We start from the raw sequence: 72,089 nt of genomic DNA, 5'->3' as shown, positions 1-72,089 counted from the left end.
AAATGAGTTACTCTTATAGATCTTTAACGATGTATTAAGCACTGTCTCAAACTTTATATGCCTTATCTTATTTAATTATCATTATAACACTTTGGTGTAGATATTCTACTTCTCATTTTTATACAGGAAGAGACTTGGGTTTGGACAACTTTAAAAAGTTGCCAATGTTTACACAGCTGGTTGTGTGTTAGATGCAGCTGTCAAAATTCTGACTTTAGTACAAAGTTGTCACGCTCTCCTGGCTCTACTAAGGATGCAGAATTCAGCATTTCTAATTCATAGAAATGGCTGAAGCAGAACTTATCCATTCATGGGTGAGTAAGGAAGCAGGTCTTTAGCTTTTTGTAAACTGTAGTGTGGGGAACAAGTCATATAGCAATCAATTGATGAAATTCACTCAGGAAATTTTCTTCAAGCTCTTGATTGGTTAGTGAGAATAAGGGCTTGAAAAACACAAACCACTCTTACCATGGGACAAGAATTAATAAAGGCAACCTGCAGAAGAAATAGACATATAAGGCAGATGCATTTCCCCAATTGAGTCTAGTGTTCATGTTCTAGCTACAGCTATTGACCCTGCATTGTTAGTGAAATATACATATAAGCCTAAGTTAACTCTGAAAAAAATGTGTGTAGTTTCTATTTCAATGAACTTTTTTTGATAATCCTATATGGTCTAAACTAAAATAATATTTTTAGATTGAATGATGAATAGATGATAGAAACCAGGCTCAGGAGAATTGCATATGATAGTTTTTTGGAGGTGATGAATATGTTCATTACCCTTTTAAAAAACTTTATTGAAGTATAGTTGATTTACTGTGTTGTGTAATTTCTGCTGGACAGCAAAGTGACTCTACTGCATATATATATATTCTTTTTCATAGTCTTTTCCACTATGGTTTTTCACAGAATATTGAATATAGTTCCCTGTGCTATACAGTGGGACCTTGTTGCTTATGCATCGCATATATAACAGTTTGCATCTGCTAATTCCAAACTCCCAGTACTTCCTTCCCCCTCCCCCTTGGTAACCACAAGTCTGTTCTTTACGCATACAACAATTTTTGTTAAGAGCTTGGTATCCAGAATGGGCCAAACTACAGCCCTTATCTGATGCTATTATCAACATTTATTTGTTTAAATGTTTTAGGTTCTCATGAAAACCAGGGTTTATTTTACTTTTCTAGGCCAGACCTACTTAAGTAATTAGGCAACATTTCAGGATCATGGAAAGTTTTTAGCCTCCCACCCCAATGATCCCTTTATTTATTATCAAAAATTATGTTAAAACATTATTTCAGGTCTTTTCTCAGATTTCACCTTCTTAGTAAGGACTGACTTGACCATTTTTTTTAAACTGTAATCTCACTCCCAGCCCTCCTAAACCCCTTTACCTCCTGAGTCTCCTCTACTTTTAAACTTTGCTTTTCTATTTTTAACTGTATCATTTATTTCCTTCTAATATGTGTGTATATGTGTTTACTTCTACATGTGTAGATTATAATTTAAATATTGTATTGTCTGTCTCTTGCCACTAGAATCCAAGTTCCATAAATAAGGGATACTTGTTTGCTTTGCTCACTCTTATATTCCCAGTGCCTAGAATAATGCTCAGAGCATAGTAGGCACTCAATAAATAATTATGAATGAATAAGCAAATGGTCACTCATTATTGCTCTAACTTCAGCTCTCTGCTTGAAAGTTTACTTTTTCAAAAGACTATAAATGTAAGGACTTTTTTTGTTGTTGTTTTAATACAAAAAGGCAAATAAACTTATCAGTTTTTGCTTACCACAGGGCAACTGCTTTTAAAGGGATAAATATTCTAACTCCTTTTATTAAACTTATTTTACAAAAATTATGACTACAGATAATATACAGGAAGACTTGACTTTGAGATAGTCCAGTGGGCATTTCCTTCTCCATTCCATATTATATATATGAATACATTGAGGAGACAGAGTTTTTAGAAGATGCAATTCCTCACAAAAAATTTGCAACTTCAATTGTTCTAATTAAGTAATATAATCCTCATAGCTATCCTATGATGTCTGTTCAATTATACCAGAAGTTTAAGTATCCTGTACAATATCACTCCTTTAATAAACAAGTGAGCTAGCATTCTGACTGAAGCTCCCTGGCTTCAGAGTCTATTATTTTCTACTATACTATGCAGGTTCATGTTTTAATTTACTCTTTTTTCTGAAGATGGAGAGCAAATTAATTGTATGGTGAGAGCTGAGGGAGAGGGCTGTCCTGTCTTTTTTATGCCCATACAGCGAAATTTGACCAAGGTTCTTCCAAGAGAACACTGAGCTATAACTCAAAGCTGGAGAAAACACATATCGGTCTGTGTAGAAATTCTGATGTCAGCTGTCAGGTCAATTCAAAGTACTCAGTGTTCCTAGCTTAAGGAAAATAAAAGTTTTATATCAGAACAGTTTAAGTTAATTGGTTTATGCTTATCTAAAGAGAAATACAGGTATATACCTATTACCAGGCAATAAAAACAAGAGATTGGGGTTAATACCAGATGCTCCCCTAAGAAGACAAACACAAAACTAAATGTTTCTGTGTCAATGCTGAGGGTCATCTAGGAGCTGTATAAAGTGTCCAGACCAGCAGGTAAACACTTGTGTGTTACAAAGTCCCAGATCTTTAGATTCCTGCCTTTTAATGGTGAAAACTTTTAGATGTGTATTAGAGATGCTTTGTTACAGATTAACAAGGTCATAGGCAATCTACCAGGATGCTAAATATGTCTATGAAAATTCACAGAGATTTTTTTTTTCGTTACATACTACTTTAATGGTGTATTCCTAATGCTACAAAATTTATATTCCAGCAAACATAATTTCCTCTAACATCATTAAGTAAGCATAGCCTCAAGATTAAGAGTTACGCTTAAGGAAATAATTTTATTTATTTAATTTTAAAAATTGAATTATAGTTGATTTACAATATTATATTAGTTTCAGGTGTACAACAGAGTGATTCAGTATTTTTATAGATTATACTCCATTCGAAGTTATTACAAAATAATGGCTATATTTCCTTGTCACAGAGATTTTTAAGACAACATAAAATTGTAGGCATTTGCTTGCACTCTGCTATTGATTAGTGAACTGGCTGTGCTGAAACATCAACATAGCAATTAGTATCTCCTCTAATTAGTTCAACTTTCTTCTGCCTCCTCTCTTCCTTTGAGCATTTCTTGGCAATACAAGAGGCTAAAAGTTTGTAAATGTAGCACCCCATATAATTTTGTTATCAACACGTGTGTTTGATTCAATTACAGCTTGAAAACGAATGGCGACTTTCTTAACTCTTTCCCTATAAATCTAATTATATTTGTATATTTCAGGCCTAAAATGATAATCCATTGTTCACATCATTAATTATGTGTAAATATATTTTTTATTATGTGAGAAATAGTTTAAGGGTGACTGTTCGTAAAATGATATCTCCTTAGCTGTTTCTTTGTTTGCCTGAACCAATTATATAACATACTTATGAGGATAAAAAACTTTTAACAGCATTGTCCATTAAGTTTTTTAAGAGTCAACAGATTGGCAAAATGTGAAATGCTTTTCCACTAACTACAAAACTTCTGGTACTGAAATGACTTCTGAAGTTGATGATGCAGCTATGTTTTGCCATTTGTAATACAGCAAACCCAAATATACTGTCCTGAAAATAAGTAGAGTTAAGAAATGTCTGTTCTGTGCTCTATTGGCACTGTTTCAAAGATTCTTCCAGCAAGTCAAGTCTAAATAGTCAAACATCTATTGTGTTAGCATTGTTTGAAGGGGAACCCAAAGTATTGTTTTCCTGACCCAAATTATATTGGCATCTCATTTTATGGCTTATGTGGATAACTAAAAAAAAAAAAAAGAACCTGAGTGGGGATACTGACAGAGAATCAGTGCCTCTTACTTCAAATAGTGAAACTCTCCATGTGCAGATTTGGGATGGCTGGGTGTGTGATGGAGGGCAAAGGAAGAGTGCTGGCCACAGAGCATAATTACAGTCAGTGTCTTTTTGTTTTCCATTCATTCACCATATGGGAGATTCAGCCATGAAGGAACTGGATGCTTTACTTGCATTCAGCAGAACTCTACTGAGCTATGCCTACCCACACTGCAAAGTTGTTGTTTAAAACAACCCACCCTCCATGTGCAGACTTCACAAGAACATTTTTACTCACATCTAAGTGAACCTAAAGTGGAATAAATAGAGTCATATTAATGTTGATTAGTGAACCCCTATCTGGACAAATCTCTTCTAACTTGAGGAAGAAAAAACAAAATGCTATGGTCTATCATTAGAGGCTATAGAATGATAGAAGCTTATTCAGAAGATTTAGAGGAAGAGCAAACCTTGTAAAATAGGTTACATCTTAGGAAACAAAGTTTAAAAAATATTTTGTGTTTTTATGGGTTAGAAGCATATTGCTTCTGTGAAAAAGCAAAAACCAGAAGGTATATGGAAAATACAGTTGAACCTTGGACATTGCAGGGGTTGGAATGAACTTCTGCACAGTAGAAAATCCACCTATAACTTTACAGTCCACCCTCTGTATCCACAGGTTTAACCTACCTCAGATTGTGTAGTACTATAGTACATGTTTATCGAAAAAAATCCACGTGTAAATGGATCAACACAGTTCAAGCCCATGTTGTTCAAGGTTCAACTGTATAAGCTAAAAAAAAAAATATTGAAAAGGATGAATTTCAAAGTCAGTGTCTAAGATGAAAATAGAAGTAAAATAATTAAACTAAAAGATTGAAAGAAAACAAGGTTAATAAAATAGTCAAAATCAATATTAGGGCATTTATTGAGTAATAATGATCTTGTGGAAAAGAGATCACTAGTGAGTTGACAAACTTGAGGACATTTTCCAGATTTAGAATGAAAGCATATAGAAATAAAAATAATGAGAGTGTCTCTTTTTATAAGGGTACTATTCCCATCATGATAGCCCTACCCTCATGACATGATCTCATCTAAACCTATTTTTCTCCCTAAGTCCCCATCTCCAAATACCATTGCAATGGGGTTAGGGCTTCAACATATGAATTCTACGGAGACACAAGTATTCAGTCCATAATATTATCCTACATTGATAATCAGTGTTTCTAGTTAGAAACACAAAATTGGACCTGAGGAAACAGGAAAAAGCATGCAGTAATAATCTCAACTAAATCTGGACAATAATGTATTTTGAGCACTAGATAAGGGAGAGAAAATGTATAGAAGGTAGTGTAGTACATTTTTAAGCAACTGAAACTGTATAGACTTCTTATCTCTGGGTAATTACAATGATTGGGTCCATGCCACAGATATAAATAATAAAACATAAAATTGTTTTAATATGCATAGCTGATGTACAGACACCATGACTCAATTTGCCAAACCTTAGTCTCATAAACAAGATCTATAACTATAGCTTTCATACACTTCTTGTTATTTGAACTATAATTCTGTTTCTCAGGAAACTGGGCACTGGAGTTATCAAGTATTCTAATGTTATCAAAATAAGTCTCTAAATTACTGTTTTACTTTTGAAATTATTTTAGCTAATTCATTTTTTTAATTAATTAATTTATTTGTTTTTATTTTTGGCTGTGTTGGGTCTTCGTTGCTGTGCATGGGCTTTCTCTAGTTGAGGCAAGTGGGGGCTACTCTTCGTTGTGGTGCATGGGCTTCTCATTGTCATGGTTTCACTTGTTGCAGAGCATGGGCTCCAGAGTGCAGGCTCAGTAGTTGTGGCACAAGGGCTTATTTGCTCCCCAGCATATGGGATCTTCCTGGGCCAGGGATCAAACCCGTGTTTCCTGTATTGGCAGGCAGATTCTTAAACACTGGGCCACCAGGGAAACCCAACTAATTCATTTTTAAAGGAATCTCTACAATTTTTTTCCAATAGATTTTTCAACTTAGAACTAGATTTTTAAAAATATATTATTTTGGCTATTCAAAATTATACATTTCAATTTAACGTTACTATCACATTAAGTGTATATTTACACTATAAAATGTGGATTGAAAAATACCGAAAGGGCTCAGATGCATCTGATTCAGCACAATGAGAATTCTCTCTGACTGTTTACATTGGCAGTTCCCCATCTCCTTCAAAGTAATATTGGAATCTCATTTTTTTCCGGATGATAAACCATTGCAATATCGGAATGCTTATATAGCATGTGTTATTTCATTCTCGAGGTGCAAAGGGAAAAATGACAATATTTTTATTGCATCAGTATGGAGCATGGAAATAGTTGTCATGAAAGCTGATTGAAGAAATGCTCCTATCTCAAATCCATTTAAAGTGACTTTGAAAAGACTGAGCTATAAACATGAAATGACCAGAATACAATAAAGCCAATGTGACTGCTTTAGCCATCTTAGTAATTGATTCCAATGGCAGCTGCTGATGCAATCATCAGCATTTATCATTAGGAGAGTCCACATGATTGGATTGGCAATTCCCATCAGATTGTAGTGTGTGAGGGTGTATGTGTTTGCCTGTATGTATTCACACATTACATAGCTTATTTGCTATCATCAAATACAGAGGTCAGTGGGATAATCTGAGTTTTGCCAAGCAATAAGCTCATGTTGAATTATTATACCAGTGGCAGAATTTGAGAAAGGGTCAGATTTTTCAAATGTAAAAGGAAGACACTCTAAATTTGAGATACATTTTTTTCTGCAGTTTTGACGATTATTTTAATATCCATTAATAAAAATGCTGACTTACCAAATTAAAATAAAATCAGATAATACTATCTGATACTATGGCAACAACTAAAAACATGTTTATATGTCCTAAATAATTCAATTTGTAAATAAAGGGGAAAATCCAATATTTTATTGCTTTATAATATTTCAAGCATGTCAAACACAGTAAAGCCTATGTGAAAAAATACTAAGATTATTAATAGAACTGGAGTAGCTTATATTTTGAAAGATGTGGAAGTTAAAATGTCACAAACTACATAATTGTGATGATATATGTTTATTTGCAGTATCATTTTCCCATGTAAGGTGGCAGAGCATATAGATGTTATGTTAGGTAGGAAAATACTGAACACATTCTTACTGGATTTTATGCATTTGAGGACTTACTTTATATATTTTTATTTTCCAATTTGTGTTCCACAGAACGTAGTGCTATGAGAAGTTCTGTACAAAAAAAGTAATCTATGGTCGAATAATATTGAAAAACACTGTGTTCTTTGTCCTCACCTTGGAAAGTTATAAGAAATAACATATTAAAGGCTTTGAGAAGCTCAGTAATGAAAACTTGTTAGTTCAATGACTGATTCTCAAACTTATTTAATTATTGAAACTTTTAAAATATAGCATTACATAAACATAAATGTAGAACACACTTTGAAAAATACTGATATAAAGGATAATATTGTTTTTTAGGACATGAAAAGTATTACATACTAATACTTATAAGCATAGAAAATAATGACTGGCAGGGGTATTGAAAGTAAGAAATTATACATTAGGTTCTTGAATCTTTTCCTCAGCATTCCATCAGATAATCTTCCAGCATATTCTTTGAAGCTTCCTGTGAAGCACAACTCAGTTTACTCTCTGATATCTGCCTTTTGCCATCCGTGAACAGCTCTGATTCTTAGTTCCCTGGTTTCCAATATTGAGTTGGTATATATTGCTCCACACCTGCTCATTGGTCCTAATTGTACTTTTTATTCAGAGGTGTTAGGGATCATGGAGAGATATCACCCAAGATAATGCGTTGATTGTGATTCTCATCACATTGTGATGTGATTCTCACCCCCTTTGTGAGTGAGGGGGTTGGCTTGGAAAATACTATTTAAGATGAAGTAGTGAATGATATAAGAATCTTGTTTGGCCCATTCCTGCAGAAAAGGCACTGACAGGAATTAGGACCATGTTTTCCAGTGGAAAAAGAAAGATGGCCTCTTCCAAATTAAAGTTGGCTGGGGGTGAGGAGATAAGGTTTCTTTAGCCAGGCAGGAGGCTATTTAGCCTCAAAATTTAACATACCTGTTAATGACTTGGTGATTTTGGTAAAATGTAGATGCTAACTCACCAGTCTGGGGTTAGGTCCAAGATTCTGAGTTTCTAGAACTCTTCTAGGTGACACCAGTGCTGTGGATTCTCTGACCTCACTTTGAGCATCAAAGCTCTAGGATACTCACAGTGCTTACTGATTCAGGAATGTGAGAATCTACTGAGTCAAGTTAGTGCAGAATAGTCAAGTTAGTCAAGTTAATGCAGAATTTTCTAAACTTTCTTTATCAAAAGAATTACCTGGATGTTCTTCTCATAAATATGGATTCCCACATCTAATTTCTATATACAAAATAATATGCTTTAGGGAAAAGGGCCAAAATTTTATTTTTAGTAATTACCCAGGTGTGCCCTATGGTTAACAAGTTTACACAACGTGGAGATAATGCAGTGTTTTTCCGAGTTGATCTTCAGACCACAACCAAGCACCTTACATAAGGATCTGCTCTCCTGAATTCTTATTGAAAATGAGCATGGATGTCCTCACTAAATGTTAGAATTCAAATCTCCCCAAGACCCTGATGCACACCAGGCATGTGAATCACTGATTATGAGTGCTACTTTTTGATGCGAGTTAAGAGATATTCCCCAGACTTTATAGAAGGTGTTTAATATTCTAGCCTGCCAGTATTCACCCAAGTAAGAGTGCTAGAAGTTGTGCCTCCCTGAGGTCATTGTGGTTACAACAGTGGTAATTAGCAAAAGGGCAGAGAGGAAGGGCTCCTTGCGGAGAGTTGGGCCTTTACCAACCTCCATTAATCTGAGAGATTTGTGTGTAAGAGTGTTGTAATGAGGTTGACAAGGTTTTTTATGCTGGCAATTCTAGCCAGATTGCTGAGTTTAGAGTAGAATTTTATTCTCCACAGTGAACTGCTGGGTTTGGTGGATAGTTACATGGTAGAAAATGAAATTTCTTAGTATATTTGAAAAAAAAATGGTCTTTTGAGTTGGATAGGTTTAGTGTTGGCTCTATTTATTTATCTTAATAGTAATACTAATAGTTATTCAGTGCTTACTATGAACGAGGCTCTGATCTAGGTGCCAAACATTTCTTTAAATTTCTAAGCAAGTGACTTAAGCCATCTACATTCTTTCAGTTTCCTATTTTGTTTCCAAACCATTATTTGATCTCCCTCATGCAAAAAAAAATTTTTTTTCTACAAAAACCAACCCAAGTGACTTTATCTTCAATATTGGCAGCCTCTGTGCCACTGTAGGTGCAGTTCTGTAGTCTCCTCGGTTTCAGTTGATTTTTGCCTTCATTTAACCTTACTCCACACCCTAGACTCATAGCTGTTTCATTTTAGCTATTTCTAAACACCTTCCTAAATAACACATTGTTGGCCTAAAGTTCTGTACATTTACCTCAAATATGTCCTTGCTATATCTGTCCTTTCTCCTTATTCTTATGGTTTCATGATTCTTTTACTTTCTTCCAACCTATCTGGACACTTGCAGCTCCCTTCCTTAACAAACCTAGATCCTTGTTCACTTGCACTATGTCTCAGCAGACTCTTCTATTCTATCCTATTGGGTCTCACCATTCCTAGAAAATTCTACAATCTCTTCCTCCTCACTGCTTGAACATCTGAGTACTAATACAGAAACTATATGACCAGGTAGAGCGGTGAGATTGTTGAGGGGGGTCTAATCTCCATACGGCTGTGAGTACACCCATCAATCCTTTCATTCTGTTATGGTCTGCTCCCTGGAACATTATTCACAGGAATGATTCCAACATTTTAGTGCTATCCTTAAAGCTCTAACTAAGGGTTCTTAAGTCTGTCTGTATTTTTGATTCACCCAAAGATATTTATTTTCTCATGATCAAACTCATACTAGAGCAATTAAATAAGAATCTGAAGGTTGGGTCCAAGCAATTGAATTTAAAATTTCTTTCCAAGTTGATTCTAACATGCAGCCATGTCTGAAACCACTGCTCTAATGACCACTGCCCAATGTTTTCAGCAGAAATATTTCATCTCCTAATCTTTTCAAAGATATTGAGACTATCACACTTGAATTCATCCTGTTTGTTTCTTTCAACTCCTGTAAATTTGAATGCATCAACACTCATTCTAATCCGTTTCCATTCTCAAGGATGAAATCTTTGGTCCTGTCCATGGTAAATCCTTCCCATTTGTCCTTGAAACCATTTATTTTTATTATCTGTGTCAGTTTCTGTGTCTCTATCTTTGCATCTGTCTCATCTCTTTTTGCACCCATCTCTCTGTTTCTGACTTACTTTATGCATGGGGAGGTTGTGTCTATGCCTCTCCCAGTCTCCGTGTCTCCCTGTGTCTTTCTCTATGTTTTTGTGCCCATCTGGGTGGTGTGTTGAGTGTGTGTTTTCTCAGTTTCTTTATGCCTCTCTATCTCTTTTTCTCTTTCTCCATTTTTCTATGTCTCTTCCTGAGTTTTTTTCTCTCTGTCTCTGTCTCTGTGTGTATATGCATATCTCTCTCTGTGTCTTCTTCTCTATCTCTGCATTTCCCTCTCTCGGTCTCTTCTGCTTTTCCTTTCTCTCTCTCCAACTCCAGTACTATCACTGTTCCCTGTTTCTGTCTCTATCTCCTTGTATATATTTGTCTTTCTCCAATCTTTATCTCTCTATTAGCTCTTATTCTTAAGCCTACAGATATACTCGTATCTCTCCCATTAAAAAAGAGAATCATTATATGATTCTGAATCTCATGCTACATCCCTCTCATCTAAAACTCTAGAAAGTAAACTAATATGGCTATGTCCATTTCTTACTCCATCTACTTTTCAATAAACTTCAAACTGGCTTTTATCCCTACTCTGCTACTAAAACTGTTCTCATTCTGTTCACCAAGGGCCTCTAATTACTGAATCTAATAGACACAAGTGGTACTTTAACTCTCTAGGAAATTTGACCCTCTTAAACAACCTTTTCTGTTTAATGTTCTTTCTTCTTTTGGCTTCCATGACATAACTCTCTAATGATTCTTCTACACTTACTAATATTATATCTAATTTTTTCAGCCTTTTATTTCTAGTCTTATTCTTACATATTGGTGTTTCCCAAATGTGATAGATTGACCAAAATATTTTTCAGCTCCTTACCAAATATGGTGAAGTATGTTTCTTCACCCCAATCTGAGCTAGCCTTTTGTCTTGCTTACACCAAGAGAATGTGGTACAAGTGACATTGTTGAGATCTGGAGCCTAGTCCTCAAGAGACTTTGCAGGGTCAGCCCTCACTCTCTTGGAATATTGAAAAGCAGCTTGTGATCAAAGACTGCTGTATAGAAATACAGCCCAGTCTATCCAATTGTCTCACCTGAGACTCACCTCCAGGTGATCTGTAAGTTAAATGCAGCCACATGAATGAACCCAGGCAAGACTGCCAGAAGAAAAATTGTCAAAATGACTATGCTACCCAAAGGAGTCTAAAGATTCAATGGAATCCCTAACAAATTACCAATGGAAGTTTTTACAGAATTAGAACAAAAGATTTTAAAATTTTTATGGAGACACAAAAGACCCCAAATAGCCCAAGCAATTTGAGAAAGAAAAATGGAACTGTAGGAATCAGACTCCCTGACTTTAGACTACACTACAAAGCTGCAGTCATCAAAACAGTATGGTACTGGCACAAAACCAGAAATATTGATCAATGGAACAGGATAGAAAGTCCATAAATAAACCACACACCTATGGTCAATTAATCTATGACAAAGGATGCAAGAATACATAATGGAGAAAATACAGTTTCTTCAATAAATGGTTCTGGGAAAACTGGACAGCTACATATAAAAATATGAAATTAGAACATTCTTTAACATCATACACAAAAATAAACTCAAAATGGATTAAATACCTAAATGGAAGGCCAGATACTATAAAACTCTTAGAGGAAAACATAGGCAGAATGTTTGCTGACTTAATTCTCAGCAATATCTCTTTTGATCTGTCTCACAGAGTGATGGAAATAAAAATAAAAATAAACAACTGGGACCTAACTAAACTCAAAAGCTTTTGCACAGCAAAGGAAACCACAAGCAAGACAAAGAGACAACCAACAGAATGGGAGAAAGTATTTGCAAATGATGTGATCAACAAGGAATTAGTCTCCAAAATTTACAAACAGCTCATGCAGCTCAATATTTAAAAAATAAACAGACAATCAGAAAATGGACAGAAAAGCTAAATAGACATTTCTCCAAAGAAGACATACACATGGCCAAGAGGCACATGAAAAGATGCTCAACGTTGCTCATTATTAGAGAATTACAAATCAAAACTACAATCAGATATCACCTCAAACCAGTCAGAATGGACATCATCAAAAAGTCTATGAACAAATGCTGGAGAGGGTGTGGAGAAAAGGGAACCCTCCTACACTGTTGGTGGGAATGTAAATTGGTACAGCCACTATGGAGAACAGTATGGAGGTTCATTAAGAAACAAAAAATATAGCTACCATATGATCCAGTAATCACACTCCTGGGCATATATCAAGAGAAAAACACAGTTTAAAAGGATACATGCACCCCAATGTTTATTGCAGCACTGCTTACAATAGCCACGACATGGAAGCAACCTAAATGTCCATTGACAGATGAATAGATATTGAAGATGTGGTACATATATACAACGGATTATTACTCAGCCATTAAAAGAACAAAATAATGTAATTTGAAGAATATGAATGACCCTGGAGATTATCATAGTAAGTGAAGTAAGTCAGACAGAGAAAGACAAATATCATGAGATATCCCTTATATGTGAAATCTAAAAAAAAAAAAAAAAAAAAGATACAAATGAACTTATTTACAAAACAAAAATAGACACATAAACTTAGAGAATGAATTTATGGTTAACAGGGAGGAAGTGTGGGTGGAGGGATAGACTGGGAGTTTGGGATTAACATATGCACACTGTTATATTTAAAATGGATAACCAACAAGGACCTACTGTATAGCACAGGGAACTCTGCTTAATATTCTGTAATAACCTAAATAGGAAAAGAATTTGAAAAACAATAAATACATGTATGTGTATAACTGGATCACTTTGCTGTACACCTGAAACTATCACAAGACTGTTAAGCAACTCTACTCCAGCATTAAAAAAAGAAAAATTTAATTAACTCCATATGTATTTTATCATTTTTGTTTTAATCCATTAAGTTTTGGGGTGGTTTAACATGCAGCAATAAAAAGAGTGATATACCAGAATTCCTAATGTCACTAATTTCTCTTCACATTCTTTAACTGTCCTAGAATAACTTCTTAATGTTCTATTTTTAATGTTTTAACTGCCTTCTTTTTTTTTTTTTTTTTTTTTTTTTTTTTTGGTACGTGGGCCTCTCACTGTTGTGGCCTCTCCCATTGTGGAACACAGGCTCAGGACGCACAGGCTCAGAGGCCATGGCTCACGGGCCCAGCCGCCCCGCAGCATGTGGGATCTTCCCGGACCAGGGCACGAACCCGTGTCCCCTGCATCGGCAGGCGGACTCTCAACCACTGCGCCACCAGGGAAGCCCTTAACTGCCTTCTTTATATTTATGACTGACAGATTAATTATTTTTTAGCTCTAGTCTCTCTTGAGGATCCCAAAGCCACAAATTTAAATTTTAAGCAATATCAATGATTGAATGTCCCATAATTACTTCTAACTCAAAACATCTAAAAACTTAAAAACACTATGTGTTTTCTAATTCATTTATTGGCACCACTACCCACCAATTTCCTAACCTTAAAATCTGACAGTCACTCTTTTTTTTTTTTTTTTTTTAGGCTGTGCTATTCTGCTTATGGGATCTTAGCTCCCTGACCAGGTTTTGAACCAGGGCCTATAGGAGTGAAAGCATTGAGCCTTAACCACTGGACTGCCAGAGAATTCCCTATGGGTCACTCTTGAATCCTGCTGTTCCTCAAAATCCTTATCTAATAAATCTTTTGGTATAAATCTAACATATTAAATATCTCCTCTTGCTGCTAGTTCTCATTACTCAAACATTTGCTAGTTCTTGCCCGGACTGGTTGACTGGTTTATCTGGCTTTATACTGAGCCTTCCTCGAATTTTTACTACTAAGTTAAAAATTTTAACTAAGTTAAAAATTTGACTGATGCATCCATAAAAAAATTAATCTTCTAGTATGACACAGAACTTTTCAGTTTGGCCCTCACCAACTTATCCAGCTTTACCATCTCCATTTCCTGTCTCCATGTTCATCTACATGACATTTTCTATGTGAGAAAAACTGGACTATATAAATATACATATATAGGATGAAGTTTCAAAGACTGTGCTTCAAATAATGCCTTTTCTGTGGGGGAAGATGGGAGGATTTTTTTTTTTTCATTAGCTTGGTCCTATTCAGCCTTCAAGATGAAACTCAGGAATTACCTTCCCTAAGCAGATTGGGTTAAAACAGCATCTTCTGATTTTTGCTGTAATATCATGTGCATATTTCTATCATAGCAGTGGTCCCACCGTATTGGAATTACCTGACTTCCCATCTGTCTCCCTGCATCTCCTATTAGCTCCTTGAGCCTATTAACACATTTCTCTCACAATTCCCAATATGATGCTCAAAGCCTGATACAGAGGTAACTCAATAAGTATGTGTTTAACTTTTATTTTGAACTCAGTTTTCTCAGCTATGTGATTAGTCATATCATTATTGTGAAGTAAAATGTAATTTAAAAAACTATTAGCTTTCTTTCTACTCCCAGCTGGAGAAATAAAATGGAGACTGGAGCAAAAAGGCTAGAACTAGGCACAGTCTGCCTAGATAATGTGAGTTAAACATTATAAAAAAGAATATTAAGGATAAAATAGGAATTATACCTTCCAGGATATCTGATGATTTTCTCCCTGAGAAACTAGATAAATGGAAGCAGATTCTTCAGTTTCTTCATTAACTTTTGCAAAGGGTTCCTGATATGCTTACAGGCCTTGTCCATCAAGAGTCAATATACTATATAAGTAGGATAAAGCTGGATTAGGAAGGGATCAACATAGGTTGTACTAAGTCATGCAGTTTTTGGTTATTAGAATTTTTTCTGTGTTTGTTTCATTTCTATGCAGTACATTTATTACATTGTTAAATTTAACTCAGAACTCCTCTTTCTCAAGATGTTTTCAGATCCTGATTTGTGAAAGGCAAGGAACATGACCATTGTAGGGAGAGAAATATCTGGACCTGGAGAAAATAGAAAAGTTAGACTTTTTACAATTGCTTTCTTTTGTTTTTAGTTATTCTGGATTATGTACTTGGAATGTCAAATAAGATTTTAAAATGAAGGAAATATTTGGGTTTATCAAGGAAGGTGTTATGGTCGAATCTTTGTGCCCCCCACCCCATCCATATGTTGAAATCCTACCTCTCAATGTGATTGTATTAGGAAGAGGGCCTTGGATAGTAATCAGACCATAAGGGTAGAGACCCCATGAATGGGATTAGTGTCATTTTAAAAGGGACCCCAGAGAGCTTTCTTGCTCTTTTCCTACCATGTAAGTAAGCTCTCTGTAATTTGGAAGAGGGTTCTGACCTGATCCTGACCATGCTGTCACCCTTAACTCAGACATCCAGGCTCCAGACTGTGAAAAATAAATTTCTGTTATTTATAAGACACTCAGTCTGTGGTATTCTGTTAGAGCAGCTAAAACTAAGATGGAAATTGGTACTGAGAAGACAGGGTGCTGCTATAACACATATATAAAAATATGGCAACATTTAGCCTTCCCCCCAAATAGGTAGAGACTGGAAGAGTTTTGAGGTTCATACTATAAAAAGCCTAGATTTCCATGAATGAACTTTTAAAGGTGATTCTGGTGAAAGCTAAGAAAGAAGAGAGCTGTAGAGAAAACATTAAAGTTAGAGAATACGTAAATAACCATGAACAGAATGTTGGTATAATATGGATGGTAAAGGTCATTGTTATGAGATATCAGGTGGAAATGAGAAACACATTATTGGACAATGGAGGAAAGGCAATTCTTGTTAAAAAGTGGCAAAGACCTTGGATGAATTGTGTTCGTGACCTAGTGTTTTGGGTAAGGTAGAACTCACAAGTGATGAAATTGGATATCTAGATAAAGAGCTTTCTAAGCAAACTGTTGAAGAGGACTTGGTTCCTCCTGACTGCTTATAGAAAAATGTGAGAGGAGAAAATAAACTGAAGATGGAACTCTTAAGGAAAAAATAACCAAAACATAAATTTTGGACAATTCTCAACTTGTCCATATTATAAAAAATGAGAATGTTTGGAAGAGAATAGTAAAGGCATGGCATACCAACCATTTGATAAGATTAGTTGTGGGTGCGAACCATGGATTTAATCAACCATCTCGACAAAAGCTAGAAATAGAGATGGGCTTATGCTAGCAGAAACACTGCCACTGGGACTAAAGGAAACAGAGAAAGTGGGGAAAATGAAGGAAGACTTAGATTTCTTAGAACCAATAAGACCAAAGCATAAAACTATTCAGCTGTGGTCACAGACTATTCTTCAAGATAAGAGAAGAAGAATCCCAGAGGCAATTCAGAGATCATCAGGGAGGCCACTTGCACCACAGGCTCAGCATTCAGGGGCCAGAGGCCAGGATTTCTTCCACTTCAATATCAAAGGGTGGGAGACCAGATGACTAGTGGAGATATGGGGTTGGGGCCAACCAGCTGAGACTTGAAAGCTCAGCTCTTGGAGCCTTGTCTCTGCCCAGACAGAGAAGATTGATTTGGCTGGGGTCACTGCAGAGATTCACAGTGGAGGCAACACTTTGCTGAGCTGTTGGGGTGACACTGTCACCCCAATAGGTATGGAAGGGAGAACATCCAGCCAAAAAGGATTGTTCTTGAAATTTAAGATCTTATGGAGCATGCCTATTAGGTTTTGAACTTACTTGAGACCTGTCATCCATTTCTTCTTTCCTATTTCTCCCTTTTGGAATACTAACATTAATTCTATTCCTGGGCCACCATTGCACTTTGGAAGCACACAACTTCTTTGGTTTCACAGGTTCACAGCTGGAGAGGAATTTTGCCTGAGGATAAATTGTACCTTGAGACTCACTCATATTTGATTGAGATAGCATTTAGATTAGACTTCAGACTTTAGAATTGATGCTGGAACTAGTTATGAATTTTGGAGTTGTTGAGTATACATGAGAGTATTTTGCATGTGAGAAGGACATAAAATTTGGGGGACTAGGGGCAGAATGTTATGGATTGAATGTCTGTGCACCATACCCCTTCATACGTTGAATCTTAACCTCCAATGTGATGGTATTGTGAGAGGTTTTTTTGAGGAGGTAATTAGACCAGTATGGTGGAGTCTTCATGAATGGCATTAATGCTCTTATAAAAAGGACCCCAGATAGCTCCCATGCTCTTCTTCCACTATGTGAAGATACAGCTAGGAGTCATTTTTGCAACCCAGAACACCACCATGCTAATATTCTGATCTTGGACTTCCCAGCCTCCAGAACTGTGAGGAATAAATTTCTGCTGTTCATAAGCCATTCAGTCTGTGGTGTTCTGTTATAGCAATACAAATTGACTAAACAGTAAGGTTGCTTAAAACAAGTTTAGAAACACTATTTTTAACATATGTTATACTAAGCCCTAGAGGACCTTACATGGAGTTTTCGGAATCACATTCCAAGAGGCATGGAGAGAAACTATAATATGTGTGAATAAAACTATCTAGAATAAGAAATGCAATTACTTTATTTATAGTTACACAAATATGCTTCCTTAAAAAATTGACTTTAATTTTTTTAGTGTTTTTATGTTCAAAGCAAAATTGAAGGGAATGTACACAGATTTCCCATATATCCCCGGTCCCCACAAAAGCATAGCCTCCTTTATCAGCAGCATCTTCCAACAGCGTGATCCATTTGCTACAACTGATTAACTTACACTGGCACATCTTCATTGCTCAAAGTCCAAAGTTTACCTTTGAGTTCAATCTTAATGTTGTACATTCTATGGGTTTTTAATTTTAATGAAGTCAAATTTATTAATTATTTCTTTCATGAATTGTGTTGTTGGTGTTGTATATAAGAAGACCTCACCATACTCAAGTTTATCTAGGTTTTCTCCTGTATTATCTACTCAGAGTTTTATAATATTGAACTTTATATTTAGGTCTATAATCCATTTAAAGTTAATTTTTGTGAAGGATATAAGGTCTGGATCTAGATTCTTTTTTTTCTTTTCCTTTTTTTTTTCTTTCTTCAGATGCATATCTGGTTGTTTAGCATCATTTGTTGAAAAGACTATCTTTACTGCAATGTATTGCCTTTGCGCCCTTGTCAAAGATCAGTTGACCATATTTATGTGGGTCCATCTCTGCATTGTGTTCTGTTGATCTATTTGCTTATTCTTTCACCAATTCTACACTGCCTTAATTATTGGAGCTTTATAATAAGTCTTGAAGTCAGGTAATGTCAGTCTTCCACTTTTGTTCATCTCTTTCAATACAGTGTTGGCTATTTTGGGTATTTTGACCCTCCACATAAATTTTAGAAACAATTTGTTGATATCTACAAAATAACTTGCTCCTGATCTTCGAGGGAAAAGTTTAGAGTTTCTCACCATTAATTACGATGTTACCTGATTTAGTAGATTTTGGTAGATAGTCTTTATCAAGTATAGAAAAATTTTCTCAATTCCTAGTTTACTGAGAGTTTTTATCATGAATGGATGTTGGATTTTGTTGAATGCTTTTTCTGCATCTATTGAAATGATTATGTGATTTTTCCTTTTTAATCTGCTGATGTGATGGATTACATTACCTGCTTTTTGAGTGTTGAACCAGCCTTGTATGATTGAGATAAATCAACTAGGTCATGGTGTATACTTCTTTTTATACTTTTTTGAGGACTCAGTTTGCTAATATTTTGTTTGAATTTTTATGTCTATGCTCATGAGAGATATTGGACTGAAGTTTTCTTGTATATCTTTGTATGGTTTTGATATTAGAGTATATTACTGACCACATAGAATGAGATAGGAAGAATGCCCTCAGCTTCTATCTTCTGAAATAGATTGTAGAGAATTGATATAATTTTTTCCTTAAATGTTTGATAAAATCCACCAGTAAACACATCTGTGCTTGGTGTTTTCTGTTTTGGAATGTTATTAGTAATTGATTAACTTTCTTTAGGAGGTATAACATTATTCAGATAGTCTATTCCTTTTTGTATGAGTTTTCACACATTGTGTCTTTTAAGTAGTTGGTCCATTTCATCTAGGTTAACAAATTTGTGGGCATAGAGTTGTTTATCATATTCCCTTATTATTATTTTAATTTCCATGAGATCTGTCAGGGTTTCCTCTCTTTCATATGTGATATGAGTAATTTGTGTTTTCTCTTCTTTACTTAGTTACCCTGGTTATAGGATTATTGATTTTAGTGATCTTTTCAAAGAACTAGCTTTTGGTTTCTTTGATTTTCTCTATTGATTTCCTATTTTCAATTTAATTGATTTCTGCTCTAATTCTATGACTTTTTTTCTTCTGCTTACTTTGAATTTAATTTGCTCTTCTTTTTCTAGTTTTCTAAGGTAGAAATTTGGATGATGATTTTAGATCTTTCTTCATTTCTAATATACACATTCAATGTTACAATTTTCTCTCTAAATACTCCTTTTGCTGCATTTCACAAACTTTGATAAGTTATATTTTCATTTTTCTTTAGTTTGAAATATTTTAAAATCTCATTTGAGATTTCTTTTTGACCCTTGTTTTATTTAGAAGTGTGTTTCTTAATCTCCATGTATTTTGGGATATTCCAGTTATTGTTCTATTATGGATTTCTAGTTTAATTCATTGTGGTCTGTGAGAAGATATTGTGTGATTTCTATTCTACTAAGTTTGAAATTTATGTGAGGTCTATGGCTCAGAATATGGTCTATTTTGGTGAATGTTCTATGTGAGCTGGAGAAGAATGTGCATTTTGCTGTTGTTGGACGAAATCATCTATAGATGTTGATTATGTCCTGCTTATTGATTTTGTTGTTGGGTTCAACTATGCCCTTACTGATTTTCTGTCTCCTTAATCTGTCCATTTCTGATAGAGAGATGTTAAATTTTCTAATAAGATGGTGCATTTGTTTATCTTTGCAGTTCTGTTCATTTTTGGCTCTTATAGTTTGTTGCTCTGTTGTTAGGCACATAGGAGGTTTTGGAGAATTATCCCCTTTATAAACATTATGTAATATCCTTCTTTATCCCTGATAACTTTCCCATGCTTTGAAGTCTGCCCTGTCTGAAATTACTATAACTACTCCTGCTTTCTTTTGGTTAGTGTTTTCACTATGATGGATACTGGCAATAAAAAAGAAACAATTGGTGCTTGCCCTCAAATAACTTATATAATACTCAATTACATACAAAGCAGTGGTTTCTGGGGAAAACATTCTAAACTTAAAATAAACCAGTCAAGGGCTTCCCTGGTGGCGCAGTGGGTGAGAGTCCGCCTGCCGATGCAGGGGACACGGGTTCGTACCCCAGTCCGGGAAGATCCCACATGCCGCGGAGCTGCTGGGCCCGTGAGCCATGGCCACTGGGGCTGCACGTCCGGAGCCTGTGCTCCAGCCAACTTTTAAATTACATTAAAAATTGTGGCAAATCAGAGAATATGATTATTCCAATTAAATTTATGTAATTTAAAAATATATGTGATATAACCAAACTCAAATACTATTGCATTGCATATATACACATACACACACACACACAAACACAAACACACACACCCCAAAAAAAGAAGGAAAGGAGATTGTGATTGGTGGAGAATGAGCCGTCAAACTCATGTTGGGAAAGAGAAAGGCTGAGTAGAAACTCTTTCTTAGACTTATTTTGTTGATTACTGAGCAGTGACCATCGTTTTTGTCATGTAAGAATTTGATTATAAACTATTAAAATAACAAAAGGAAATTAGCAGTGTGGAATAATGCATTCAGATATTCACATGATGTTAATAGATCTGTATTTTTTTTTTGGTAAAGATGGTCAAATTCCAATTTTTTGTTAGATATCTCATCATCCATGAGTCCTCAAAGTTCATAACTAATGAGTTCTGATAGTGCTAAATAATAATCTGTAATTGTAGCATTTATTTGAAATTCTGGTTCATAGTTTTATAATCTTTAAGATTATTCTGTAGTCATGTTAAGAATAAAAGAACAATCTTTTAATTAATACATTTGATATTTTTCTAATGTTTTACATTTATACTTCTGTATTTTATTATTCTTGCTCAAAAGCCTGGAGGTTTAAATTTGACATAAGACATTGTGAAGTAAAAAAAAAAAAAAAAAACAACTAGAGAAACTGAGAAACAAAACTTATGATTCTAAAGAAAACCTTAATAATAATATCTACACACATGTAATTTTATACAGAATGTATAAGAGGAAACACAGCTATAGTCTGTGAAACATCATACAACACAGGATATACTTAACATTTTATTTGATATTACTTAATAATTTATATACATTGTATAAAGTACACTAGAATCTCCTCTTCTAAGTTCACTTTAAAGTTAGATTTTCATAACATTCTAACCTGTGAACAATTTGTTATCAATTTTCTTTACTTCAGAAAATTACATTAGAATTTTTGGCAAGTCAACAAAAAATCTCAAGTTCAAGAATATTGGTGCTATTTAGCTAACTTAAGTACATCTAATTATCTTGCATTAAGTTTGGGTTCTAATTTCTTTCCTATTTCAAGCAATAAACATTTTCCTATGTGTAATTACATTTAGGATTTATTTTTGTAAAAAAATGTAAGTGTACCTTTTGTGCATCTTTCTCCCTAATGCTTCCCTAGTTACAAATGCTATCAAATCATTGCCCTTTAAGCAACGATGGAAAAGTTGGCAACCCTCCAACTTAATTTTGAACATTTTCATTATTTCCTAATAAATCAAGAGGGCCATAGTCTCAAAGTATAAAGCAAAATGTGTTCTACATCTGAAATATGCTCCAGTGAGACATCTAAACATGGAGTCAGGGCAACCAAGAGTAGTTAGTGTACAAAAAAACTGCCACAAGCAGCAGAAACCAAAGTGGAAATGAACAGCTTCTTCTTGGAAAGCAGAGCTCATTCTCAATTTGCTTTTTTTTTCCCCTTAAGATATCTAGGATACAATAAATTTTAGAATGTTCTCTGTATTGCCATCTGATTGCTCCCTCCTTTTTAATTTGTAAATTGATATAATCTGGGATCTCAAGAGACAGAACGATTTTCTGAACCATCAGTGCAATTACCTATCAAAGTTTGAAATTGTTTGTAAAATGGCATTGCTTAGAAAAGGCAATTCTTTTCAAAATTAAACAAGATCAGGATAACAATCATAGCAATCATACAGTGGTACAATGTAAGGTTCATTACTTGTATCTTCTAGGGCAAAGTGACATCAGGTGGAGTAGGTACAAAATTCACCATTTTTGTCTAAAAATAGACACACTTTCTAGAGGAATAAATTATTTTTTCCTAATAGTAATTGTTAGGTAATAAAAAAAAACAACATATGAGAATTATAATTGCTTTTAATACATTTAAAATTCACAAGTTATTTAAAGGCTAGGAATAGTTGCTATCAGTATTAATTATATGGCATAATGTCACTATCACATATGGATGTACATGCATTCTTTAGTTTCATCAGGAAACTTCATTTAATATTAGTGATCAGAGTGGGTGTGCTCAGGGTGCACACGTTGATGTCACCTCACCCGGCTGCTCTGCCCACCCGCCTGCCCGGGCACTTGTCTAGCCCAGGCAGGCTGGGGTCCACCAGCCCTGGACCAGGGTCCTGCAACCTGACCGCCTTGGCCAGCCTGGATGTAGAAGTTAAGGAAGGGTACACAGAGACTCGGATGGCTACACATCTGACATATCAGCAAAGAATCATCTTTTCATTTGCGGCAGAAAACTAGGCAGAAGAAGTAAATCTAGCAGAAACCATTGTTGTTTCCTAAGAATACTGTAAGGATTAAAATACAGACAAAACCAAGTTCCTGATAGAGACCTTCAAGATGGCGGAGGAATAAGATGTGGAGATCACCTTCCTCCCTACAAATACATCTACATGTGGAACAACTCCTACAGAACACCTACTAAACGCTGGCAGAACACCTCAGACTTCCCGAAAGGCAAGAAACTCCCCACGTACCTGAATAGGGCAAAAGGAAAAAGAAAAAACAGAGACAAAAGAATAGGGACAAGACCTGCACCTCGGGGAGGGAGCTGTGAAAGAGGAAACGTTTCCACACTAGGAAGCCCTTCACTGGAAGAGACGGGGGTGGGTGGGTGGGTGGGTGGGGGGAAATTTCAGAGCCATGGAGGAGAGCTCAGCAACAGGGGTGCGGAGGGCAAAGTGGAGAGATTCCTGCACAGCGGATCGGTGTCGACCAGCACTCACCAGCCTGAGAGGCTTGTCTGCTCACCCACTGGCTGGGATAAGTGGGGGCTGGGAGCTGAGGTTCCGGCTTTGGAGGTCAGAGAGCCCAGGGAGAGGAATGGGACTGGCTGAGTGAACACAGACTGAAGGGGGCTAGTGGACCACAGCTAACCAGGAGGGAGTCCGGGAAAATGTCTGGAACTGCCTACAAGGCAAGAGACCATTGTTTTGGGGTGCACAAGGAGAGGAGATTCAGAACACTGCCTAAATGAGCTCCAGAGATGGAGCGCGAGCCACAGCTAACAGCATGGACACCAGAGATGGGCATGAAATGCTAAGGCTCCAACTGCAGCTACCAAGAAGCATGTGTGCAAGCCAAGGTCACTATCTACACCTCCCCTCCCCGGATCCTGTGCAGCCCACCACTGCCAGGGTCCCGTGATCCAGGGACAACTTCCCCAGGAGAACACACGGCACGCCTCAAGCTGGTGCAATGTCATGCCGGCCTCTGCCGCTGCAGGCTTGCTCCGCATTCCGTACCCCTCACTCCCCCCCACCCCCGACCCCGCCCTGACCCAGCCAAAGCTGCTACTTTAACCACATCCTGTCTGAGTGAAGAACAGATGCCCTTAGGCGGCCTATACACAGAGGAGGGGCCAAATCCAAAACTGAATCCCAGGAGCTGTGAGAACAAAGAAGAGAAAGGGAAATCTCTCTCAGAAGCCTCAGAAGCATCGGATTAATTCTCCACAATCAACTTGATGTACGCTGTGTCTGTGGAATACCTGAATAGACAACGAATCATCCCAAAATTGAGGCGGACATTGGGAGCAACGATATATATATATTTTTTTCCTTTTCCTCTTTTTGTGAGTGTGTATGTGTATGCTTCTTTGTGTGATTTTGTCTGTATAGCTTTGCTTTTACCATTTGTCCTAGAATTCTGTCAGTCCATTTGTTTGTTTGTTTATTTGTTTTTGTATTGTTTTTAGCTCTTGCTATCCTTGATGGATTTGTTTTTTTGGTTTGGTTGCTCTCTTCTTTCTTTCATTATTACTTTTTAATATTTAATAATTATTTTTTATTTTAATAACTTTATTATTATTTTTTTCTTTCTTTTTTTCTCTCTTTTCTTCAGAGCTGTGTGGCTGACAGTGTCTTGATGCTCCAGTTGGGTGTCAGGCATGTGCCTCTGAGGTGGGAGAGCCAAGTCAAGACACTGGTCCACCAGAGACTTCTCGGCTCCACATAATACCACACAGCAAAAGCTCTCCCAGAGATCTCCATCTCTACGCTAAGAGCCAGTTCCACTAAACCACCAACAAGCTACAGTGCTGAACACCCTATGCCAAACAACTAGCAAGACAGGAACACAACCCCTTCCATTAGCAGAGAGGCTGCCTAAATTCATAATAAGGTCACAGACACCCCAAAACACATCACTGGACGCAGACATGCCCACCAGAAAGCCAAGATCCATACTCATCCACCAGAACACAGGTGCTAGTCTCCTCCACCAGGAAGCCTATACAACCAACTGAACCAAACTTAGCCACTTGGGGCAGACACCAAAAACAACAGGAACAATGAACTGGCAGCCTGAAAAAAAGGCACCCCAAACACAGTAAGTTAAGCAAACTGAGAAGACAGAGGAAGACACAGCAGATGAAGGAGCAAGGTAAAAACCCACCAGACCAAACAAATGAAGACAAAATAGGCAGCCTACCTGGAAAATAATTCAGAGTAATGATAGTAAAGATGATACAAAATCTTGGAAATAGAAGGGAGAAAACACAAGAAACATTTTACAAGGAACTAGAAGAACCAAAGAGCAAACAAACAATGATGAATAACACAATAAATGAAATTAAAAATTCTCTATAAGGATTCAATAGCAGAAAAACTGAGGCAGAAGAACAGATAAGTGACCTGGAATATAAAATAGTGAAAATAACTACTGCAGAGCAGAATAAAGAAAAAAGACGGAAAAAAATTGAGGACAGTTTCAGAGACCTCTGGGACAACATTAAACACACCAACATTCAAATTATAGGGATGGCAGAAGAAGAAAATAGAAAGGGACTGAGAAAATATGTAATGAAATTATAGTGGAAAACTTCCCTAATATGGGAAAGGAAACAGTTAATCAAGTCAAAAAGTGCAGAGAGTCCCATACAGGATAAATCCAAGAAGAAACACGCCAAGACATATATTAATAAAACTCAAAAATTAAATACAAAAAAAATTAAAAGTAACAAGGGAAAAACAACAAATAACATGCAAGGGAATCCCCATAAGGTTAACAGTTGATCTTTCAGCAGAAACTCTGCAAGCCAGAAGGGGGTGGCAGGAGATATTTAAAGTGATGAAAGGGAAGAAACTACAACCAAGATTAATCTATCCAGCAAGGATCTCATTCAGATTTGATGGAGAAATTAAAACCTTTACAGACAAGCAAAAGCTAAGAGAGTTCAGCACCACCAAACCAGCTTTACGACAAATGCTAAAGGAACTACTCTAGGCAGGAAACACAAGAGAAGGAAAAGACCTACAATAACAAACCCAAAGCTATTAAGAAAATCGTAATAGGAACATACATATCGATATTACCTTAAATAAAAATGGACTAAATGCTGCCGCCCAAGGACATAGACTGGCTCAATGGATACAAAAACAAGACCCATATATATGCTGTCCACAGGAGACCCACTTCAGACCTAGGGACACATACAGACAGAAAGTGAGGGGATGGAAAATGATATTCTAGACAAATGGAAATCAAAAGAAAGCTGGAGTAGTAGTTCTCATATCAGACAAAATGGACGTTAAAATAAAGGCTATTACAAGAAACAAAGAAGGACACTACATAATGATCAAAGGATCAATCCAAGAAGAAGACATAACAATTGTAAATATTTATGCACCTAACATAGAAGCACCTTAATACATAAAGCAAATGCTAAGAGCCATAAATGGGAAAATCGACAGTAACACAATCAAAGTAGAGGACTTTAACACCCCACTTTCATCAATGGACAGATCATCCAAAATGAATATAAATAAGGAAACACAAGCTTTAAATGACACATTAAAGAATTAATTGATATTTATAGGACATTCCATCCAAAAACAACAGAATACACTTTCTTCTCAAGTGCTCATGGAACATTCTCCATGATAGATCATATCTTGGGTCACCAATCAAGCCTTGCTAAATTTAAGAAAATTGAAATTGTATCAAGTATCTTTCTCATAACAACTCTATGAGACTAGATATCAATTACAGGAAAATAGCTGTAAAAATACAAACACATGGAGACTAAATAATACACTACTTAATAACCAAGAGATCACTGAAGAAACCAAAGAGGAAATCAAAAAATACCTACAAACAAATGATAATGAAAACACGATGACCCAAAACCTATGGGATGCAGCAAAAGCAGTTCTAAGAGGGAAGTTTATAGCAATACAATCCTATCTCAAGAAATAGGAAACATCTCAAATAAACAACCTAACCTTACACCTAAAGCAATTAGAGAAAGAAGAATAAAAAAAAAAAAGTTAGCAGAAGGAAAGAAATCATAAATATCAGTTCAGAAACAAATGAAAAAGATATGAAAGAAACAATATCCAAGATAAATAAAGCTAAAAGCTGGTTCTTTCTGAAGATAAAAATTGATAAACCATTAGCCAGACTCATCAAGAAAAAAGAAAACTCAAATCAATAGAATTAGAAATGAAAAAGAAGTAACAACTGACTGCAGAAATACAAAGGATAATGAGAGAGTACTACAAGCAAATATATGCCAATAAAAGGGACAACCTGGAAGAAATGGGCAAATTCTTAGAAAAGCACAATGTTATGAGACTGAACCAGGAAGAAATAGAAAATATAAACAGACCAATCATAAGCACTGAAATTGAGACTGATTAAAAATCTTCCAACAAACAAAAGCCAAGGAAAAGATGGCTTCTCAGGTGAATTCTATCAAGCATTTAGAGAACAGCTAACACCTGTCCTTCTCAAACTCTTCCAAAATATAGCAAAGGGAGGAACACTGCCAAACTCATTCTATGAGGCCATCATCACCCTGATACCTAAACCAGATAAAGATGTCACAAAGAAAGAAATCTACAGGTCAATATCACTGATGAACATAGATGCAAAAATCCTCAACAAAATACTAGCAAACAGAATCCAACAACACATTAAAAGGATCATACACCAGGATCAGGCGGGGTTTATACCAGAAATGCAAGGATTCTTCAATATACATAAATCAATCAAAGTGATACACCGTATTAACACATTGAAGGATAAAAACCATATGATAATCTCAATAGATGCAGAAAACCCTTTTGACAAATTTCAACACCTACTTATGATAAAAACCCTCCAGAAAGTAGGCATAGAGGGAACTTACATCAACATAATAAAGGCCATATATGACAAACCCACAGCCAAAATCATTCTCAATGGTGAAAAAAATAAAACAGTTTCCACTAATATCAAGAAAAAGACAAGGTAGCCCACTCTCACCACTATTATTCAACATAGTTTTGGAAGTCTTAGCTACAGCAATCAGAGAAGAAAAAGAAATAAAATGAATCCAAATGGGAAAAGAAGAAATAAAGCTGTCAGTGTTTGCAGATGACATGATACTGTACATAGAGAATCCTAAAGATGCTACCAGAAAACTACTAGAGCTAATCAATGAATTTGGTAAAGTAGCAGGATACAAAATTAATTTACAGAAATCTCTTGCATTCCTATACACTAATAATGAAAAATCTGAAAGAGAAATTAAGGAAACACTCACATTTACCATTGCAACAAAAAAAAAAATAAAATACCTAGGAATAAACCTACCTAGGGAGACAAAAGACCTGCATGCAGTAAACTATAAGATACTGATGAACGAAATGAAAGATGACACAAATAGATGGAGAGATATACCATGTTCTTGGATTGGAAGAATCAACATTGTGAAAATGACTCTACTACCCAAAGCAATCTACAGATTCAATGCAATCCCTATCAAACTACCAATGTCATTTTTCACAGAGCTAGAACAAAAAAATTCACAATTTGTATGGAAACACAAAAGATCCTGAATAGCCAAAGCAATCTTGAGAAAGAAAAACGGAGTTGGAGGAATCAGGCTCCCTGACTTCAAACTATGGTACTGGCACAAAAACAGAAATATAGATCAATGGAGCAGGATAGAAAGCCCAGAGATAAACCCACACACATATGGTCATCTTAACTTGACAAAGGGGGTGAGAGTACACAATGGAGAAAAGACAGCCTCTTCAATATGTGGTGCTGGGAAAACTGGACAGCTACATGTAAAAGAATGAAATTATGAGACTCCCTAACACCATACATAAAAATAGACTCAGAATGGATTAACGACCTAAATGTAAGGCCAAACACTATAAAAACTCTTAGAGGAAAACATCAGTGAACACTCTATGAAATAAATCACAGCAAGATCCTTTTTGACCCACCTCTAGAGAAATGGAAATTAAAACAAAAATAAACAAATGAGACCTAATGAAACTTAAAAGCGTTTGCACAGCAACAGAAACCATAAACAAGATGAAAAGATAACCCTCAGAATGGGAGAAAATATTTGCAAATGAAGCAACTGACAAAGGATTAATCTCCAAAATATACAAGCAGCTCATGCAGCTCAATATTAGAAAAACAAACAACCCAATCCAAAAATGGGCAGAAGACCTAAATAGACATTTCTCCAAAGAAGATATACAGATTGCCAACAAACACATGAAGGAATGCTCAACATCACTAATCATTAGAGAAATGCAAATCAAAACTACAATGAAGTATCACCTCACACCAGTTAGAATGGTCATCATAAAAAAATCTACAAACAATACATGCTGGAGAGGGTGTGGAGAAAAGGGAACCCTCTTTCACTGTTTGTGGGAATATAAATTGATACAGCCACTATGGCAAACAGTATGGAAGTTCCTTAAAAAACTAAAAATAGAGCTATCATATGACCCAGCATTCCCACTACTGGGCATATACAATGAGAAAACCATAATTCAAAAAGAGTCATGTACCACAATGTTCATTGCAACCCTATTTACAATAGCCACAACATGGAAGCAACCTAAATGTCCTTTGACAGATGAATGGATAAAGAAGATGTGGCACATATATATATATAATGGAATATTAGTCAGCTATAGAAAGAAACAAAATAGAGTTATTTGTAGTGAAGTAGATGGACCTATAGTCTGTCATACAGAGTGAAGTAAGTCAGAAAGGAAAAATAGATACTGTATAACACATATGTATGGAATCTAAAAAAAAGAAAAAAAATGGTTATGAAGAACACGGGGCAGGACAGGAATAATGACACAGATGTAGAAATGGACTTGAGGACATGGGGAGGGGAAAAGGTAAGCTGAGATGAAGTGAGAGAGTGTATGGCCTTACATATACTACCAAATGTAAAATAAATAGCTAGTGGGAAGCAGCCACATAGCACAGGGAGATCAACTTGATGCTTTGTGACCACCTAGAGGTGTGGGAAAAGGAGGGTGGGAGGGAGACGCAAGAGGGAGGAGATATGGGGATATATGTATATGTATAGCTGATTCACTTTGTTATAAAGTAGAAACTAACAGACCATTGTAAAGCAATTATACTCCAACAAAGATGTTAAAAAAATAATAATATTAGTGATCAGATACTCTAGTTAGTGTTTTTCAATATTAGAACTTTATTACTTAGACAGTTATAAAACATTTGCTCTTTAGGCAGTCACCACAACATTTTTAAGCACAGCAGACAATAATATTTTTAAGTTTTTTGCAGAACTGGAATATTTTCATATCATAATTTTATGATTTTTTTATTAATTTTTATTTTTTTGCAGTCTCATTCAAGTTAAGTTTTGCATTATTTAATTACATTTAGTTTGTTTTAAAAAGTTCATTGTCATTTTTCTGAAATAATGGAATGGAAAATTTTTTTAATCTTTTTTTTCAAGATACTTTTTACTTTCTATACCCTAAACTTTCTCTTTTCTTTTTTTTTTTTTTATTTAAAGATTTTTAGTTTTATTTATTTATTTTTTTTGTGGTACGCGGGCCTCTCACTGTTGTGGCCTCTTCCGTTGCAGAGCACAGGCTCTGGACGCGCAGGCTCAGCGGCCATAGGTCACGGGTCTAGCCGCTCCGCTGCATGTGGGATCTTCCCGGACTGGGTCACGAACCTGTGTCCCCTGCATCGGCAGGCGGACTCTCAACCACTGCGTCACCAGGGAAGCCCTCTTTTCTTTTAAGTTAGTTCATGATTGACCTCAGTGAACCAAGAAGTCAAAGTAGTCTCAATATGCATTGAAGTCTTTATGTCACATTAAACTCTAAATAATTCATCTAATGATGAACACTTGTGTTGCTTCCAGTTTTTGGCTATTTTGACTAATGCTTCAATGAACATGGGTATACAAATATGTATTTGAGAGCTTGTTTTCAATTATTTTGGGTATATACCCAGAAGTGGAATTGCTGGATCATATAGTTATTCTATGTGTAATATTTTGAGGATCAGCTCTACTGTTTTTCTCAGGGGCTGATTCACTTTACAGTTCCACCAGCAATGAATGCACAAAGGTTCCAATTTCTCTATATCTTTGCTAACATTTGTTATTCTCTCTTTCTTTTTAACAGCCACCCTAATGGGTGTGAAGTGGTATTGAATAGTTTTGAATATGATTTTATTCATGCTGTTGTCAACAAATATAAAGATATAATATCTAAAATAATTAAATATACATAAAATAATTTACGCAATTACAAGCAAAAATATAAATCAAGGAGTTTCACTTATCCCACTCTCAAATAGGTCTGGTGAAAAGGTGTTTTTGTGCAATGAAACATGCAATTAGCATAAAATATTTAGGACTTAGTTGAAAGTTTTGTGTTGTTTCTGTGTAATATATCACTTTCAGGTTTTTATTTAGGACTGAAAGAAAAATAGAAAAATGATCAGAGTACAACATTTAGAAGTAATTTAGATTGAAAATGATGTTGTGGTGGGTTATTTACACATATGTGTCCAACCAGATCTCTCATGACAGCATGTCTTTTTGTCACATGACCTCTATATTCGCTCATTCAAGTAGATGATGTCTTACGTCTGGCCCAGTATAGTTTCTCCAGCTGACCAGGGACTCTCCAAGTGGAATATGGCGTCACGTGAAAGATCACATTTATTGTCTATAAGCCCCTTTGTTAAGAGCTCTGAAAAATTTGAGATGGTCCCCAGTAGACTCTCTCAGCTAGACATTAAGTACTTCTGAGAATCTTGATAGCATTTTCCTACAATGTTCTCACACATGCAAAATAGAGATAATTCCTCCTTGAAGAAAAAAGATAAGTACTGCTTTGAGGGCATGAAGTATATCCTAATGAAATTTATAGAAAAATCTAAAATTTTAAGAGCCTTGAAGCAAAAAAACACCATCTGATTGGACTGAAGGGACCAAGATATTTCAAAATGCAAAAAGCTCCCAACTTCTAAAGATAAGAAACAGACTTAGAGCTACTCAGTTGTAAATACCTGCTATTTCTTCTAGAAAAGTTTGGCTAACTCTGAGGCAAAGCCAAGATCTTTGAAAAACAATGAATTAGGAACCAGAACTACACTCCACTCAGACTTTTCCTTGTGTCTAAGAGAAAGGGAACTGGTAACGTGTGTCCAGCTGGATTCAGAATTGCCATGGGTCAGTGATAAATAAATGCTTTCTGTCCTTCTTTTCTTTTCTTTTCTTTTCTTTTTTGCCTTTTTTTTATAGCATCTTTTTTTTTTTTTTTTTTTTTTTTTTTTTTTTTTTTTGCTGTACGCGGGCCTCTCACTGCCGTGGCCTCTCCCGTTGCGGAGCACAGGCTCCGGACGCGCAGGCTCAGCGGCCATGGCTCACGGGCCCAGCCGCTCCGCGGCATGTGGGATCCTCCCGGACCGGGGCACGAACCCGTGTCCCCTGCATCGGCAGGCGGACTCCCAACCACCGCGCCACCAGGGAAGCCCCTTTATAGCATCTTTATTGGAGTATAATTGCTTTACAATATTGTACTAGTTTCTGCTGTATAACAAAGTGAATCAGTTATATGTATATGTTCTTCTTTTAAAATGCAAGTGTCCATTGCAATTATTTTATCTGTGCTTTATCAGTGTATGCAGAAGGCAGATAATCTGTCATTTTATATCTCACATCTCTAGATTAACAGCAATTGAATGTGAGCAGCTGCATCCAGTAATCCTCAGGCATATATGGACATAATTTAGATAATGACATTCTGGATTTTGAGAAAATACCTTAAGGGTATGAGGCTTTCGGAGGAGGGAGGAATGTATTTTGCATGTGGGAGGCCTGTAACTTGTTGTGGTCAGAGGGTAGACAATGGTAGATTGTTTCCAAAGATGTGCACATAAATCCTTCTCTCTCATCCTGCATGTCTGTTTGCTATGTGAATTTTCCACTCCTCCATTAATAAGATAACATACTTCTTTTCCCTTTGAATTTATGAACGATCCTGCTTCGACCAATGAAATGCAAAAATTACATTGTGTAATTTCTGGGTCTATTAACTAAGAAAACTTGCAGTTTCCATTTTAACCCTCATTTTCACACTTCCACTTTCATCCAGCTACCATGTAAAGAAGCTTAAACTAGGCTAGTTAATGATGGTTATGGGAGAGTGAAGAGATGAGAAGAGAAGGGAGGGGAGGAAAGAGAGAGCTTGAGATGGAGATTATGTTCAGGAGAACCTAGGCACCCAATACATCTCCTAGCTGATTGTACCCATGTGAGTGACTTCTGTGGACATCACACGAAGTAGAAAATATAACTCATTAAGTGAATACAGCTAAATTTTGGAGTGGTTTTCTTATACAACAAGAGATAACTAGAAAAGGTTTATTTGTCTTAATCTTTGAAAGAGGTAATAAGGTTGGGGAAACTTATGTTCCTTTTTATTTATGGCTTATAATTGTTCAAATTAGAAATATTTTCATTGCCAGGTGAGAGTAGAAAATTTATGGGCAGTATTACAGAAAAGAGCTAAAAGCACACTTATACTATGGCATCATTAATTTTTCTACTTTTTCTTTCTTTTTTTAAGAAACAAATTACCAATACTATTTTTGACTACCAAACTGATTATTTTGGTAACATTTTTGGAATACTATCCACATTCTTTTCCTTATTATTATACTGATGATTATCCCATTTATATTGCTCAGTTTGTTTTTTTGATCCCAAATTAAGCACCAAGAAATGCAACTTCTTTGGAACCAGGCCTAAATATTGGTTTTTTTCTGCTTTTAATTTTATATATAAAAATATGATTTAAAATAATGAATGAATATGGCATCTTATCACAGTCTTAAACTGCAGATTTCCAGTAGCTGCTATTCTTAAAGTAATGCTTAAACAATCACAGGATTACAAACGGGAACTCAGTAAGATGGAATAGTTTTCCTAACCACAATAAACCCAGCTGTTTTATTGGAAATGCATCAAGCTCGTATTTTAGGATAAAAGAAAATTTAGTGAAATCAAAAAGGCATTTTACAGATTAAGACAAATCTCACTTTAGAAGATTCCTTTCTTTCGACCAATGTTCATTTAACATCATAAGTCAAAAGTATTACTATTTTGGGTTGTTATATTTTAAGATTTATGTGATGTCTTTAGACATCTTTACAATCTCTTGGATGTTTAAAATTCCCATAGATCTTTTGAAAAATGAAAGGAGAATAGACTGTTAGTTTGGAGAAAATACCAAGAGAAGTTCTATTTTCTGAACTTTGTCTTCTAGTAAGTATATGAATCTTTTAAAAATGAAGGATTAATATCTAAAGTGATTTTCTACTATTTTTGAACTTCAAAAGTCTTCTCCATTTTTATATGGTAGCAAAAAATTCTCTTAAACACATGACTTAGTGCTCACTAAATTGGATCTCTATAATTTTAATTTTAATTACTAAATATGCCTAAATTATTTGAAACATTTTTGATTTTTCTACATAGATTCAGTGTGAGTAGATTACATTGGACTAGAAAAGAAAGTCTTGCTTTTGGCTCATTTCTGAAAACTGGATCATCTGTCTTTTGCTTACTGATTTGTATGTGTTATTTACGTTTTGATGCAAGTCCTTTTTAGGTCATATGCATTTTCAATATCTTCTTCTGTTAGGCTTGCTTCTTCACTCTTTTAATGGTGTGGAAGACAACTCCCCATGGTGCTTCTGCATATCTGGAATCTGTTTCTTTTTCAGAGTATCTTTTCAAGAATTTATACAAAATAATTTTGGAAGATAGACATAGTGCCGCCCTTTGGGGCAGAAGGAAGGTTTGTTTCCTGACCAGGATTATAATAAAAATAATGTCTTCTTCTGGGACACCTTCTAGGCTACATTTTCTAGTGGCCTTCTTATAAGACTGTAGATTTCCTTAGCTTGGGTTTCACTCCTGTAGTGCATCCCACAGCTATAGAGGCATCATCTGATGAGTCACACTGTTCTTTAGGTATTGGGGCTCAGGGAACTGGTATGAGTATTACTCTCTCTATTGCTCTTGCTGTGAGAAATAAACTGACCTTTGTCTTTGACCTAGCAGCTTCATGACTACTACCAGTATCCTTATACCTCTAATTATTTTTGCTTTATATATTTTGAGACCATGTCAACTAGTATATTTTGAATTGAATAACTTCTAAGTTGGTTGGCTCCTTTATTGTTCTAAAATGCTCATTTTTGTCTCTTATAATGTTTATTGTCTTATTGTCCATTTTGTCTAATATTAATGTCAACATATACAGTTGATTCTTATTTTTTAATCAATCATGATCTTTCTAAAATTGGAGTATTGATTTTGTTTATACTGAATATAATTTTTGATAAATTTCTATTTAGATTTATCATCTATTTGGTTTTCTTTTGTTTGAAATTATTTTTTTCTGATTTTTTTACCTTCTTTTCAGTTTATCATCATTTATTATGTCTGTTTAAGTTAAGTCTGGCAATTTTTATTTTTTAATTGGTGTATTTAGTATATTTCCTCATCAGTTTGTGTTTAAATGTACCACCTGGTTATTTGTACTGTTTTTGTCCCATAAGCTTTAAACATTCTTTTGTCTCCTTTTTTTCATTCTTTGGTTTAATTAAGCATTTTTAATATTTATCCTCTTGTCTGTCATATTTTAAAAATATTGTTTGAGTTGTCACATGAGAAATTATTATTTATTTATTGAAGTCTGATTTAACGTAATGCTTTTAATATTCCCCTGACAACGCAAAGACTTTAAAACACTTTAACTCTATTTTTCACTTTCTGATTTTTCTTTTATGGTTGTCATTTACTTTAATTATTCATAATTTTTAAATCCCACAAGACAGCAATGTTTTTGTATGCAGTCAATATTCATTTAGATTTATTTATACATTCAATATTTTCAATCTTTATTCTTTTCTGAATTTCCAGACTTCTATTAGATCATTTTCCCTCTGTCTTAAGTATTCCCTAAGTATTTTCATTAATATAGATCCAATAGTGATACATTTTCCTAATTTTTATATATCTGAAAAAGTATATAATGAAAATATACCTTCTTCTCTTTTTTTAAGATTTACTTATTTAACTTATTTTTGGCTGTGTCAGGTCTTAATTGTGGTGCTTGGGATCTTCATTGAGGCATGCGGGATCTTTTGTTGCAATGTATGGGCTCTTCATTGTGGTGCGTGGGCTTCTCTCTAATTGTGGCATGTGGGTTTTCTATTCTCTAGTTGTGGTGTGCAGGCTCCAGGGCACATGAGCTCAGTAGTTTGCAGCATGCAGGCACTAGTTGAGGTATACGAGCTCAGTAGTTGTGGCATGCGGGCTCAGTTGCACTGCGGCATGTGGGATCTGAGTTCCCTGGCTAAGGATCGAACCCGCGTCCCCTACATTGTAAGGCAGATTCTTTACCACTGGACCACCAGGGAAGTCCCTACCTGTATTTTTGAAGCACATTTTCTCTGTGAATAGATTTCTCTGTTAGTGCATTTTTTTCACTTAAAAAAATTTCAGCTGTAAAATCTGCTTCCATAATTTTTATAGAAAAGTCAGCTGTCAGTTCTATTGTTTTTATTCTAGCTAACTGGTCCATTTTTTTCTTCCTTCCTGCTTTTATGATCTTATTTGTTTGTCTTTGATTATTTATTTTATTTCTATCTGTGCCTTTGATCAGTTTGGAAAATTATCTGCTTTTTTCCTTCAAATATTTTTTATGTACTCTTTTCTTTGCCCTTTCCTTCTGAGACTCTATTTACAGGTTATGTTAGGTATTTTTAATATATCCCCTTTGTCTCTTAAGTACTTTGGTGTATTTTCCATCCTTTTTCCTCTCATCTCTCTCTGTGTTTGGAACTGGATCAAAGAACTATCTTCCACCTCATTAATCTGATTTCTTTTTGGAGAGAAGGCACTGTGGCTAATCTGCCATTAAACTCATATATTGAATTCTTTATTTTAGTTTTTTTATATTTTCAGATCTGAAATTTCTATTTATATTCCTTTTATATATTCCTTTTCTTTGCTGAAATTCTGTATCTTCTCAATTAACTTCATATGTTTTACTGTTACTATAAAGGGTATACCTGATATTCCAATAACTGGATTCCCTGTGGGTTTCTATTATTCATTTCTGTTATAATTTGCTCTTTTTTGTCACTTATCCTTTAATTCTCTATTGAGTCCTTTATTAGTTTCAACTGAAAAACTAGAGTATTTATAATGCCGTCCTCTTTGGGAGTCTGAACTCCACTCTTTGTCTTTTAGACATGTGGGGTTGCCAAAAGTCTGTTGGTTTCTCATTCATAGCTAAAGCAAAGGTAAATATCCATATTAAATTCAAGAAGTGAGGTGTGTTAGTGACAGGTTTTATTTTTCTGTATGGGTGATCTATTTCTGGTTTGTCTTTACTCCTTTGGGAGACCCACTTTAAATCCAAGGCTCATTACCAGAGAGCCTCTACCTTGTTGAATCCTGAACTCTAACTCTTGTTTCTCTAGTTCTGTGAGATGGTTGCAAGTGCTGCCCAGATTCTCAGATGCATATCTTGCCATTGGTAGATTGCAAATGCCTTGAGAGAAAAGGTAGCACCAAATGCTGGTTTCACATAATGTAGTTCCCTTCTCCTCGGGATATGGATGTTTTTGGACATGGCTAAAGGATACTTTGGTTCTCTCTGATGCTTTCAATCATATATAATTAACTGGCATTTCTTTATTTTTGGTGATGAGGTTGATCAAATAAAGGCTAATCTACCTTCCTTAAAACCCTTTACATTCAGCACTCATAATCTTATGGAGGTAATATCTTAATTTCTTCCAGGTGTTTTGCTTTCCTCACTTTTGTTTTGAAATTAAATCTGGAGTTTATGTTTTACATTGTATGAGATAAAGTTATGTTTCAGTCTCTTTCCATATGGACCTCCAATTAAACAAGCACCATTTATTGAATAGTTCATCTTTTTTTCCACTGAAATATAATGCTTCTGCTGTCATACACAAACTTTTCATAGAGGGTGGATTTGCATCTGTTTTCCTTATTCAGTTTCATTGGTCTAATTATTTCTTACACAATTTTTGAAATGTTCTGTCTTTTGTCTTGAAATATAATAGAGACAACTTTTGTTCTTAAAAATGTCTTGACTATTATTGGCTCTATGTCATGTACATTTTAGGCAGCTTCTTTTCAAATTTTGTGAAAAACACTGCTTGAATTTTATTGGATTGCATTAAATTAGTAGAATTATTTTGAGAGATCTGAATTTATTAAATATTTTCATCTATAAACATTGTAGAAAATTCACCATTTGTTTAATTCAATAAATTTAAACAATTTTGTCCATGAGCTTCATGCTTATTTTTTTTTTAACATCTTTATTGGAGTGTAATTGCTTTACAATGGTGTATTAGTTTCTGCTTTATAACAAAGTGAATCAGCTATATGTATACATATACATACATATATACATATCTCTCCATATCTTCTCCCTCTTACAAAAAATATGGAATGCTTCACGAATTTGCATGTCATGCTTGCACAGGGGCCATGCTAATCTTCACTGTATCATTCCAATTTTAGTATATGTGCTGCCGAAGTGAGCACTTCATGCTTACCTTTGCTTGGGCTTATTATTTGATGACATATTTTTACTTATAAATTAGATTTTTTTAGTAGACTTTTTTTTTAGAACTTTATAGATTTAGAGAAAAATTGAGATTTCACTGAGCACAGCATACCCAATTTCTAATATTATTAACATCTTACATTAGTATGGTCAATTTGTTTCCATCAATAAATCAATATTGATACATTTTTATTAACTAAAGTCTGTATTCTCTTCAGATTCCTTACATCTTACCTAACAATTTTCTGTTCCAGGATTCCATCTGGGCACCGCATTCCATTAGTTTTCATGTCTCCTTAAGCATCTCTTGACTGTAACAGTTTCTCAGAATTTCTATGTTTTTCATGACCTTGACAGTTTTGAGTACTGAACAGGCAGTTTGTACAATGTTCCTCAATTTGGGTTTATTGTATATTTTTCTCATGGTTAGGCTAAGGTTTTCAGTGAGAATATCGTAGAGGTGAAACACACTTCTCATAGTGTAACAGGTTACATATTATCAAGATTACTTATCACTGATGATGTTTACTTTGGTCAGTTGACCAAGACTGTATTTTCCAGGTTTTTCTACAATGAATTTCTTTCTTTCTTTCTTTTTCCATACTTCACTCTTTTGAAGTAAGTCACTAAGCACCAATACCCCATTGTATACATACACCACATTTTGTTTATCCATTCATCAATCTATGAACATTTGTTCTGTTACCACTTTTTGACTATTATGAATAATGGCTGCTATGTACATTGGTACACAAATTTGTTTTTATTTCCCTTGGGTATATACCTAGGAGTGCAAAGACTTCTTTATACATTTTCTGTATGTTTGAATTTTGAGAAACTGGCAGTCACTTTTTCCAAAGTGGCTGCATCATTTTACATTCCTAGGAGAAGTCTATGAGTTTTCCAATTTCTTCGTATCCTTGCCAACTTTTGTATTATTTATCTTTTTGATTTTATCAATCCCAGTGGATGTGAAGTGGTATCTCATAGTGGTTTTCATTTGCAAGTACCTAATAATTAATGCTGTTCAGCACTTTATGTGCTTATTAGCCATTTGTATATCTTTTGGAGAAATATTCACTCAGATTCTTCATCTATTTTTAACTTGGATTATCTATCTTCTTATTATTGACTTAGAAGAATAATTTATATTATCAATGCAAGTTTCTTATGAGTTATTTATAAATATATTCTCCATTTTTCTAGGTTTCTTTTAACTTTGTTGATGGTATCCTTTGAAGCAGAAAAAAAAATAATTTTCATTAAGTCCAATTTATCTGCTTTTTGTTTTGTCCCTTTTGCTTTTAATGTTAGCCAAGAACATTTTGCCCAACCCACAAACTTGAAAATTAACTATTATATTTTCTTCGAAGACTTTTATAGTTTTAGCTTTTATAGTTTTAGCTTAGATCTATTATTCATTTTTAGCTCATTTTTTTGTATGTCAAGAGGAAGGGTCCAACTTTATTTATTTGTATGTGAATAACCAATTGTCCCAGCACTGTTTGTTGAAAAGACTATTCTTTCTGATTGAATTGTCTTGGGACTCTTGTCAAAATTCAACTGACCATTAATATAAGAGTTTATTTCTGAACTCCCAGTTCTATTTGATCAATTTATCTATCTATCTATCTATCTATCCCTCCTATCCCATTACCACACATTCTTGATGACTGTAGCTTTATTGTAAGTTTTCAAATTGAGAATTGTGAATCCTTCAACTTCATTCTTTTTCAGTATCCTTTATCTTTTTAAAGATTCTTTTGCATTTCCCTATGAGTTTTAGATCAGCTTGGCAACTTCTGCAATAAAAGCTTGCTAAGATTTTGATAGAAATTGAATTAACTTTATAGATCAATTTGGGGCATATTGCTATCTTAATAATATTAAGTTTTGTAATCCATGGACCTGAGTTTTCTTTCCATTTATTTAAGTCTTCTGTAATTTCTTTCAGCAATGTCTTAAAGTTTTCAGGTTATAACCTTTGCATTTGTGTTAAATTTATTCCTAAGTGTTTTATTTTTTGATGCCACTGTAAATTGAATTGTGATTTCATTTTTTGATTGTTTATTGATAATGTATAGAAATACAATAGATTTTTGTGTATTGATCTTGTATCCTGCATCCCTAATGAACTTGTTTATTAGCTCTAATTTTTTTCTGTGTGTGTCCTTCAGTTTATACATAAGATTATGTCTCCTGTAAATAAAGATAGTTGTATTTAACTCCATTCTAGAAAGGTATTACTTCCACTATAAAGTAGTGAAAAATGAGAATTACAGGACTCATATGGGTACTAACAAGTGACAGAACTGAATTTGGATGCATCTATTTGAGATCAGAGTCATTCTTTTTTTTTTAATAAATTTATTTATTTTTGGCTGCATGGGGTCTTTGTTGCTACGTGTGGGCTTTCTCTAGTTGAGGTGAGTGGGGGCTACTCTTCGTTGTGGTGCACAGGCTTCTGATTGTGGTGGCTTCTTTTGTTGTGGAGCACGGGCTCTAGGCATACAGGCTTCAGTAGTTGTGGCTCATGGGCTCTAGAGCACAGGCTCAGTAGTTGTGACTTATGGGCTTAGCTGCTCTGCGACATGTGGGATCTTCCTGGACTAGAGCTCGAACCCATATCCCCTCCATTGGCAGGTGGATTCTTAACCAGTGCACCACAAGGGAAGCCCCCAGAGTCGTTCTTCTTTATAGATCTCTAACATAATACCAAGATAAAGAAACATTGTAATACTTTAAGATCCATGAAAAGAATCTTATCTTTTGGAATGAATACATCAATTTTCCACTGTATGCTCTTGCTTCAGTCATTCATAATTTGGTAATGTTGTAACATCTTTATGGTGCTAATAGTGGAGAGTACACATCACTCATAACCATTTCTCCTACCACTATACCCATTAAACAACAATTCTTCATTGGCCTCCTTGCCTAGGCCTCTGGCAACCACCCTTCTACTTTCTGTCCCTATTAATTTCACTTCTCTAAGTATCTCATATAAGTGGAATATAATATTTACTTTTTGTGACTAGCTTATTTCACTTTGTATAATGCTTTTTAAGGTTCAGCCAAGTTGTAGTATGTATCAGAATATTCTTTTTAATGCAGAATAATATTCCACTGTATATATATGTATATATGTATATATATATATATATATATATAAAACACATTTTATTTACTCATTCATTCATCATTGGATGAACGCTTAAATTGCTTCTACATTTTGGCTATTATGAATAATATTCTATGGACATAGGTGTACAAATATCTCTTTGAGATCCAGCTTTAAATTATTTTGGGTTTATACACCCCAAAGTGGAACTGTTGGGTCATATGATAATTATATTTTTAATTTATTAAGGACCTCCCCTACTGTTTTCCATAGTGGTTGCACCATTTTACATTCTCACTAGCAGGTGACAATTGTTCCAATTTTTCTACATCCTGGCCAAAACTTGTTCTTTTCTTTTCCTTTCTTTTTTCTTTTTTTTTTTTTAATAGAGTTTCAGATTTTCAAGATGAAAAGAGTTCTGGAGATACTTTGCACAACAATGTGTGAATGTACTTAATACTACTGAACTGTAAACTTCATAATGGCTCTGGTGGTAAATTTTTAAGTTATGCGTATTTTACCACAATTTAAAAAAAAAATTAGAGAAGTGAAAAGAAATAATACTTTACTAAAAAAATGTGAATGTGAAACAAATTTTTAAAATTACCGAATTTAGAAAAAGTAATAAAAAATATTACCTTTAAATATATGGTAATATGTAATATTTTCTAGATAAGAAACCTAACTGTATTATATAATTGCATGTCTTTTTTTTTCATGAAATCTTTTTTCTTCTGGAAATAAGAAATATTCACTTTAAAAAGTTCTGGAATTTTCATCTTCTCTGATTTTAAACGTGTCACAGTACTCCTTTTCAATTTTTGCAACATCATTCTTGATTTTTTATATTGCAAATTTTGTATGGATTTTTTAGTGTTGAAACAAATAGCTCATCAACACTATAACCATAAAGAACATTGGTGTGCAGAGGTTGTAATTTTAAAATGTATTTTTTAATTTTTAAAATGTCTCTAGATTTGTACTGGAATATGGGCTTAAGTTTTTCACTGCTCATATAATTCATGCTGAATAGAACTCCAATTCAAGTTTATTTTATTCTGATATTTGACTTAGAAACTATCAGCTTCTGTATGTACTGGCTACATATTAGCACAGCATGTACCCCAATCTTCAAAAACTTTGGGATGTAGATCTACATTTTAGGAAAGATAGCAGTGTGTACTTGACCTCAAACTTGCATTATATTTCCTTCAGATTAAATTGCAGGATCGGTGAATCTTAGATTACACATGGTTCTTTAATTATCATTTATTAATAATATTATTATCATACTTCCCCTCTGCAAAGCCATTATTTCATGTGAAATGCTTTTAAAACAATCTTATGGGTTTGAAACATTGGACATAACTTGGAAAAGTTGATACATCTACCTCAACTCGTGTAACTTGTAAGAATTTGAACCCTGCTTTTGAACTGGTTACCAGATAAGGCTGTTAATACTGATTGTAGCTTAGTGCATTACCTAAGAGAGACTAAGCCATTCAAATACATTATTTTTTTTAAGTTCCAAAGCAAGAGCAGATTGTGGGGGTAGATGTATATAATTATAAAGATAAAATTGATGACTACTAAATGTTAAAATATATATTTCCACTTTTTTTTTTTTTTTTTTTTTTTTTTTTTTTTTTTTTTTTTGCGGTATGCGGGCCTCTCACTGTTGTGGCCTCTCCCGCTGCGGAGCACAGGCTCCAGACGCGCAGGCCCAGCGGCCATGGCCCACGGGCCCAGCCGCTCCGCAGCATGCGGGATCCTCCCAGACCGGGGCCCGAACCTGCGTCCCCTGCATCGGCAGGCGGACTCCCAACCACTGTGCCACCAGGGAAGCCCTATATTTCCACTTTTAACCCAAAATATCATTTAAGCAAATTATATTCTGGACAAATATGCCCTAAAATATATGATGAGAGACTTGACAGTAGTGATTTTTGTATCTTTCTACCCAAAGCTTAGGAAAACTATATTAGATGCTCAATAAATATTTGCTGAACTAATGAATTACAAATGGATATAGAACATTGAATGATAGCCACCAAAGTCTAAGACATTATTGTTGAAAGGAAAGCTAATAGATCTCACCACAGCATAGTACTATTCCTGGTAGCTGACCATATCTTGGCTAATTTTTTTTTTGGTCAGTGACAGTGTCAAATGTAACACCATAATCTTTTATGAAAATTTAGTATCCACTGGTGAGCAAAAATGATATTATTCCCAATACTGCATAAGGTGAAATTATATTAAAGAACAATAAGACCTTTCATTGTATTAGTTAACAAAGATATTTGACATTATTGACCAAAACAAAAATAATAAGGAAATACTGGCATAATCTGAAGTACATCTTTAGGGAACATGGCAAGCTCAGATGAAGTGAGGAGAGTGAGCACCACACTCTAGTGACAGATTCTGTATCCAGAGTGGATACAGACCAAACTAAAGCATACTTTTCTTTGACATTGGTTGTAGAATTGCCTTATTATTCTCATACAATTTTACAAGGAAAGGCAAATCAATGACTTTGTTATCTTCATGAAGACAGAAGTCTATATTCCATAGTTACCAAGATTTCAAAAGCTTTCTCTTCTGAAATCTGTAGTACTGTTTGAGGAAAACTGTGTTTTCTTTGGGCAGAGGTTGTTTCTCTAATGGGTTCTGCTTACATATTTAGAAGTGTCTTGTAGTGGAAACCACACAACAAGTCTTTCTCAAGGCCTATGTTCTGACTCCAGCCCATTGACTAACTAGCTATGTGATTTATAAAACTGAAAAAAATATATGATCATCTTTCCTGTAACTTCAAAATTTTAAGATTATCTTTTTATTATGGACTATAAATCTGTAGTTGAATTGTCTTATTTTTACAATGTGCAGCATGGTTTTGTCTCTTTTGTGTGTGTATGTGTTACTTTTAGATTGAGCTGTGACGACTATAGAACAGTTATGTTTATTGCACAAGTATAAACAGATTTCCCAAAGGCATTCTTTTTCACTGGGAGTTGATACTGATGGAAACCTGTGTCCTTGCTCTCATTCTTCCCTTCAATTTTGACATCTATCAAATCTCCCTTTTTTTCTATCTCAAAGAGAATATTAAGGGCTGCTGATCAGAGAAAAGACTTCAGAGAAGACCAAAAGAGCACAATGTCCTGGTGTTAGATATATAACAATGCTTCAATTATAGTTCCTTAAATTCTATAGATATTTGGAAAGGCTTTAAAAACATTATTTATATTACATAAAATGTGATACATTAAGAACAAATACCCATAAAAGTATTTAGATAGATTCACAACAGTTAAGAGCATGTTGTTAACATTGTGTGAAATACTGTAAACTATGAGGGAAAATAATAATTTACTAACAAGAAAATCACAATATTGGGTACATTTAAATATTGAGAAATCAGAAGTAATAATAATAATAATAATAATAGAAGAGTAGAATATAAAGGAAACACCAAAACACTTTCATCACACTTATGAATAAACTGCTTTCTTTTTCCCACATTCTCCTCTGGGCCTAAGGCATAGCTGTAAGCAGCATTATAATTGTGGTGGATATGGATGCTAACACATTTATTCTCTTTTTCTGTGGGAAGTGGGAAGGAAGGGAAGACATCATTTTTAACATAATTTTTGAAAAATCTTAAAACTTTAAAAATTATTTTCTAATTAAGAAAATCAACCTACATTTTAGCCTGTTAATACAATAAAAAAAGAATTGTAATAGAAAAACAAGATCACAATTGTTATTGATAATATTTTCCCATTGATATTTATCGAATGCACAGGACCATTTGACCGCAGCTTGAGCTGTCACTAAACTTTGTAACTTCACAATTGGGATTGATTATGGAAAGACCAATTTAGCTACAGTGATTAGTACTGACTGCTACAATAGCTGAAACACCCCTACAGGTCATGATTCTGGTTGATTTTAACTCTATGTAGGAATGAAAAAGATGAGCTCTTCAGTGATTTGAAATAATAAAAATCTAACCACAACTTTGTATTTTGGAAAAACAATAAATGATATTTTAAAATACAATGTTAAGTCTAATTTTAGACATCAATTTCCACTTTATTCAGTATCACCTTTTTTTTTTTTTTTTGGTCACAGCTTCCAATATACAAGGATATTGTGATTACCAGTCTAGTCTCTCATGAAGATGCTAACATGAGCTGAAATTCTAGCCTCCTTATTCAGAAAATGTTAATGTAAGAAGATGTTGGCATGCATATACTCCTTGGCATGTGCATTACTGGGGACTGCTGGTTCTTTCAGGAGTTACATGGAATAAGAAAAGCTCTTCTTCTATATGAAAATCTGTGATGGCGGTGGGGATCTTAAAAGAGTCAAATCTTGCCTAGGGCCTTTAAAGATGGAGATCATTATTCTTCTGCCCTGTCTACCCCAGGAGGCTTTTCAACTGGGATAGGACTCTTCAGGAAGTAGAGAGAATAACAAACCATATTGTCCCAGAAGGATGATATAGAAAAGAATATTAATTAAGCTGGAAGAATCTAAGACTGAAGATCCCATGGGGCTTAAAGATGCCATCTTATCAACATGATTAGAAATACTAGTCATCATTTTGATAAAATATTTATACAATTCTGAAATCTTAATAACTGTATATTTCTCACTTCAGTTTCACAGTAGTATGTGACTTTAAAAACCTTTAGAAATACTAAATTGGTGTTTGAGATTAGCTGGGAATTATGTACAGTTTCACAGCTTTACTTGGGGGAGGAAGTAGCTTTTAGGTATAGATAAATACTAAAACTCTATAGCATAAGAGGTGAAGATGAGATTGATAAGACCATCTGCCCTCTTTGAGCAAAAATACACAAATATAGAAAGAAAAGAGGAAGAAGATAACAGAATAAAACTTTTAAAAACCCAAAAATTTATGGGCAGTGAAACTGCAAAATGAGAAGGTAGCAAAACACAACCTCAAGGAAATTTTGCAAGATACAAAATGCTCTAGATAAATTGATGAAAACACTAGGAGCTGATGAATGACTTCCTTTTCTGGGAAAGCATTACAGTTTTCCAGGAAGGAAATTAAAGAAATTTGGTATATTCTATCAACATTCCCTGTTTTGGAGGTATTACTGAAGGATGCATGGGTAGACCATAAAATAAATGGGATATGTCATATGTTTTGCTCCTTCCCTCACTATGGATAAATAGCATTTAAGGGTTCAAATGGAGTTCAAGAATAAAGCTTTCTTCTTGCCATTTTTCTCTAAGCCAATTTCTTAAAAGTAGCAGGGATTTACTCCAACTTGTTACAGTGCTGCCTAGTCTAGGAGAGTTAGGTCTGGAGACAAGAGGACACCACTGAGAAGATGGTCCTTTTGAGATATTTCCATAAGGGAGGTGCCAAAGCACAAAGAAGTTACACTCTCCTCACCAAAAATTACTTAAGTCCATGGAACTTTTTTTTTAAATTAGCAGCATTATTTTCAGATGTCATGATCGAGTGCATTAAAGAGGAGAATCAATGTAAAACTATTAAAGCAAATAAAATAAGTCAGTGTTCTGGTCAGTTGCAATGTGAATGTGTAAATATCAATATTTTAAAAATATATCACCAATAATTGCTTAGAAAATAAGATTGAAATAGTCATCAGTAACAGTAATGATAATTGTATAGCAGGGAATACATTTTTAAAATATGTACAGGATTTACATGAAAAGAAAACACATACTATTCTATCAGGGAACAAGAAAGAAGAGGTAAATATAGCAGCATACCATGTAATTGATAAAAATAGAATACTCTAAAAATATATAATTCCTAAATTAAAATTTTATATAATTTGCAAAATAATTCAACAAAATTTTTGAACTTGGAAAAATTATTCCAGACATCCTCTATAAAGCGAAACGTGAAAATACCTAGGAAGTTTAAGACAAAGATTAATAGAAGATGTCAAATTTTAAAACAATTAAACACTATATTATTTAACAAAAATCAGCAAGGTACAAAAATAGACTCATCAGTGGAACAAATTATGAATGTCTAGAAAAAGACATAGATATATTTGAAAACAGTGAGGTAAGGAGAAATTAGTCAATAAACGTTACATAGACAGGAGATTTGCCATTTGAAAAAAGTTACATCTCTGTTTCATATATCACATGAAATCTTTCCAGATTTATCAAAGAAATAAATTTTAAAAATCATAATTTTTGTTTTAAAAAGAGTTTTCCTAAGATATAAAACTCAGAAACAAGAGAAAATCTTTGTTATCTTTCCATACTTAAACATCTCCATCCTCAACCTTACTACACAAAGAAAAAAACAATTTTTCTCTGGAAAATAAATAAAAAACATCAACATCTGAAAGAAACAGGTTCACATGTATGATATGCAAATATTTCTTAAAATGTAAAAAAAAAAGCATGGGGGTATTGAACCTTAGTAAAAAAAAATAGTAAAACAAAATGTTATTTTATTATAACAGATAGAAAACAGTTAAAAACATTGACTGAACTCTATATCTGCCCAACAGAAATTTTTGTGATGATGGAAATTTTCTATATCTTTAATATCAAATAGGCATTAGCCATATGTTGTTATTGAGCATTTGACATATGACTAGTGTGACTGAGGAAATGAATTTTAATTTTATTTGTTCAATTAATTAAATTTTAAATTGGAATAGTCTCTGATGGCTAGTTGCTGAACATTGCAGTTATAGAGTTTCAGCTGAAATATAGGCTTTTTCCCATATCATCAGTAAAGGAGTTAACATCACAATTTTTCAAGAAATCTGGCCATATGTACAAATTTTCTGGGTATTTTCTCTCTGACCTAAAAATTCCACATCTAACTTTTTACTGTAAGAAGATAGAATGATAAGTACAAAAAATGTGTATACAAGAATGTTTATTGAACTGGAAAAATGAAGACCTTATAAATGCCTAAAAATAGAGAAAAAATTAATTAGATTTGGTGCACTCACACCTCCACATAACATAACTTCCATGTTCCTTCTGTTTTGTGGTCACTATCCTCTGGAGTTTCAGATACAATGGGACACAATAGTTAAGAAACAGTATGATCAGTGCCTGGCAATGTCGCATTAGCCTTTATCTTGTTTCTGAGACCACTCTTCTGTTAGTACCTCCTCAGTGAATTTTGATTCTGTATGAATGGCTCATCATACTTTTTTCTCATATGGATTTCACTAATTACTACAACTCTTAAGCCTTAAAGAGGTGGAATTTTGAATTTTATGTATGCCATAATATTAAACTGAAATTTCTTTTCTTACCCTCCATTAAACTATAAACTCATCAAGAGGTGGGAATGTTTCCTAATCAATAAAATTCCCCAATGTTATCATAACACATAGTATTACACAATAAATATATGTTGAACTAATTAAGTAAATGGCTTTGATTCCTTTAGAGACCTGCTCATTGCAATAGGGTAAAATTTTGTATAAGTCTAATTAGTTCCTCAAAACATATCTGTTGTAGATGAATGATAAATTCAAATTCCTGGATCAAGTTAATGCCCAATTCTGAACCTTGGTCTGTGCATCTATCATCAGCTCAGCTTGGCATTTTTTAAATTAATGTAACAATGATTATAAGTACATAAATCGTTCAAAAGTAAATAAGGCAAGGATTATAAAGGCTTCATTAATTGCAAAGTTTGATAAGCTATCCTGATAATTTAGCAGTAATTACTTGTACATTTTTATTGGTGAAGCCGTAAATCACTTTACCAAATTTTATTCTTTGATATTTAACCAATAAATTGCACATTATTAAAACAAGTGATGTATCTCCTCCAAGGTTTTTCTATCTTTGGAAATATTTGTGGAAAACTAGCTTAATTTCAAATTAAAGAATGATTTCCTTTGGTTTTTCATCTACTGATATTTTAATGACACTGACATCACATTCATAACAACATAGAAGTCATCAGAAAAATATGCCATGTTTCACAGGAAAAAGTGCGCATGAAACAAACCCAAATTAAAATGTAAGAAAAATGAAAAGGAGACCAGTTGAATCTGTTTAGAACAGCTGCCACAGAACATAGAACAGATAAATCTTCTTCAAAGGGAGATTTAGCCCATTTATTTCATCTCCTCTTTTACTTTATATATTTTTCAACAACAGATGGATTAGGGCTAGTTGTGTCCCCATGCATGAGTGTTTTATATAGATATGTGATGCTCATTTTGGCTAAGCACAACTGAGTGCTTTCTCTTTCACTTGCCAAGGGTTCTTTAAAGTGACTTTTAAGATTGGTTTTTAATTTGTCCTGTTCTTGCCTGTCATTGGAATATGAAGTTATGAAAGGAAAAAAAAGTCATCCCTTTGAAATTGAGTCTTGCTCTTGAACTCACTGTCTGAAGACATGTGGTACCAGAAAGTTAGAGGTTTGGAGGCCTTGCTTTTTTCTAAAGTTTAAAATATAAACTCTTAAAAAATCCGTATCACCACTTCACATAAATGAGGCTGCTATGAGTGAATCGTGACTTTTCCCTCTAATTGTACATTTTTGGGGGACACAAAGGCAATAAATATTTGATATTTTAAAATAAGACATTTTACAATTAACTCTTTTACAAATAGCTTTTATAATCTTTTAAAAATCTTAGAAGATGATGCTGGTATTTTATGTTCTGTGACCAAGATGCATCATACATGTATTTTTTAAATTAAATCAACACATAATCTGTTCCAAATAAATATCTTAGATCCTACTTTTGGAAATGTTTAGTTGTTCAAAAACCGTTTTAATTTTTGATTTTCAGAACTTAGAATGGTTGCTGAACTTAGAAGGAATACACTTTAACTACAACTCAAAAGTATCCTTTAAAAACATTACACGACAAATCTTTCCATTGATTTTTGTGAGGAAAATGCAACTGAATAAAAATATTATAAAGACAATTTTTCATAGCTCAGAAAAGAAAAAAATATTTACTTTCTTCCTCTTTTAATCTCCTATTATACTTATGTCTTTTCTCTAATCACTTTATATTTTTTGAGTTTATAAAGTTTACTCTTTATGTTACTATATGCTTATTAATTTCTTTTTGGCAGATCATTTTCATTATCTTAAAATCTTTTTGTTACCACGACAGTGAGAGGCCCGGGTACCACAAAAATATATATATATATATATATTTTTTTGTTAACTTTGGTGTCATTTTTTAGAAATATATCCCTCTAGAGTGAACTATCAATTGGTTGTGAGAATGTTAATGTTCTATAATTTGCCACTTATTTGTATCATGATTTTGAGAAATTAAGAGATGACTTAGTATGACTATGTTTATGTGACTCAATTAGGATTTTTTTTTTTGCCTTTTTTGAGATACTTAAATAAAACTGCTAGGAACAAAGGACATTTTGAATTTTAGTAAGATAACTAAAATAAAGATTTTAGTCTGCTATTTAGATTATATTTTATATGGTTTTAATTAACTAATTAATGCTATCTTTACCTCTTCATTTCACAACTTCTTTATTTCTTTTGGTAGTGATAGTAAGTAACTTGTCTACTAAGAGGTTTTTTGAGTTTTTTTGTTTGTTTGTTTTGTTTGAAACAGAATGGAAAAGAAACATGTTTGAATCTATAAACATGTTTCGATCTATAAACCCATGTTTGAATTGATTGTCATTCCAATATTGACAATGTCCACAGTAATTTTGGCTCTTAAGGGCTTTTGCTTTCTATATATGCACATTACCATGGAATAATGAAGAATAAAATTCTGAGGGTCAGAAATCTATATTGGCTTGGTGCACTAATGCAAGTATTAGCAGTTTACACTAAAATACCTACGTAGATGTACTTACACATATATTCACTCACTTAGAACAAAGCTGAAAAGTATGATGGAAAGAAAACCTATTGCTAGACAAGATAATCTATTGCTAGACTTTGAGAAAATTCTCCATTTATAAGGCAGAAGGAGCTGAGCTGAGAAATGTTTGCCCAGGTATACTTAGACTCTGCATAATGAAACAAAAACAATTGAAAGGTCATTTCATATTTTCCCCACTCTCTTTGACATAACTCAGTGTTTCATTATCTATACAAACATAAATACTTAAGCTGCATTCTATATTAAATGCTAACTTTAGCATATATTAAATTGTTTACAAACACATAAACATACACAGAGTTCATTGCTGAACTTATTTTGTTTCACTGTTGTTATGCTGTTGCCTGGATTGTTTTAAATGTTGTTATACTTAGCAATATCAATTAATGTATACATTGTAGCAGACACACCCTAAAGTGATTCACAGTAAATTGTGTCCTTGTATAATTCTCTCCTCTTGAGTATGGGTGAAAGCTGTGACTTGCTTCTAGTCAATAGAATATGACAAAGGTAGTGGGATGCCAGTTTCTTGATTAGGTTACTTTATGGGGCAAAGGGTCTCACTATTTTAATTGTGTTATATTATATGACTTTGTTTTAGCCAACCAAAGAGACAGAAATTCTCCTGCTAACCTTAAAGAAGCAAATGAGATTGGAAGCAGATTCCTCCCCAGTCAAGCTTCCAGATGAAAATGCAGCCTGACACCTTGATTGCAACCTTGCAAGACCCTGAGAGGACTCAGCTAGACCCTGCCCACTCTTGACCCATGAAGTTTTGGGATGATATATTTGGATTGTATTAAGTTGCTAAACTTGTTGTAATTTTTTTATGCAGCAGTAGAGAATTAAGACAGATATTTACACATCCTACTCATTTGGGGTACAATTCTAGATAGATTTTCCCAGATGACTTTGCGAATTACTTTGCTAGATTCTCACAAGTCTTTCATATTTTTGATTGTGATCATATTGAATCTATAAATTATTTTTGAGTAAATATGCATTTTTGCATAAATACTTAGTTTTTTTAATCCAAAATTATGTTCTCTTGATTCTTGTTATGTATTCTTTAAAAAAAATTGTGGTAAAATACACAACACACAAAATTTACCACCTTAAACAGTTTTAAGCATACAGTTCAGTGGTATTAAATACATTCACTTGTGCAACCATCGCCACCATCCATTTCCATAACTCTTTTCAGCTGAAACTCTATACCCATTAAACATAACCCTCCCATTATCATACCCCTCCATGCCACCAGCTCCTGGCAACCACGATTCTTCCTTCTGTCTCTATGATTTTGACTACTCTATGTACCTGATACAGTATTTGTCTTTTTGTAACTGGATTATTTCATTTATCATAATTCTTCTTATTGATCATCTATGTTGTAGCCAGAGTCAGAATTTTCTTCTTTTTTAAGACCATGTAATATTCCATTGAATATGTATGTATACACCATTTTTCTTATCCATTCATTAGTTGATGGACACTTGAGTTGTTTCCACATTTTAGCTATTATAAATAGTGCTGCTATGAACATGGGTGTACAAATATGTGTTTGAATCCCTGCTTTCAATTTTTATTGTGTACACCCAGTATTGAAATTGTTGGGTCATGTGGTAATTCTATTTTTAATTTTTTGAGGAACTGCCATACTGTTTTCCAGGGTGGCTCTCCCATTTTACATTCCTACTAACAATGCACAAGTGTTCTCATTTTTTTATATCCTTGTCAACATTTGTTATCTGGTTTTTTGATAGTATCCATCCTTATGGGTTTGTCTAGAAGTATCTTTTCTGAGATAAAAAAATGTATTTTGTCTTTGATCCAGATGATTATGTTTCTACATTAATATTTTGCTATTATTTATAAATTAAATTTGCTAATGTTAAACCAGCACTGTATTCGTACACAATGAGCCCAAAGTGTTATGTTACCCATGCTATAACTCATGAAATATTGGGTTGACCAAAAAGTTTATTTGGTTAAAGAATACACTGTTCAATAAAATTCTTGGTGAAAATGAAAAGTGTGTCTTTTATTTTTACTTAAAACTGAATGAACATTTTGGCCAGCCCAATATAATGTCAAAATCAATTTACTCATATATTAATTTATTATTTTTGTATTTATTTTGAAAGAAACATTGGTAAATGCTATTATTTTTGTACTTCATCAGTTTTTGTATCTTCTGAATTCAATTTATTAACATCTTATCATTTCTTAATCCTGAGAACCAGCTTATGTATCATGAAAATTAACTTCTTTGAAGAATTTGAAAAAATAATCTTTTTTTTTTTTTTTTTTTTTTTGCAGTACGCAGGTCTCTCACTGTTGTGGCCTCTTCCGTTACGGAGCACAGGCTCTGGACGCGCAGGCTCAGCGGCCATGGCTCAAGGGCCCAGCCGCTCTGCAGCATGTGGGATCTTCCCGGACCGGAGCGCGAACCCGTGTCCCCTGCATTGACCAGCGGCCTCTCAACCACTGTGCCACCAGGGAAACCCCAAATAATCACTTTTAAATCAGCTGATCTCACTGATTTTCTTGGACAAAATATAACTTTTTCTATTTTTTATGGTTGTTGGTTTGCCTTCTTCTGAATAAATTTTATTAATTATTCTTCATAGAAAAATATTTACTTAATAGAGAATGTCAACTATCTATTGAAATAGATATTTCAATCCTTTATCTCATTTTAAATCTTCTCCATATCAGAGAATATATTGCCTTCCTCATTTCTAATTTATATATTTTGACATTCTTTCTTTTTTCCTTTAAATACATTATCCTGGATCTTTCTCCTCTCTCTCTCTCTCTCTCTCTCTCTCTGTGAGTTTAAGAATCAGAGTTTGAACTAATTTTTAACACTTTCTCTTGCTTTCCTGTTTTCTAATTTCTATTATTCAACCAAATCCCCTACATATGAACGAGTTCAGTTCCAAGAGCACATTCATAAGTTCAATTTGTTTGTAACAATGTTAGGCCAGGTACCCAAATAACACAACCAGCTATATAGTACTGCACTGTAATAGGTTTAAATAGGTTTAAATACTTTTCACACAAATAATGCATAAAAAACAAACAAAAAATAAAGAAAGCATTTTTAGTCTTACAGTACAGTACCTTGAAAAGTAGAGTAGTACAGTACAACAGCTGACATACAGGGGACAGCATTGAGTGAACAGGCAAGAAGAGTTACTGACTGGAGGAAGGAGATGGTAGATGGTAGAGCTGAAGGATCATCGGCAATAGGAGAGGGAGGACAGGCTGCAATTTCACTCATGCGTGACATTGATGGCACAGTTTCTGGTTCCTTTCTGGATTCAATTCTGTCTACCCTCTTGAAAAATGACCCAGTTATGTCTGGGTAGTAGCTCTTTTTTTCTGGTCATAGATGACACAGTAGCACTGGATTGCATTCCAAACAGCTTCTGCAACCTTGGTGTACTGTTCTACGTTTGGGTCCTGTGCCTCAAAAACTAACAGTGCCTCTTCAAATACAGAAAATCCTATTGCCATTTTCTGCGTCATGAATCTCTTTTGTTCTTCAGTTACTTCTTCCTCTTGTCTCTCTTCATCCTTTCTCTGGGCACGTTCACATCTTTGCAAGTTCGCAACTTGAAGGTTCGTGTGTAGGGGACTTACTGTAGTTTCTTGTTTACTTGCTTTTCCATCATAGTCTTTCTGTAGTGAAGGCACAATTTCTTTTCATTGTTTCCTCTTAGCAATGATAATGTCAAAGCAGAAAATTTTCCTTTGAATATATCTTCAATTATATACTATAAGCTACTACTGTATGCCACTGGGGGAGAGTTAATGACTAATTACATTTTCTATTTCTACTTAATGTTAGGAATGCTTATTACACTGAATTTTTTGAACTAAAGTATATTTGATTTACAATGTTTTGTTAGTTTCTGGTGTACAGCAAAGTGATTTGGTTTTATATATATATATATATATTATTTTTCATTTTGGTTTATTACAAGATATTGAATATAGTTCCCTGTGCTATACAGCAGGACCGGGTTTTTTATCTGCTTTACATATAGTAGTTTGTATTTGCTAATCCCAAACTCCTTTCCCCTTTGGTAACCATAAGTTTGTTTTCTATGTCTGTGAGTCTGTTTCCGTTTCATAAATTCATTTTGTCATATTTTAGATTCCACATATAAGTGATATTATATGGTATTTGTCTTTCTCTTTTGGACTTACATCACTTAGTATGATAATCTCTAGGTCTACTTATTACATTGATTGAAAGAAAGATACTGGCTTTAAGGTAACTTTCATTAATTTGAAGTTTTATTGAATTTTATTTTAAACATATAGCTTCATTTATTGTGACTTGCAAGCTGTAATTGACAATGCTAATATGTTTAATTATACATATGTTTCCCGTTGCCTGATACTACAGCATATTTATAAAGCATTTTTGACTCTTCATTTTTTCATTCAAATGAATCTTCTTTAGTAATTCTGTTTTTGTGTTTTTGTAATTTTTGGTTGATTTCTTTGTGAATGACTACAAGTAGCACTTTATACAATAAATTGCATTTTTTTATTGATTTGATTTTTTCTGCCATATTTCTTCTGATATTCTACACTACTGTTGCCATTGTATATTGATTACTTGAAAAGTCTCACTTCTCACAGTGGTAGACCAGCTGGTTCAGGCAAAACCTTCTGCTGGGGCTTCCCTGGTGGCACAGTGGTTGAGAGTCCGCCTGCCGGTGCAGGGGAAACGGGTTCGTGCCCCAGTCCGGGAAGATCCCGCATGCCATGGAGTGGCTGGGTGCGTGAGCCATGGCCGCTGAGCCTACGCGTCCGGAGCCTGTGCTCAGAAACGGGAGAGGCCACAACAGTGAGAGGCCTGCGTACCGCAAAAAAGAAAAACAAAAAAACCAAGAAAACAAAAAAAACAACTTCTGCTGAAATTAAAGAAAATTATGTTAAAAAGTAAATATGATTGAACACAAAAAAAGAGCTTCTAAGTCACTAAGGAAGTGAGTAATTGTAAGCACAGAGCTAAAAGAACAATCCAGAATGGAGTTAATATTTTCCTTGTAGTAATTTGCTAATTCCAAAAGGTATGGCTGGCAGGTTCAAAAGCTGAGTGGTGGTTTTGACTGACACATGGATTGGGTGTGGGAAGAATTTGGATCTAGGTTCAGCCAAAGAGGAAGAACCCTGGTAAAACAGCAAAGTTTTCCTTTGGTGGCATAAAGAACCAACCAAGTGAGAGTGAACCAGAAATAGATCATCTCTCACAAGGACTGAAATAGCTTTTTAATATCTCAACCCTTGATTGAATTAACAGGTTCTTAGATTGCTAGAACTCCTAGAAGTTAAATATTCTCTAGGATTTGACATTGTCACCTATATTTGAACAGCAGATACACGGTGATGCAGAATTCCAATTTAAATTAATGCCAACAAAGAGAAAGAAAATGAAGAAGACTGTTCATAGCAGTGTTATTTGTAAAGGTCCAGAAAAAAAAAAAAAACACATCTCTGAAGAGTATAGTGGATTAATAAATTTGGTGTATTCTTTCAATGGGACAGTATACAGAAAGGGAAACACATTAGGAAAAGATATTGATCAAAGGGAGCCAATCCAAGAAGGCATATTGTACAAACTCAGTTCCTATCAAGTTCAAATGCAGACTATAAACTCTACTGTGAGAAGCTGGGATGCCAGTTTTATTTGGGGAGTGATAGAATCATGAGTAGGAGTGGATAGCAGGGAGGCTTCTGAGATGCTGGAAATAGTCTGCTTCTTGAGTTGGGTGGTGGTTACATGGATGTTTGCTTTGTGATAATTTATTGAGTTACACATTCATATTTTGTGCCCTTACTATGTATATATTATGTGCCACAGTAAAAAAGTAATAGTAAAAATACCCAACAATATAGCACTTTTTATATATATAATTTTACTACTGGTTGAAATATTTTACCCATTCTATAAATGAGGAAGTTAGAATCCAGAAATATTAAATTATTTGTTTTAGTTGTCAATATCAAGTAGCTGATATTAAATATAAATATGTTAATATCATCTAAAACTGAAGGTTGCAGTATAGTTCTCTACATTGACAAAAAAAACCTGCTAATAATCACAACTAACTTTCAGTCCCTAGCCTGAGCTATAAGTATAGGAATATCTAATATTTTCTGTAACCCACTTTCCTCTTTACATATATATATATATTTACCTTAATATGGGCAATGTATCTTTTAACTCTAAAATCCTAGAGGGCATGGGCAGACCTTATTGTCCCATCTAACAATTTTGTCCCATCTAACAATCAATTGAAAGACTCATTTGTATGTGTTCTTATTTAGTGGAATTTCTCTACATCTGGAGGAGGCTTATTCTATTTTTGGTAAAGTCTGTCTTTAGAACCATAATTCTGTTGTTTGACATTTAAATGCAAGCCTTTCAGATACAAATCTATTGGGTTTAAATTGCAAATCAAATGCCTGCTAGTAGTGTGACCTTGAGCATATTACATAACCTCACTGTGCTTCAGTTTCTTCATCTGCAAAATCAGGATAATAGTTATACCTACCTCATAAGGTTGTTATGAAATTTAAAGAAGTTATATATGTAATGTATTTAGAAGTATGTACCAAATTCTTTCTGTGTTAGTTACCATTATCAATGCTAATAATATATAATATTACTTATTAAACCTATTAGTATTTCAGATTATACTGTTTGTTCAGAAGTGATTCAACAGCCATTTATAGAGCTCTCAGAATTCTTCATAACGCATAGTCTCCTTTGCAATCCCGTTAATGAATCTCTTGCTTCTCTTTTTTCTGATTATGATTTAATAGTCAAAACTATGGATATCTCTTTCAGCCATATTTTCTTCCTTTGATTCCCATTTGGCATTTAATATGGACAGAAGAGGGTCAATGGAAATGGAAGAGAAACATCCAGAAATTACATTTCATGTAACTGAAGTCAGTAGATGTATTCTAAATTATAATGGAGTAAAATCTTTAACTAATTTATGGAATGGGATTAACTCCTCTTTAAAAATATTTATCAAACTGTAGTCCATGAATCTCAGCATGTACTTGAGTTGGCCTCACACAGTACTACTCTAGCTTCTTTTACTAGTATTTCTATAAATTATCCATCTAGTTATGGCAGTCTGCTTACCTGGTTTAATTGGGATGGTCTATGTTTGCACTTATTGTCCTGATGTGATTATTAGTAGTGTCCCTTTTCACTCTCAAAAGTGTGTGAGCTTGGACCATATTTATTTGGTTGCTCTAGTAAAAGGCAAATCTCTAGGTCATCAACTTCCCACTCAAACAAAACCTACTAAGAAGGACTATGTTTTATTATATTTCGCCTTGCCAGTTGAATTTTTAAACATTTATTCACAATTTTTTCCCCCAGAACATTTGAGCCAATGTCATTTTCCTATCTCACTGCAAGGTTGTCTGACTACTTTGCAGAGATTTCTTCCTTATTCCACCAGGTAACAACATCAACATTGCAAGTTTAGTTTTACAGATATGTACATATTTTTAATATATCCACATATATTGGCAATACTTGGCTCTGGTTTAGACACTGTTCAATTCTTGCAATAGTCTTAAAATAGTGTTTCAAATATTTTCCCTTGGAAATTAATGATCTGGATTTGATGCTGTCTTTTTTTTTTTTTTTTTTTTTTTTGGTGCGCGGGCCTCTCACTGTTGTGGCCTCTCCCGTTGCGGAGCACAGGCTCTGGACGTGCAGGCACAGCAGCCATGGCTCACAGGCTTAGTTGCTCCGCGGCATGTGGGATCCTCCCGGACCGAGGTATGAACCCACGTCCCCAGCATCGGCAGGCGGACTCTCAACCACTGCGCCACCGGGGAAGCCTGATGCTGTCATTTTTTAATTTTGATATTTTCACCATAGATGTATATCCAGGAATATTGAGTTAGAATATTTTCCTATTTTATATAAATAATAGATTTGAAAAATTATAATTATGATCTGAATCACATTTTAAGGTGAATTAGACTAATCATACTAGAGTAAATTTATTTTGTTTTCAGGAAGTTGTCATAGAAAATATTAGAAATAAGGCTTTTCTAACTGAGAGACAGCAGAACTCAATAATTATTGATATAGAAGATACCCCAGTGGTAGAATGAAATAGGTTAAAAGTTTTGTTAATAAAGGATGTAAATTTTATAATAATTTACTTTAATATTAAAAAAAAAACTAGGAAATAATGTTATAATAGAAGATTGATGATATGTCCCTGGAAGAGATACAAAAATTTAACCATGCTGAATTTTTTGTTTTTAAATCTAGTGCTAAGAAAAAAAAATAGGAGATAACATTTGACTTCATAGCCAATAATTCTGTTGAACGCTTGTAGAACTGGTTTCAAGGGAAAGATTAATTTTTCTTCCCACTTTGTAGTTTGAAATGACTTCATCATTTAGCCATGTGATGATCATTCTTAATTAAGATGCTTTCAAAGATAGTAGCTTTTACAAAAATATCAGAACCAGTCATGGAGTGCCTAGTCCAAAACACAGCTGTCCCAGATCTCATAGTGATATGGAGTGTCTGGATCCTACTTCCTAAACAATGATTGGTATGCATTTTAGATTGAGGCACCAGCTGAAGCTAGTGTGACAAAGAGTGGAAAAATTGATCACTTAACATGTTGAAATAAAGTATATCAATGATTATGTTAGGTTAGTAACATTTCTAGGTATAGCATTAAACAAATATAGTATCCTCCACCCAGTTACTCATTCCAACTAGACAAGACTCAAAATGACAGAAGGAGGCAGAGTCTATATTTGAACCTAAAATATACAGCCCAGGAGAACATCCTGTCAAATATAAGATGACAGATAATTTCTCATCTACCAAGTGCATGTAGTAATGAGTATAAATCAGACTGAAATAAGACCATATCCCAAAATAGTTATAAAATCTGTAGCAGGAAATAAGGACGGCAATAATATATGGTACCTGCTATGTAAGGGAGAACTGGATCTACAATGTTATACTAATGAACTACTAAATTTCTCCCCTAATTTTAAAGGAATATGTCTTGTAGGATATATATCATTTGTTTAATCAGACAGAGAATAATTTTAAAAAGAAATATCAAATAATAATCCAAAATATTATTTGCATGTATGAGTTAGGTATATCCTTTGCTATTTCTTCCTATTTGCAACTATTAAAATCTTTCGTATATCTACTAAGAAAGGGCACTCTCAATTTAGAAGGACCCTTTTAGTCACCATCTATAAGGGATGCTCTTTAAATATACTATTCTCATATATTTAGTAGAATCTTTTTCTTTCAATTTGTATTTATTTTTTAAACAAAAGTTTTATATATACATATATATATATATTTAAGGTGTACAATATGATCTTTTGATACACATATACACAGTGAAATGATTACTACAGTCAGGTACCTGAGATCTACTCTCTTAGCAAATTTCTAGTATATGATACAGTAATTAATAACTATAGTCACCATGTTGTACATTGGATCTCTAGAACTTATTTAGTAGAAACTTAATGACAATTGACATTTGTGTCAATCAGCATCAGGTACTTGTTGTTAATAAACCTCTTGAAAGGGTCATTACATAAATCTCTATAAGAACAAATATATATATATATTTTTGATAAGTAATACAGTCATGTTATTGGATGAGTTACAATACAGTAAACATGAAGTCCTAGCTATACAAATAATTCTAAGTGATTTTTGTTTGATACTAACCCAGTTCTTTCCCACTGGGTACTTGATTGAATCTTTATCCAGAAAGAACAGAAGGAATGTCTCATCTCTCTCCTGCTTCTATGCAGATCCTGTTCTTCCTTAATCATGCCAGTTCTGTCTCATCCTTGTCCTTTCCTATACCTCATGTTGACTTGTGTCCATTCATCTTGGAATGACCCTCTCCTTATTTTGGATTTGATAGATTATCTATGGAGTTCTCAGTGTCTCCAACTGTAATTGCTCAATACTTGGAAATTTGGGTTTAGAGTGTTCCTCAGTTGTATTTATTTAGTGATAGTTTATTATTTCTATTTGCGTTTAACAAAGAGACCCATGAAAATGCTAGAGGTTAGGAAGATGCAGGCTGTCAACCAACATGTGCATTTTAATTATGTGCTGCAGCTGTTTGAGAATGTATTCATCTCTAGCCTTCACCATTGTGTAAGGGCTAAATAATGTGTCATTTGTTGTAGAGGAGACAATTTCTGACCTGAATGGTCATTATGAAGAATAAAACATACAAGGACAATAAAATCTAATCCACTCTATGTTTATTTCCTATGTCAGTTATAAATATCTCTTTAATGTAGCAATACATGGCTTTAACATTTAAATATCACCTCTACTTGCATAAAATATAGTGTCTTTGTATTTATTTAATATATTTATATAATAAATTCCTGGAAGCAAACTTGGTCATTAGAGGTCAGAACAGAGTGAGTCAACTGCCACTTTTCTTAATGCATATGTAATAATTACAACAACCATTAATTGGGTACCTGATATATAATAAAACTTATGTATTTTGTCTAATCTTAATAAAATTTTTGCAAGATTTCCATAATTTTTTTTCATAATTCTTGTTTAATATACGAGGGAAGTGAGGGTCAGAGTGATTAACTGACTAACTCGCTAATTCATTTAATAACTATTTATTAATTACCTACTACTGATTACCTAGTTTGTCGCAGGCATGTTGCTAGGTACTGGGTATATGGTAGTGGGATGAACAAGCATGTTTTTCCCATGTGGCACTTTAACGGGTGACATAGTGTTAGACAGCATTGGGAAGACTGAGTCGCACTCCAGTCCTCCTATTTTCTAATTGAGTGCCACTTGCTAGTTGTGTGCCACTTTCTGGTTGTGTGTAATTTACTAGGTGGCTGAATTTCTTAAGTTTGATAACCATTGATTTATCTCATCTTAATATGAAGATTACAGTAATATTTGCATTACAGAGTTTTTATGAGGCTTTATTGAGTTAATTAGTGGTAACTGTTTAACAAGATGACAGGCATATTATAGTGCTTAATAAAAAAGAAAATTATACAAATGTATTTTATAAAATCCTATACAGTGTCAGAGACTATGGAACCTATCTTATTGCTCGGTACTGCACGGATTTTATTCCTAAAGTCAAATTATATTCCAAGATGGATGCTAAAGCGTCAACACTTCCATCTGCATTTCATCCAGTAGGAAGAATATAAGAAGCCCATAGTCTCTAATTATAAAAACATGTCCTGACAGTCATAAAACACTTCTGCTCAAACCCCGTTAGTCAGAAGTTAGTTCTGTGGCTATTACTTAACTGAAGGTGAAGCTGGGGAATGTAATCTTGATTCCACCAAAAACTGTAAAGTATCTGAGACTTGACCCTACTTACAAGCCAATCACTTGGGCTGCCAAACTTTCATAGATGATGGAAGAACACATGATTTTCTGGGGAAAAGGCAAAGGACTTTATTACTCCCAGCAGAGCAGGCAGCATGAGCTATATGTGGGCATCAGTTTCCCTTGCTCCCCAGCACCCACTTGGGGCTCACAGATATGGATGCCATGCACACAGTGGGTCCGTGTCACAGCTGAGGTACACTGTGTTCAGGAAACCTCAACCTTATAAGGGACTTCCAGAAAACCTGCCCAAACTTTGCCCCAGAGGAAGACATTGTTTTCTATTATCTGACTGGGAAACACATCTGTCCATTGGGACAGGCTTGTCTTCCAAGGCTATTTGCTACCTCAACGTCTTTAAAATGATAGACTGGAACAAAAGATATGTAGAAAACTGAAAGACCCATGGACAATTTTCTTCTAACATATGTTGGGTAATTCTGTGCTCAGTTAAAAGCTAGAAAGTTCATATTAATGCTAGGAAAGAATTGGAAAACAATTGGAGAAAGCTGATGTCAAATTCTATAGCCCATATTAAGGATGTACAGTGAGGTTTAGATTATGCCCCTATCGTGTTTCAAAGAAACCGATCTTGTAATCGTATGTTTCCTAGTCGTTACATGTATTCCTACTTCTTTATCAGTCTTGACTCCATTTTCTTAATTTGGAATCTCAGTCTAAGGAGCATGTACTGAACACTTGCATAGTTCTTAGCATTATGTTAGGTCTAGGAAAATCATAATGCATGAAACATAGGCTCATCTTTCTGTGGCAGTAGAACTTGGTCAACACAATTTCGCAGAGGCACAGTTACAAATTATCTTACTTGTGGTCTGTGATTCTGGCCTATTCGTGTCTCTGCTTGACTTTTCTGTCATTTGACTACTGACCATTTTTACAGTCAAGATCTAAACATCTCATTTCTAATTTTGTTCTCAAACTTCACTAGACATGCCACCTCCTGCTGAAATTCCTTCTTATCTCTGCTTGCTCCTGACCAAGTTTGGATAAACTTAGCCCTTTTACACGCAAAACTGACTCAGCTGCCTAAGTGGCATCATAGTAAGGAGGTTGTAGGCTCTATTTGGACAATACTTAAATATTGAATCTTGATTCTCCCGTGTGCATTTTTGGTGCTTTCTATATATCTGATTTAATATTTAATTTATTGTCACAAAAGCCTTTTTTCCCATCTACATTCTGATTCCCATGCCTTTTCCTAGGTTACATTTTATTGCTTTAACTTTTTCTGCTAGTGTTGCATACTGCTTCTGACTGTGGTTTCTTCTCTTCTTCTCTGCACTGCAATCACACAGTTTCTTTCCTGCTCTCCTGTCACCAACTCACAGCCTTTTGAAGTTTTGAAAAAGTAACCAACAAGGAGAACTAGTATAAAAGACTTTTACCTCCTCCTCTTATTTCTCTTCTCAAATTTTATACTTTCCCCAAAAGATAAGCAATATATGAATATTATGTGACTATTTAGTACACAAAAAATTGAAGTCAGATTTAATAACATTTTAGAGAGAAACACACAGTCTCTTAATATTTTTGACAGACTTGGAATATGAAAAAAACATCCAAGAGTCTGGCTGTGGCCTCTATGGGGAGATGTGCTATTGGGAGTGAGTTCACCAGGCCTCAAAATGAGCATGTGACACATTCACTGGCAGGGAAGTGGGGCTCCTCCCTCCATTCTCTTTACCACTGGCCTTGGAGTGAGACTAGGAGTTGTCTGTTTCACAAGAAGAAACAGAATGGAAGGCTTACATTACCGCAGTAGGAAAAGACATGCTTTAGTTTATTTTTCCTAAAGTTTCCAAAGTAATTTTGATGTAGCTCCTATGTATAAGTAAAATAAATGAGGCAAGTTCATCATTAAAGGGTTAAATTAAAAATAATGGAATAGTGCTGGGATTTTCATGTTATTCACTGAAGGAAGATCAATGCTTTTTTTCAAAACAAGGCATATTGTCAAGAAGTTTATTATTAAAAAACTATAGGAATGAGACAACCTGTGACGAACAAGCTGCAAGAGTGTTTCACTTGGTTTAAGCAACAGGACATCAGGATTGCTCTGAAATTTTTATTGATAGGTTATCATTTGTAGAAAGGTGGAAATAAGTCACAAAACATGACTTACTTAGCCAATATTATGGACAGATTTTGTTTGTTAATAGTTTATAATTTTGTGGTTGTGTGATCCAACCAATTAGGTTAGGAGAAAACATTGCTAGTGGATGACTATATGCATTACTAGATCTATAATAAATGTTTGGATATACACATTCTCAAAACCAATTCCAGATACCTTGCATTTTAAATATTAAAAAAAAAAATTTTCTTTAAGACTAGTATTTTTCTTGCTCCAGTTCACCTGACACTCTGTAATTTTTATCTGCTCCCTGCACCACCTCTCTCAAAATGAACATGTGTTCCCCTGGGTGGGTCAAACAGACACTGGGCAGTAGACTCAATGTTATGGCTCTGAGTATTTGAATCACTTTACACCACACTAATATATATATTTTTTCTTTTTTTTTGTGGTACACGGGCCTCTCACTGTTGTGACCTCTGTGCTCCGGACGCGCAGGCTCAGCGGCCGGGACTCACGGGCCCAGCCGCTCCGCGGCATGTGGGAGCTTCCCGGACCGGGTCACGAACCCGTGTCCCCTGCATTGGCAGGCGGACTCTCAACCACTGCGCCACCAGGGAAGCCCTAATATTTGTTTTTGTTTAATTTGGCTGAGAACAAGCTCCAATTAATTTTCCTTTATAGTAAAAATTTGCATTTGTAAGCCTTTGTCTGGTTGTTATTCTTTGAATTTTTGAATGTATAACTACATGTAAAAGGAAAGCGTGTAGGGGCTTCCGGGGCTCCCCTGGTGGCGCAGTGGTTGAGAATCCGCCTGCCGATGCAGGGGTGACGGGTTTGTGCACCGGTCCAGGAAGATCCCACGTGCTGCGGAGCGGCTGGGCCCGTGAGCCCTGGCCGCTGAGCCTGCGTGTCTGGAGCCTGTGCTCCGCAACGGGAGAGGCCACAACAGTGAGAGGCCCATGTACCGCAAAAAAAAAAAAAAGAAAAAAAAAAAGAAAGCATGCATATTAATATGTCTTATAAAAATCAAGTCTACTCAAATCTTTTTTCTTAGTAACTGTAGTGTGTTTTAAAACAAAAATACTAAGAGCATTGTTGAAATAGAAGTATTAATTTAATGACACAAATAAAAGGTATACCATTGAATGTACTTTTACTTTTACCAAATGATTATAGGACAATTATGACAATTTTGGATACTGAAAATTTGAGGGATCATCCAAATTAATAATAATTCCTAAGATAATTTTTAACTGAGATCTTATATTTGTTGCTATAATGTCTATACATTTAGGACCTATGTATATATATCCTACTTTGAATAACTCATGCCACATTGTTTAATATCTGAATAGTTCAGAGTCTTTTACACATTTAATGTATATTACTTTAAATACAAAGCTTCAATATGGTTAAAATTGAACTTAATCTATAACTTATCCATGTTACCACATAACTTCATTAATGAGCTACTTATTTCATTTCTAGTGGCTGGTCAGGAGCAGATATATAAATTCTTAGCCAGAAGGTGGAAATTAGATTGTTCATTTTACTTACTTATTATTTCCACTTATTAAACAAGCCCCTTCTTTGAAATCTTTTGAGGGTACACATGCAAACAAATTCACTCAAAGTGATATTTACTCTACAAAATTAATTTCACCTCCCTTCCCTCTAGTAGAGGACTGTGCCAAAGACAAAAAGCCAAAATTATTCTTTCATTGGCAGACAAGGGTTGTTCATGTGGATGGTGCATTGACTCAGGAAGCTTGAGAGAGTGGAGGTACTTCTTTTAGTCTGCATTAGAAGTCCCCTTTAATTAAAGCAGTCCCCTTTAACCTAGCTAACCCATGAGTGGTGAACTTCTAATTTTTTGATTGATCAAAGCACCCCTAGCTAGATCAGTTAGACACAGTTAAGCCAGACTCTTGCTTAAAATGTTTAAACCCACTGATGGCTCCAATGACTCTCCTAGAGCATACTTCTACTTGCTAAATACTAATCACACTGTTACATCTTTGAACTCCTCCATAAAAGAGAAGCTAACTTTTTCCCAAGGAAAAATATTTGTATAGTCATAAGCATTGTATTATTATACTTGCCCATTTGAGTAAGCTTTATTGGCAAAAACAATGTACGATACTAGTATTTTTGGAGTAAATCGTCCTTCCTTCCGCCCTCCCTCCCTCCCTTCCTCCCTCCCTTCCTTCCTCTCTCCCTCCCTCCCTCCTTCCCTTCCTTCATTTTGCTTTGTCATCTAAACAAAAAAACAACACATTCATTCATTTGTTCATTCATTCAAGAATATTTATTGAACATTTACCATGTTCCATGCTAGGCACCAGAGATATACCAATAAATACAATATGACACTTTCTGTGTACAGTGTAGTGGGGAAGAAAAACAAATTCAAAAATTATATTAGTTTCTACCATCTACCAAGTGACTAGATCATAAATTAGGCTCTTTGTAAGTGTTAATGTACTAGCTGGATATAAGGAAAAAAACCTTTTTTGTTGCTCTTGTGTTGATAGTAGACTCATAATTCAACAGGCACACTGAGGCAAAAGTGTTAAGTTTTAACATCTAAGTTTATTTAAAGATAACATTGTTCCTGCATAACAGCAGATCCCCAGTAAATGGCAGTATGGCAGTAAATGGCAGCTATTTTGATTTTACCAGAGCTGTGTTCCACTCCACAGCACGGTCTTCCACTGACCCTTCATACCATCTTCCCATTGCATATAAGACAGAACAGAAGCTTTACTTTCTAAAACCCATTATTCAGACTTTTGCTCAGCTTGGTAGCCAGCTAGTATCAAAATAATCTTCAAAAGCACCTCCAGAAACTTTTCTACTACTGAACAATAACTGGTAAGTCTAATGAGAAGGTGTGACTAAAAAAAACCAGGAGCACTATTTACATTTTAATTTTAATGGGATGTATATATTAAGTATAATAAGGCTAAAACAACACTGTATTTACCAGGTGTGGTGAGGTAGAGCAGGTATCTGGACAATATAGATATTCATTCTTGTCGAAATGTTTTCGTTTTCCTTTAATGGAGGAGGACATTTTCTCCTTAAGTTAAGTAGATAAATTTAACTTTCAATTTCACTTTGCCTACTTAGATATAGCTATGCTTCTAAAATCCTGACAGTTTTTGGAGGGCAAAATCATATCTTCCTTTTGTTAATTTCTTTAACTTTTAGTAGGACAGTCATTTCCACAAGGAGAATATTTAATAAAAATATATTATTATGAATCCAAAACCCATGAAGTCAAGTATAGTGAAAGGTAAAAAGAGTCAGCTGTTCCAGACTTCTTACTAATTTGTGTGCTGTCACTTGCTTCCATTGCTACTTTAGGATTTCAGCTCTCACTATACTAGCAAGGCAAAAAAATTACAGCATCTGGGCATTCAACCAAAGCTCAAATGCTGTCATTAAAACTGAGCCACCTTGTGAAAGATTTGCTTAAATGACTTTTTTTCTTCAGTGCAGGTGCTTAAATTTGTCAAGCTGTCTTTTTAGTTTGGTTGATTATTTCAGATCTTGCAAGTTTATTTATAACAATATGTACAGTCATTAACAGTGTGAGGTGACATATTTATCGCTGTTTTTCCCAAGGTAGAAAAAAACTGCACTTATTGAGTGGGGTGATCTCGCTTTTCTATTGAATTGACCACTTTATTTAACTTATGTAAAAGTCTCATAACGATTGTTATTTCTTGATCTTCATGCTTAACCATGTAACCAGTTTCCTTAAGGAAGAGAAAAAAAAATCAGTAAAACTGTATATCTGCCAACTTTGTATCAGCTAAATTTCTTTTCTAATTAAAACAATGCCTCTTACATTTCTTCAGATGAGAAAGGTGTTAGTAATCAGGTAGAATTAAAAATAAAATTGAGAGCCTATGAATTAATTTTTGACCCCAAGAATCCTTACCTAGTATAAGAAACCAATAAAATGATGACATAGTATATTTTATATTGGGATAAATATTAACAAACTAATATTTTAGGTCTTCTTAGTGCAAAACATAAATTAATTTCAGAGAGAGAAAGACTTCTTAAAGAATTATAGGTGTTTCCCATGTACTATCTCTCTGAAGTTTTCAAAGACTTGTCTTAACTTTCCAGGTCACCGTCTCCTTACTTGGGAGAAATATTCAGTTGCATTGTAATATTTAAAAAAAGTATTATGCTTGTTAAAAATCTTAATAAAACCTTACTTGCAGTTTGACAATTTTAGAAGAGGTTTCATTTTAAGATGAAATTCCTTAGACTTATTTGTATGTCATTTGCATTTCCTGTCTCTGTTGTAGGCTGACACTACCTAGTTGGAGAATCATTCTCTTTTTTTAACATTTGAGACATTTTCTTTTTTGTCTTTGTAGGAGTGACTGATTGACAATACTGTATTCTAATTGAGTGAAATTCCAAAGGCAAGTCCATGGCCAGAATAGATGTTTGTTACTTTAGTGCCTTATCCATTTTTAATAATCCTCTAGGCAGTATCTGTTTATTTCCTCTCTTTTCACTTCTTTATCCTGCTCTCCCAATTTGTAAATCTTATTTAAGGAAATAGTTACACTTTCAGTTACAAAGAATGTTGCAATAAAATAATCCTTCAGTAGTGCTACTATGCACTCATCCTCCTGTCTCATTCTCATTAATTATTGATTAATTCTTTAGGGGCCTAATCAGCTTTTTCTTAATTTGTCTATATGACTACCTGTGAAGAAACACTGCTGCTTAGCTGCACTATCAAATTATATTTTTCATCATAATGCATATTTTCATATTCTTAAATGCAACAAGTAATGAGATTTATATTATTTTTATTCAGACAAAATTCCCATTATATTTTCCATTTTACACATAATTATCTCATTCTTGGTGTTCCTTTTTAACCACACAACATTTATGTCATTTATAATTTATTGAACAAGCTGCTCATTTGAGATTCACAAAGAATTAAAATGAATCAAATTTTAAATGTTAATTCTTTACAATTAGCAAATAGGTCACAAAGCAGATAAACTACGATCTTCTATTTAGTCCATGAATCATCCTAGAATCTCATAAACAACTAATGCTTTTGAACCAAAAAATAAAATAATTTTCAATATAAAAATACAGAGCTGTTTCTTCATTATCCTTTGTTGGCTGTAATATGTGATTCTTAATTTGAACTGGAGACACTTTCCTACTGTGTTCCTCTTATGATTTTCTTTTTTTTGCGGTATGCGGGCCTCTCACTGTTGTGGCCTCTCCCGTTGCGGAGCACAGGCTCCAGACGCATAGGCTTAGGAGCCATGGCTCACGGGCCTAGTTGCTCCACGGCATGTGGGATTTTCCCATACCAGGGCATGAATCCGTGTCCCCTGCATCAGCAGGCGGACTCTCAACCACTGCGCCACCAGGGAAGCCCTGATTTTCTTATTAAAAGAAAGAAAAAGCACAAGAAAGGGAAAAAAATTATTTTGCACTTTTAGGTCTATGGATATTACCCTATTATCCATAACAAAATGAAAGCCAGTAAAAGAATGCAAACCAAATTCAGCTACAAACTATATATTCAACAAAGTCTTATCTATGACCTCTGTGTGACAAAGGCTGCAAAACCAGATGTATCCCTATTTGTAGGGATTTGTGATTAGTTTGATGAATGAATCTTCTATCACATGCTGTTATTTCAGGAAAATCAAGGTGCTCACCTTATTTTAAAGAACCTCAAAAAATAGCTAGTCATTTTACCTAGGATAGCCACTGCTGTACATTTATGACAATGCTGTCTGAGAAATCAGGGTGAGAAAAGGACTAGGAGAATTAGTAAAACATGTAGTCAACAGTAAAGATACATTTCCAAACATGTAATAATTTTAACAGAATCTACGATGGAGTACATCACATATGTATCTCTTGAACCACTAGCTTCTCAATGCTAGTAGATTTGGCTGAGTCAGAGAGTTTTTCTACAAGACTCCTGGAGAAGGCAGGTACTCCTAGCTCTGTAGTTTACCACCTGAGTGCTTTTGTTTTGTTGCTTAATATTTCTCCAATTCAGGTCTTCCTCTACTAAATAGTAATATTGAGAGCACCTACCTCATGGAATTTCTATGTGGGTTAAATAAGATAATACATGTAGAGTTTCTAGTATGTAGAAGGCATTGAAAGTATTCCTATTATTACTTAAGATATGGATTCTGTTCTTAAATAAGGCACACAAAATCTCATATGTTCTGAGTCCCAGCATAGAAGATGTGGTTTGAAAGGAGACTCGGTCAGACCCACGTACTGATCTTGGAGAGCCTCCTGAGGAACCAGAAGGCAACTGGGAATTTCTCTGCTGATGGAGATACTGACTCTAGCCATTTGGGGGAGCTCATTCCACCACAATAACACCTACTTTGGCAAGCACCATTTTGGAATCCTCCCTCTAGACTAATAGCACTAGGGACTTGCCCCAACAACCAGTGGGGCCACAGGAGCCATGTGAAGAGCTAGCCCCATCAAACAGCAGGCTTGCAGCTGCCACATGCTATCAGGCTGAACAGCTGGCCCACAAGGAGTCTACCCCACCCAACAGCAGGCCCACAGACACTGCACAAGACAAGATCTCACAGCCAGCTGAGCCAGGTTGAGCCCTGCCTACCAGTGTGCCTACAGTAGGTGGCCCTGCTGCAACAGAAGGGCACATGAAAGCCAGATAGGGAATACCCCTAGGTCATATAGCTCTGATACCCAGGAGGCAATCATGCTTCCAGGCCCCACAGGACATTTCCTACATAGGGCCACCTCTCTAAGTTCAGGATAGGT

At 34.6% G+C, this 72,089-nt stretch overlaps 1 non-coding gene across 1 annotated transcript; it reads right to left on the bottom strand.

Moving 5' to 3' along the window:
* Nucleotides 1–38,565: 38,565 nt before the first annotated feature.
* Nucleotides 38,566–38,672, bottom strand: LOC117308761 (U6 spliceosomal RNA). Its single transcript, XR_004522942.1, has one exon. It is a non-coding gene; the product is annotated as a U6 spliceosomal RNA (small nuclear RNA).
* Nucleotides 38,673–72,089: the final 33,417 nt, after the last annotated feature.

This window comes from Tursiops truncatus, chromosome 17, assembly GCF_011762595.2.
Source record: "Tursiops truncatus isolate mTurTru1 chromosome 17, mTurTru1.mat.Y, whole genome shotgun sequence".
NCBI classification, from domain to species: Eukaryota; Metazoa; Chordata; class Mammalia; order Artiodactyla; family Delphinidae; genus Tursiops; species Tursiops truncatus.
Note: the sequence above shows the minus strand (reverse complement) of the source record. Positions and strands in the feature narration are given on the sequence as shown.